The 69,536-nt window shown below is 37.5% G+C and overlaps 1 protein-coding gene across 1 annotated transcript; it reads left to right on the top strand.

Annotated features, from left to right (window-relative positions):
• The first annotated feature begins 25,068 nt into the window (after window positions 1-25,068).
• LOC145998903 (protein obstructor-E-like) lies at window positions 25,069-56,604 on the top strand. The gene is made up of 5 exons (XM_083135648.1): window positions 25,069-25,346; window positions 48,921-49,157; window positions 50,022-50,216; window positions 52,851-53,058; window positions 56,152-56,604. The coding sequence occupies exons 1-5, from the start codon at window positions 25,304-25,306 to the stop codon at window positions 56,171-56,173; spliced, it is 705 nt and encodes a 234-aa protein (XP_082991774.1). The 5' UTR covers window positions 25,069-25,303; the 3' UTR covers window positions 56,174-56,604.
• Window positions 56,605-69,536: the final 12,932 nt, after the last annotated feature.

A 69,536-nucleotide genomic window follows, 5' to 3' on the forward strand; every position in this document is an offset into this window, starting at 1 on the left:
ATGTGTGTGGTACGCGTATATTTATGTCTTTCTTACATATGAACGGATCAATGTGAACCATCCCACAAGAAACCAAAAAGCATAATTCATACACAACTAATAATTGCTTTTTAAACGCCGAACTGATAAGAGATTCATTGGCGCCTTTTAAAAATTACTTATTCTCAATTATTCTAGTCTAAACTACGCATAGAATGTACAATGTTAGTTTAGATAACTGTAACTATAGTATGTTGAATTAAATGATAACTTTGATGTATTTTAAACAATTTCTTCAATGATAGTACAACAACATTCTAAACTTATCGGACGTATTGTTGCACATCATATTTCATGAAGAAACTTTCGAATTGACTTAAATAAAACTTTCATAACAATAATAGTGTCTTAAAAAATTGTAGAGACACCTAGTGACAACAATAATAGTCTATAAGTACTATATGTTCCTTATAGCATAAAGGAAAACAAGCACTAGTGGCAATTGGATGCCACAACGGCAAATATAGTTTACTTTCTCTTAGTACACAAGGCAGATACTCACATTTAGTAGGGTGGAATTAGCTAAAATTTTGCTCCAACCCGGAATTAAATACTAAAGAAAATATTTTTTCCAGGAATGTTCCTCAATGTTAGAACAACTCAAATCCAAAATGCTAAAAGATGGGCATATCATTTTATACGAGGATCAGTCAATAATTGGTGGAATTAGCGAACATTTTGATCCAAGCCGGAATTAAATACTACAGAGAATATTTTTTACAGGAGTGTTCCCAATGTTAGGAAAACTCAAATCCAAAATTCCAAATGATGGAAGCTTGGGGAAATCATTCTACATACGAGGGTCGGTCAATAAGTATCTGCACTTTGCTGTAATTTTCTTTGGGTTGAGCACGCTGCTTTCTGCACGGGCATGTCAATTGAGTGTGTACGACATGTGTTTAGTGTATATTTGACAATCACAGCCATTTTCTTCTTTTCTTGTTGTTTTACAGGGTTAAAATGGCCTCACCCACCATTTGTACATCAGAAGAACAGCTATCAGTAATATCTCCCTTGTGGTCTGAAGATGTATCAAGAACCGAAATCTACTAAAGGTTTGTATCACAATATAGAGGATTAATGTTCAGATAGTTTTGCCAGTTCATCGTTAGTTGCTCGTGGGTTAGAATCATGGTATGGGCCTGTTTCATGTGAGTAGTGAATGTGAATGGCCATTCTGCTGCTCCTTTGAGCTTGACACTTGTCCGATCGTTTTTGAACTTCTCAATCCATTCGAAAATACTTCATCGTGGTGAGTACTTCTCCAATATTGTGATTCAAGCAAGTGTATTTCGTTCCCTGGCAATCTCAACTCTAACAGCTCAAATAATCTTGTCTAAGAGTTGTCAACCTTCTCTACGTGTTAAATCGCACATCTTGGGATGTTCTCTTACGACTTTATTGTTCTCTCATTAGGTCGAAATTGATAATAGACATTTATATTTTTACATAGACTAACATTTCAAAGCATTTATATTTTCACTTAGACTAACATTTCAAAGCATTCGTGTTACAACATGCCAGCACATAAGTTCCCACTTCATGTTTTCACTCAAGGTGGCGAAAAATTCAGTTCCTCAAAACAGTCACTATCACGCTACGTTTGTCAGGTGTACACCATCTCGTAAACCATTCCTCACAAAGCGAAACTGGAAGTCAACCCCAACCTATCAGTGATCACGAAATATCACTATCTCTGAACTATTTCGATTGTTATTCTATTCGATCAACTGACTTATGCGCCACCCTGTGCTTCACAATGAATGGTACACAAACTATAATTTTTAACTGGTTCGGAGCCCCCTGAAACGCTGGGCCTCGGGCGAGTGTTCGAGTTACCCTCCCTAGGTACGGTCTGTCTGGATTTTTCTCTAGCGTTGGGAGATATATCGTCTGGGCGATATATCGCGATATTGAAAAAAAATATCGTCTAGGCGATATCAACTAGACGATATATCGTCACGATATTTGGCGATAAATATCGTGTTGGCGATATATATCGTGTTGGCGATATATATCGTGTTGGCGATATATCGTCACGGTATTTGGCGATATATATCGTATCGTATCGTCTGTGACGATATTTTCTTGACGATATATAGCGATACCAAATTTACGATATTTTCCATCTCTATTTTTCTCCTTTCTCGCTATGTTTCGGAAACTGTTTCTCCTTGCTTAATCTCTTTCTCTCTCTCTTTCTCACGTTGTAGAATCGATGACTCAGCGTGTTGAGGGCTGCACTCACGATTTGCCACCAACAGTCCAAGGTTCGAGTCTTGGAGCAGACATGGCGCGGACACTTTGTGAGTGTCCTTTCATCAGTTTCATCTAACCAAATTCATCTTCATCTTTGGTCAGCCAATAATGACAGAATAGCGAAGCCAATAAGAAAAATACAAATTCAAATCTCTTTCTCTTTTGATCATTATCTACAGCCTTTTTGTCTCCTTTTCTCATTGTCTATCCATTTCTATCAAGTTTATTTTATGACGATTTCTCTCTCTTTTTTGCATCTCTTTCTATTTCAACTCGTGTCTTTTATTTCACTTACCTTCATCTCTTTCATTTTTATTTCCCTGTTGTTTCTTTTATCTCTATCTCTCCGGTTGATTTTATCTTCACTTTTCTCTCTATCTCTCTCTCTCTCTCACCCTCTTAGTCTTGTAAAACATTCCTATTTTACGGAAACACATAAGTAACTAATATAAAGCTCTTTGGAACAAAACTTTTAAAATTTTTACCGCACTTAGACAATTTTCTCCGGGGGCCTATGAATGTAATGCCTAATATACGAGGGAAAGTCAGTAAATAGGTCACAAACTGATGTGGTATAGCTGAAAATAGTAGTGAGTAGTTTTTAAATGTGTCACTAGGTGGCAGCACAATCCAGCTTGATGATATTCAGTTAGCAATCACTAGATAGCAGAAGCATGCATGGTCAGCTCAGTTTAAAAATGTCGACCGCGCTCGAGGACTGTACAGTCATGGAAAAAAGTTCTTCCCCATAAGGCTTTAATAGGAGCAAGTAATGCAGGAGGGTAGGCAACACATATTGCACCCTTCGATGATCGGGTGATTTTGCCTGTCTTAACACCGAGAAATGTCTTCCACGCGAAGGTCAACATGGCAGGAAAGAAAAGATGGTCACGTGGCTATTGGTTACGTGGAGTGTTGTGCTTCTCCACGTCCCCAGTTCTTGATCCACATTGCAGAAAAAGTAGAGCTGCATACAATATATGAAAATAGGTTGTTTTCAACTACACGCTTAATTATGATTTTCCCAATTGTAAATCTATCAGACGTGTCTCCCGATTTAGTCGGGACAGTCTTTTACTTTGAATTCCTGTTTGTCATAGGCGTAACTTGACGGGAGCAGAAAGGGCATTTGTAACCCCCCCCCCCAAAATCAGGTTTCTTAAAGCTGCTAAAACAGGAATTAAATACTATGATTTGACGCGTCCAAAAAAAGTATTATATTGAAAGATTTTTCCCAAATACGTAGATAGCAATTTAATACTTTGAAAGTGTCTCAGATTTGTTTATTATGTCACATCTTAGTGTGGCACAGGTCTACTACAAAAGTGGAATTTCGTAACAGAAATATGAACCCACTCCTTTTATTTCGTAGCCGATTTCATCTTGAAACTGAAATTAAGAATATTAGTTAACAATGTCATTGGTAAACAATAAAAAAATGTGTTAGACCCAATTCTTTAATACCTTATCATAATCTTTATCGCAATTTTAAATTTTGTTGTAAGTCCACTTTATGCAACAAAAAAAAAAGGTAAAGTTCTCACCTGTGCTTAGAGCTACGCCATGAAATCGTATAGGGGGTGTGGGGGTAACGCCCCACACTTTCTTGATTCGTTCGTGAGTGGGGGTGATGTGATCAGCATCACGCCGCCCCACACTTTCTTGATTCGTTCGTGAGTGTGGGTGATGTGATCAGCATCACGCCCCTGACCGCCTTTACCCCCAGGGTTTCCCCCAGGTACCCATGTCATTCGACGCTGGGTGGGCGCCGGGGTCGCTTCCAACGTTAGAAAAGTTCCCGGGCTTGTACCGGCCGGGGATCGAACCCGGGGCCTATAGCATGGTAGTCAGACGCGTTACCGACTGAGTCACCGGCACAGATAGACTAATCTGAACTGCATACAGTTTAAAGTGGGATCCGAACCACTATGTGCGATCACCTGGTATCGTACCCGAGACCCCTTGATTACAAGGCCTTACCACTACGTCATCAGTGAGGCGCACACAATCTTTGTATTTCGACCTTTTTAAACCTATATGTATCATATAAGAGGTTGTTTAACGTTGCTATGCCTCTATGGATTATATTTAGCCAGTATTCGAGCACATAGCGTCAGGTTTCATAGAATATAAGCTTCTCTTCCATGTTTATGGTTTCCTGTCTGCAGTAGAAAAACTGGCAGGTTCCCATTGCTTTTCTTTCAATAGTCTTCCAATGGTTGCATATCATATCACTCAAATTTGATTCATTCGTTGCGAACACAATCCCCGATGGCGGAGTGGGATCGTGGGCGCCTTGTAATTAAGGGATCCCGGGTTCGATACTCGGTGGAGGAACATAGTGGTTCGGATCCCCCTTTAAACTGTAGGTCCATTCACGATTAGCCTAACAGGACATAAAGTGGACTTAAGACACCAAATCAAGCAACCAACACAATCCCGTTATTGTCCAGATTATCGAATCCAGAACCTTCGTCGCGAATAACATAAGCAGGAAGACAACGTGAAATAACCGAACAGAAACAGAACCTAAAACCTACATCGGATAGATTGGATTAAGTCGACGATACAGCACGGGTTCTGAAATGAAAAAGAATACGAAAGTTGAAGGACCTCTATACGCACCCACTTTTCCTCCACTCAATGGGGAAGATATCCTTCTAAATAAAAGTGTTCTACGATAAAGTGTTCTACGTGCAATGACGGGACCAAATCATACGTCAGATAGCTGTGTTCCTCCTTATTTCGTACGCCATTGATAACTGGAACACGTGACCTCGTCTTTGGTAGAGCAAAAGCCTGCTTGCTTGCCACCACCCTTTAGTTCAGTGACCTTCGCCCGTAGTCAGCAAGAGTGAATGACTCACCAGATACTTGTTGTCTGTGAGGCTACACAAGAATAGATATTTCGTTAGTGGCTGTAAGTATTGTTTCATCTGCAGTTATATCAGTTAACATTTCAATAGTTTCCTAATGGTTACGTTAGTGATAAACATGTAAATTAGTTCTCGAGAGTGAACGTTTTATCTATTTGAACGGGGGATTTTTATACAGCCTGCATGTATTATTTTTTCCTGAAACAAGAAGAAATTCGAAGACGCAAAAAGAGTTGTATAAGAGTAGTTAACAAAAGGAAAAAAGAAGAAGAAAACGAAAATGTAAATGCTGAAATAAATTATGGTAGAGATCGAGTGAATAACATTTTCTCATGGGGCCTCCTCGATGGCGTAGTGATAACGTCGTCGCCTTGTAATCAGTGGATCCCGGGTTTGATACACGGTGGATGCACATAGTGGTTAGTATCCCACTTTAAACTGAAGGTCGAGTCCAGATTAGCATATCTGTGCACCAAACCAAAACTAAGAAAGAAATTATCACAGTGTAAGAAAATTTCATGTTCAACCAGATACGAAACAAAAGGGAATAATATATTGCAGGTTGGAGTTCACATCTGTAGCATCTAACCAGCACAATTATGAATCGCAACATATCGTATCAGATCCATTTTTATTATACATGTATGATAATATAAGAGAAGTAGAGGAAAGAGAAAACCAAGCGAAACACGGACGCCTTCTCCAGAATTTCAAATCTCGTTACGTAAGGTTCTGGGTTGGAGTCCCGAACAGGCATGACTTTCTTGTTCATGCCCTTTTATCTGCTTCATTTCATCATAATTCATCGTTATGGTTTACCTGCAGGGGAAGAATAATGACAATAATTGCCAATACAAAGCCAATGACAAACAGAACAACTCGATTACGGAGGTGCCAAGAAGAAACGAGACTTGACAGTGTCTCCGTCTCTCGGTTTGTCGAATTGAAAATTGCTCTCCCGTTCTCGGTCTCGATTAGTTAAATATAGAAATCGAAAATGTATGTGAATGAATATACATGTATTTTATATATTCCGGTTTTGTAGGAGATTTCGTGAGAGATGAAGTAAGTACTCTTCCATCGTATTTATTTTTATAATTTTTATTCCCTGTTCGATGATCGCGACGATAAGGACGAGTGACCATTACATGAAATTGATGACGAAATAGTCAAACACCCCCGACAAGGGCGGTACTCAAACCCGGGAACTTTGGCGACGATATCGAATGTCAATCACTTAATGAGCTTGACCACCGAGCCTGCTTAATGTTGTTTCTGTCAGGTAATTCGTAATAACTATCATTTGCTTCATAATTTATCTTATTGTTGTGTTTAACCTGAATTCAAAGAATTAGTTGAAAGGCAAAAATGCAAGATTGAATGTCTCTGATGTTACTTCGTGCCGAATAATATGACGTGGTATTATGATATGAATTTATTAATCATATAATATGCCTATTCATTCCATTGATTGATCCCAATTGAGCACACAAAATATGCTATAATGTCCACTCCATGGAGGAGTGGTTAGCACAGCGCGCTACGATGCCATGGGTCCCTGGTTAGAATCTCGACTTGGGCGTGGGTGTCCTTGGTAAGTGTCCCTTCATCAATTTCATCACAGCATCACTCATCTTCATCGTCGCTATTTGCCAAAAGTAAAAGAATAGCAAATCTAAATAACAAACATCCAATCAAATCGAACATCTCTACCGATTTAATTCTATACGGTACCGAATTCCCACTTTATTACTGCATCTTAAGTCATTTTACAGCATCTCAATTGTTTTCCGATTCGAAAACATTTGGAATGTTGTTTTGTGCAGTTGATTGTGCATTGTTTCGTTGTTTGGATTGTTTAATTAACGTCGCATTAATTAGTTTTAGACCAATCGTGACGGGGGAAGCAAGAGCACAAAGGAAGCGAAAAAGACAAGGAAGAGACCACGGCTTTCTTTAAAGATAGCATCCCGTGAATACAACTCAAGTGACTGCAGAATATTATGAATAAAATTTATTTCGCTTTTTCCTTTTATTTCTATTTCAGTTATTTTACTTCGCTTTTCTTCTACCACTCGCGTTACTCGTGTCGGTGAGGAAGAATTATAAACTCGTGAAATGGACGATGGTACAAAAAAATATATGCCTCTCCCACGGTTCGAAACTGTCAGTACAAAATATTGTCTTATTTTTAAAATTTACGGGCAAATATGGTTTGTCACGTAGCAATTTTCGCTTATCTCTTTCTCAAGGGGTTCCATTGCCTCTCTGATGTCGTAGTGGTAACGTCTTCGCCATGTAATGAAAGGCTTCCGAATTCAATACCAAATAGAGAGGCATTTGGTTCGGATCCCATTTTAATCTGTAGGTCCAGTGCATGAACTGGACTTAAACAATTAACGTGTGGCATGTGGTCTGTGATGAGAACCATCATTTCAGCGAACCTTCTTGACAATGACTCTAATATCACTTGAAAGAATAGTATTTCCTTACGAGTAGCTTCGTCAAGAAACCAGTTCCTGAAATTTTCTTCTGGAGGCATCGTAGCACCCAGCTGTTTGTTGTGGCTGGGGCACGAGTCATGTGACTCATGCTATCAAAGCTCAATCCTTCCCGAGAACTCATAATCACCAGGCAAACTTAAGCGAATATTTTGTTATTTGGGTTGCATAAACAACAGGCTTAAGACGTTACGAAATTCTACGTCCCGTGGCCCAGGTATTTTTTTCTAAGACTGTACGTGGAGAAGGTTCGGTTGGAAGAGATGGTTCGACCTGACAGGCATAGCAACTGCAATAGGGTGTTATGGTTTAGCCTACAGCATAATGAATGATGGTTTGACGCAAGGTGACGGCAAAGGTTTCGCGGATGATGAAGACTTTGAACGTGAAGTGCGACTGTGGCTGGGACAGCAGTCCGAAGACTTTCATGCAGCAGATGTTGGTGACTTAATGCGATGGGATAACTGTATCAATATTGTTGGAGATTATGTTGAAAAAAAATTTAAAAAATCAAGTCAGTATCTGTTAGTATTTTTCAAATAAACGTTTCTGCCCTGCTTACTGACTTACCTATGTACATATGAATCCGGGCTAAAATTTAGGATATTTTTTTTTGTTGGTAGGGGTCCTCAGGTTGCACACAACAATGTCTTTCCATGTGTTTTTCTTCCTTCGGAAGAGCATCTTCATCAGATCGGAAGTGAAGTGCATGGCATGACAATTGATTTGCGTGCGTAAGCGAAATGGAAGCGCAACAGGCAAGCCTTCCATTGTTGTCTTGCAAAACCGAATGCTGTTCCGTAACCGGAGCTTTTCCTTTCGTTGGGAGGGAAGGGTGAAAGGGGGCGAGCGGCGGCCTCCGTGGCCCACTTTTACCACGCAAGTGAAAGTTTTATCGGCCGACGCAGGGAAAAGTGTCAACGTCTTCTAAACCTTTGGAGCATGTTCCTCTACCGCACCCGCAAGAATGTGTTACGCCATTCACGCTTTCCTGCGCCGGCCAGAAATTTTTCCAGCAGAGCACTCCAGTGGCGTACCGACCTGCCATTACTCGTGCATTCGCTTCCATCTTCACGTGGTGCTGAGGCAGTAAAGCGTATGGTGCAGTTCCGGTTCGTTCTTTGATGACACCACGAAACTTTTCCTGCTAAATTCGATACTTTAACTTGCTACTCTTTTATGGAACAAAGCCGAAATCTCTCTGAGCTGTAACGGACAAGCCACTTGTTGGGTTATGCCGGTGTTCAAATTGAACACGATGTAGAACGAAAGGAGTTTTCTCACAATTAGATTTTCTAAGACCTTGTGGATTAATCAACATAAGTTAATTCAAATTGTATAATTACATTAACAAATCGTACTACTTATGATACATTAACTAGAAACGGCAGACAACTGTATTTTTCCCCGTTTTTAAGCCCTCAACGCTAAGGTGTATTTGTTAAAGCTCTTTATCTCATTTGAAAATTTTACTCCACCCTCCCGAATATATCCCTGCTCACCTTATGTTTTCCTTTTCCCTTGAAGCCTCTCATGGAGTAATGCTAACCTTGTAATCAAGGGGACCCGGGTTCGATACCCGGTGGAGGCACATACTGGTTCGGATCCAACTTTAAACTATAGATCCAGTTTCTATTGGTCTATGTGTGCATAAAGTGGGATTAAAAACTGAACTATCTTCTATCCTATTTACTCAGTTTCCCGTGAATTCTTATTTACCGAAGGGGGCTGTGGAACTTGATTTTATCATATCCCTCCTTTTCCATTTATTCCAGTTTTCAGCTAATATCTTCATTTCTCTTTTGATATACTTCACCTGAGCCTAACATTGTGGCTTTTCCCTTATATTGTGCCTTCAATTACTATTTCCATTACTTCTCAATGTATGAGGGTATAATCTATCAGCCTGCATCATCTCTAAACGATCGATTACCACGACTTTCTTGCTATGGGTGCGTCTCGGTACATGCTTTCCTTTTGTTACTCTATAATTTCAACTTCAACATTCTTCTGCATCGCCACATTTCGAAGGCTTCTAGTCTTCCCATTTCAGCATCTGTCCATGTTTTGCATCCATTTCTTTATTAGTGCTGTATTCAGACTTTAGGAACTTCCTTCTTGTAGCCAGCCCTTGAAATGGAAATTGTTAGGTGAGGGGGTAGCAGTGCAATTACGGTAATGAGACAACTAGGAGATGCATTGCGAAAATTTTCCTAGCTGGGGGATACAATCCCTCCGTACTTTAAGTCAAATTTATGTTTTGTAAAAATATAATTAACAACTCCGGGATTAATGATTTTACATGCCGGTAGCGCAGTTATGTTGAGAATTTTTAATGGCTAAGAAAATAGTAAGAAATCGTCTAATTCAGAACAGGGAAAGTTTCCAGAAATGGAGGTAATCAAAAACTTAGTATCGGCGTATAAGACGCACCCTGTTTTTTATACCTATTTTTAAAGGGAAAAATCGTCGGCAAATAGGGTAAGTACCATTTTAACAGTATTTACAATATTGGCCTGTGGTGCTCTCTAGGTGACATTTACAGTGTCACCAGTGTATAGTGATATATTTTTACGTTGTTATTAATATCTTTCAAGTAACATATTATTTTGTAAATAATGAAATTTATGTTTGTATTTCTTCACTTTCGTTATTACTTACACGTTGCTTTTCTACGTCTCTCGGTTAACCGCAAAGATGATTCAAAGATCAAAGAGGATTCAAAGATAAACTGACGATAGTACAAACTCAGAGATCAATCATTCTATACTCCAACTAATTGAGTAAATGTACTTTTTAAACTTGACTTCTTTCAGAATCCGTAATTTACGTTCTCCGATACCACACGGAGAATGTAAATTCATTGTAAAGAATAAAAGTGTGTGTATTGCTGTAATGAATTGTTCAATCGTCTGTCAAATCACACAAAAATCACCACATTGTTGACTCAACCTTAAAAAACTAAGTATTTTTATGTGTAAAAATCTCAATCCTTTCGTTCAACAAATTACGTCTTGCGATTTATGCACAGATACGCAAGTCGCGGCTGGATTAGTTGAAATGTGCCTTCACGGGAATTGAAACCAGCGTTTATTACCCCTGCTTTTGTAGTTAGTTGTCTGTGTAGACGCTTGCCAGAAATACCTCCTCGTGTAAGCAAAATGCATTCCGCATCGTTGGAACATCTAAGAAAAAGAGAAAACAGGAAATACTTCCTCCGAAGCTATGTTAAAGTGAAACAATGGCCTCGTAACATTTGCGATTACAAGGCATTCATTCACCGTAAAACTCTCAGTGTCCGCAATTTTTTATACACAGTAATTGCAATGCACGTATGAATATTAATAAATTAATAAAATACCACGAACTCTTTTCCTTAATAGTAAAAAATATTCTCTCAGATCTCTGAAGGAAGTGCCAGCGTAAAAAAATGACTTTCTCTTTTCCTTTACGTCGTCGCCTTGTAATGAAGGGGTCCCGGGTTCGAACCCAGTGGAGGCACATAGTGGTTTAATCCCACTTTAAACTGTAGTGCCAGTCCCGATTAGCCTTACTGTGCATAAAGTGGACTTAAAATACCAAATCAATCAATCAATGTTTTCCATTAACCGTATAGCGTCCGTGTTTCGGCTCACATGTCATGATAATATTGCCCTAAAATCTATTTTGTTCCTGAATTCTGATTCGTATGCTTTCAGTACATAAGCAGGTTTAGTGGTAATGAAATCATTATACGTAAATTCTATGGTGCCTATAATTGTCTAATTTAAGGTAAAGCTTCCCGTGCACTTTGCACCCTACCATGAAGGATCGTGTCAGCCTCGGTGGCGTAGTGGTTAGTACAGCATGCTTCGAATCCCAACCTGGACATGGGTGTTCTTTGTGAGTTTCCTATCATCAATTTCATCATATCATCATCACTCATCCTCATCTACGCGATTAGCCAAACGTGGCAGAAAAGCGAAGTAAGTAAACCAAATCAATCAATCAATCAGCCAGCCATGAATGATCAGCACCACTATGTGCCTCCACCGGGTATCGAACCCGGGAACCCGTGATTACATGGTCATAACGTTACCACTACGCCATCTGGGAGGCCCTGGCTAATCGAAAGGATGAAAATGAATGATGATATGATGAAATTGTTTTCTTTTTATAGTTTAAAACAGAACAGTGGTCTTGTAAGCCACCAATGAATTAATAATTCTAAAAACATCAAGGGGGATATAATACCACCTCTAATCCACAAAATAAATATTTTATTTAAACTACCGCTTGATATTATAATTCAATTAATATTTATTACTATCATATTACTAGTATCATTAACAATATTACAAATAAAACATCCACTCACAAAGAACACGCACGTCAAGGCCAGGTTTCGAACTCGGGACCTATTCAAATTGATTCTAAAATATAATCTTTATGTATCTACTAGAAAGCTCAAACACAGTAAAATAGCTTCAAGGAGAAGCTGTAATTCGAGATACGTTACCTCAGTGCTCATTAAATTTGTGTGGTTGTCAATGAAACCACAATTAATTAACTCTATATCTGAAGCCACTGAAGCAAAAGAAAGTCCATGCATACATTTCAAGTGTGTTCTGTACCGATATTCTAAGAGCAGCCATTCCTCCTTAAATAAATTAAGATATAAGTTTACGTTTGAAACTGATGATCTCATTACTATTATTATGTGTTGTTTAAACCACTAAATGTGAAATCGAAAGATTCACACTTTTGAAAGGAATACTGCCGCAGTTATAAAACTCTGCATAGCTCATTTTCTATATTTTTAAATTCATCCGTTTACAGCCATGTTAAGCATGGTAATAATGTGCAAAGCCTCTCAATAAGTTTCAATATTTTCATCCTCGTATTCTCTAAGATGGGAGAGACAGACCGTGAGAGCAGAACGCAGCGCATGGATAATGACTTTCCACCTAATTGTCCCGGTTTATAACAACCTGAGTGTATATGAGCATTAATGTCTCATAATATCTCATCAGCTGAGCTGTCTTCCGCGAGTAAAAGCCACAAGTCGTGTGAATCACTCTCGTGCACAAGCATGCACAGTTTCTCTTTTAATGACTGCAGATTGTGACCACTGGGGCAGCGAGATGCCTCTGGGAGAAGAGATTCTTTTCAGACAACTTCTTCAGCATCTTTTGTCACTTGTGCTGCTCAGTAGGGTAAACATAAAATGAAATTTTGAAGTGTTTGAAGAGACCCGGTTCAATTGGACTTGATATCCAATGCCCACGTGGTTTCAAATTACCAATTGGTTTCGCCGACATCGACAAACTATCGAAACGAAGATTTGAAGTACAAGGGATAGAATTTGATGCAGAGAGAAAACGTTACATGTTTCCTTTACAGAGAAAATGGAACTTCAGTTCAAAAATAATACAGAAACAACACTACCATACTCCATCCAAACTCAGTACAAATCTTTGGACGACAATAGTGCATAAGCCTCAAAGTACAGTTTTGTTCAACCCGGACTACATTTTGCAGACTAACAAGGCTCTGGCGTCTGCATTTAATCTCATCACCATTCATCCCCATCTTCGCGATTAGCCAAAAGTGGCAGAAAAGTTAAGTGAAACAAAATTAATCAAGCAATCAAATCAATGCAGTTCTTTTCTCTAAAGCAGTCTTTCTTTCCGACCACTTTCACTGACTGCAAGGGATTCCGAGTCTAGACATAAGTGTATGATTGTGAGATTCATCAATTTCATAAAATCACAATTTATAAAAACCGGCGTAACTTAAGATAAATACAAAAAAATCTCTTCTTCAAAATATGGCACATCTGTCGAGTGAAGTGAAATTGAAATTTCCGTAAAACTTTTTGATGTAATGATGGGAGGAACCAAGAGTAGCATAATACAGTTGCTTTCGTAACTTCTGACCATGACTGAACGTCCAATTTATCGCTCGTTATAGTCGCTTACCTCCTCCTAGCAACAACACCTTTGGTTCTTAACTTCCAAGATGGCTGTTAACAGAATGTACGAGGCATATCTATCAAATTCGTCCCCATGAAATTAGTACAGTGATTGCATGTAACATAACCTGCCATATTTAGGTTGTCTTCAGTTAGTTTACAGTTAGTATCCTTGTCTGATAATTTATAACTGCCAGTGGCCAATGATGGAAGTACCGGTATATGTTTTTGTAGTATATTACAGTAATATGTATTTCTATAATTTCTAGCACTTTTTTTTTTTTAAAAAAAGGAAAGGAAATGCAGTCTGTAGAATGGGTAGATGTCCTCGAGTGTGAAGAAGTTGCTTACCTTTCTTAGAAGCTAGAAAGAATATGTGAAACTCTGTGAAACAGGAAAAGAAAATTCAAAAGCACAATAGCTGGAATAGAAATCTGTGAAACACCAGGGACACTTTTGCTACAATTGCCTGAATTATATACTGTCTGGCACGCAAGAAACTCAGAAGAAAGAAGTGTATGAACAACAATGCCGCAAGGTGCCCTTCGAAACATGGAAGATGAATTAATTTGTCTCGTTGGAGTGAAAGCTCATCATTTTATATTCCGAGAAAAATAATTAAGGTTAGACGAGAACGAGCAACCACAGATACACTTATCTGTTTCGAGGGTAGCTGCACGTTTAGCTTTGTCTGACGGCGCTAAAATGTTTTCGTCGACTATATCTTTGTATTTCATTTGGGGCTGAGCCGATACCGATGCCGATCTATTGATATCGGCAAATCGTGGTATTGGAAAGTATCTGTTGGAATACAGGATAAAAACTCGTTAATCCGGACCCCGATAAGCCGGACTTCGCTTAATCCGGACAGGCAAAAAGCAAAAAAACATTAGTGAAGGAAATACATTACAAACTGTCCCAACAGAATATAGACATGTACTTCAAACCAACTTCCACAGCAAGAGTTTCGAGTGATGCAGAGCCAGGTCCGTCGGACACATCATCATAATATGGGTATCGTGTATGTACGTACTGCATTGTATGTACAGTATTGCTTTACATTTTACTATACTGTATAGTGTATTTAGGCCTATGCCCTTTAAATACACCATAATAAAGTGTTTTGTTGCTATAAACGGAGTTTTAATGCACTTTCTACTGCTCTTTTAGGTTATTTCAGTTTATCCGGACTTTCGTTAAACCGGTCAACATCCCCTTCTATTAGTCCGGATTAACGAGGTCTTACCGTATTGGTCTTTCACTAGGTCCGCGAAAATGCTGCGCGATGATCCTAGAAACTATACGAAATTCAACTTTAGTTTCATTTTGCAACAATTTTGCACGAGAAACTGTATTTTGTGATTACCTAGGTACATAACACCTACTTTAATATTATGATTTTATTCTTGTATATTATAAAGCAAATTTCTTTGTAAATTGATGCATATAATTGAAGAAGAATATTTACACACAAATATTAGTCAATATTTTGAACAAATTTTAATTATTGCAATTTTCAAGTATCGGTATCTGTTCAAAGCATAATTTTTATTTTTGGCTATTTTACTATGCATTTTTACCTCTTAGGAAAATAAACTTATCAACTCGGAAAGTATAACTCGGTGACGTACAGGAGATGGAATTGAGAGAAACGCAGTTGAAAGTGTGTATTGGCATAATACTTAAAACATATTGCTTAAAATAAAGAACATAACATGGTGGTGGACAATTTTCTTGGAAATACTTATGCATCCCACTGTACAAAGTTTTTTACTCTCGAACTAATGATTCTATACTATAACCGCTCCGTACGCTAGCAACAACCAAGGACGCCAGAAGGGGCACTTGTCTCCTGAGATATCAGGAAGAGTTTCATAAAATTCGATTGGTGAAATTGTGACATGAGGGTGACATGAAACACAGCAAATTAACTGATCTCTGTTTGATAACTGTGCACTGTGAAAAAGTAGACAAAGGCAAATAATTGTTCATGAACAAAGTGATAGATTTGTGGAAAGGAAGCAAGTCGAATCCAGTTTCTACGAGTATTGCAATAGTCAAAGCAAGTCTTAACTTGACAACAACGGCAAGAAAATTTCACTTCAATTTCAATATTATTTGTAAAATTATGCAAATTATAAAAGGTAAAATATGAATTTTTATGGCTGAAGGGAAGATACGTATATAATCTTATTCTGCACCAACCCCAGTGCTCAAAGTGGAAATTCCTAGCTGCGAGGAGGGTGCTTTGCCCAGTTTGGTGAAAGGTGAGGGGATGCTTGTATGGATCAACACGGTGAAAATGCTGTGATTGGGACGGGGATGTCCATGCAAATTATCCTAGTTGGGGATGCTTTATGAGAATTTTCTTAAATGGTGGATAGCATCATCCACGTTCGCCCAACCTTGGACACTGCTGCTGCAGCTGAGAAAAATTCCTGAGGGCACCCTTGCTAACAACTGTGCCACAGGGACCAGTTTTGACTTTGAACTGTTAGCAAAGAAAGAAACAACAAAAAATAATATTAATATTAAAATTCTGCTTGCTGAAAATATGTCTTCTAAAGTAAATGTTCATAGCAATTCCCCATTCCCCGTTTCAGGCAACATATATGCCGGAAGGTTTGGACTACTTTCGTGCGTATGTTCTACCCTCAGTCTACCACGGGATCGAGAACGGAAAATTCCACTGAAGAAAAGAAAATAGGTCAGAAAATCGGAGCTTGTGCTTCCAAAAACAAGAACTGGTTTTGCTTGTCAGAGTACGTTCACATCAAATCTCCACAATGCTGAATCAGTTAAATTCTATTAACATTCGTTCCAGGATAATATTTTCTCTTGATATACATAATTTCTCTGTCTTGTAGAAGTCTCGCTTTCCTTTTACTTCCTCTTACGACTTAATCCTTGCCGTGGGTGAGGCACCGTTGCATTCCACCAGTGAAATTGGTATTCTGGAGGACGACTACTTGGTTTTCGATGACCTTGACGTGCTTTCCAAGGTTGTCGGCATGCACGAACTGATGGTTAGGTGTGCTACTGTCTTGTCTTGGGCACCCTTTGGAATCGATTTCCATAATCACTTCGTAAAGGTGTATTATTTCCCTAACCCACAGTCGGAATTTGAAAGTCAAAGCTTGAGCTTAAGAATCTATTCAAGAATGCTCAATTTGTTTACACATGTAGCACTATCAGCTGAAAGCTCGAAGAGGAAAATACTCATTGCTCAAGGACTTTTTCAACATGAAAATGATTTAATAAGTTTGAGAATGAAATCTTTTGGAAAAAATGGAATTCAAGGACAAGTGGGGAACACAGTGTATCACAAACTCTTTCAGGCACTGTTAGGCCTTAGAAACATGCAAGACTAAGTGTTTTTCAAACGTGGCCACTAGAGGCTTAAGGTGAGGAGGGCATGCATTTATTTAAATATCGTCGGAATTGGTACTGCTACTAAAGAAAATCCACGCATAATTTGAGAGTATGAATTTCTCCCCATGTTGCAAGTGGAAGCGGTTCTTAAAGTTGATTATTAAGCTAGATACCATGTTTGAAAAATGTGATGAATACGTACTTACAGAATCCCATGTATTCCTTATGGAGAGACAACTTCAAATTGAAGTTACGGCTAAACAAATGGGAGTTTAGACTATTTCTAGCGCAAATATCATCTTCAATGGATCCTTTACCCGATCATATAAATTTTTCCGCCATCGGAAGTTTGATATCTCCAAGAAAACGGGTAAAATAATTCTCCTATAAGCGTAATGTATTTCTCCTTGCCTCCTACAGCCATCCTGGCAGTGTTGCCAGACCTGATGTGCATAAAAGAGCTACATTTCACCAAGAGCTAAAGATGACTTTCAAGGATCTAGATTAACGAAGGCTGCATTAAGTGTCTCCTAGGATAATTTAGGTGTTATTATCTGCTATTATCGTTATCTTTAAAGTGATGGAAATGTATTCTTGTTTTCACCGCCTAGATTTGGCGGCATTACCCATCTCAATAGTTTTATGATGTTCATATGAAATCGAAAATAAAGGATTCCTGGATAATAATATTGACATCTTCACCTTAAGCCACAGCTCTATATATAAAAATACCTGGGGAGGAAAGAGGGGTGTGGGTCACGCAGCCTATATATGAAGATGTGCAAAATGTACACTCATGGCAAAGGTTGGTCCTTATGGGCCGGAGCCAGTGGTAGCATCATGGTGGGGTAGAGGGCGGGTGCCACAGTTCACAGTAACGAGTGCACGAAAGAGCCAGCCAGATCTGGCTCCAAAAGAGCGAAGTTGGCAACAGTGATCGACAGCTGTCTCAGCGAGAAATACCTAGGGGAAATTGTCCCTCCTCGCCTTAAATAAAACCCATGAACGTAAAATACAGTGTGTGTGTGTGTGTGAGAGAGAGAGAGAGAGAAATGGAGGAAGATAGAGAGACCAAGAGTTTGATTGATTTGATTATTTTACCTCGCTTTTCTTGTATTATTAGGATAGAAAGCAATATTTAAACTTGATTTGTCTTCTATCAGTTTGCAAACTCTCATTATTATTATTATTATATACTTAGCAATAGTCTAAACGAGATTTATCGTCCTAAAAAGGTGAAAAAACTTGGGTGGGCAAAGACAGTTTACTTTCTCTTGTAGACAAAGTTAGCATTAACAGTCCATAGTGCGGGGTAAAAGTATCAGAAGTTAGGGGGCAACTGCGCCCCACGCCCCACCCCTAATCGCCGCCATTGATCATGATTCAAAGGCCATTATGCCTCAAGCCAAAGTCTATATATTTCACAAACTTCTTAATGATTCAATTCAAACTTGACAAGACCTTCGATTTTATTTGTTGTAGAACGTTGATTTATGAGTCATTCCATTCCAAATCAACAAAGATATGTGCAATTTTTAACCTGACCATCTCCGATTTTCATGAAATTTGGGGAGTTGAAACTATGCATAGAACTTAGTAACTATGAAAACTTTTAGTCCGGTGCGTCTTGTAATTGTTAAATTATTCAAGGTCAAAGTTTGCAGAAATTGCCTTTTTTGAGCCCGCTTAGCGATACTAAATCTACTGTAACTCCGCCCCTATTTTGCCTAGGAAGCTCAAATAAAGCTTATTGTACAGGGAATTGAACAAGCTTTCCAGCGATATATATAACAAACCTACCTTTGGATAAAAATATAATTTTGTCACGTGAGCTTGACTTTTGACCTTGAATATCTCAAAACATGTCATCACCAAAAATCGTGAAAAAAATATATTTGGTCACTCATACCATACTCTAAAACAAAACAAACAAACAAAAAATCATTGTGGGACTGCAATGGGATCAGAAGATACAAAATAATATGTGTAACTATGTGACTCATAAAAGCCCCATTACATGAACTATGAAGAGTCAAATGTCCCTTAACACCCCCTACAAAATGTGAAGCAGTTATCCTGGGTATAATTGGTCATGAAAGAAATAGGTTAGGCACAGGGAGATCCCTAGCCGTGTGTGTCAAGCGCAGGTCCGGCATATTGTTGACCGCCATATTGAATTCAACGCAAAAATTTCAAAGGAAAGGGGGTGATGTGATATATCAAATGAGGCTAGAATTTCACAAGAAATGAAGTGACGAAAGTTTATCCAACATATATTTAACCAGCAAAAATTTATTACTGCATGCTTGTAACAATTTTCTCCTTTTCGAGGTGTTAAAAACAAAGCATTGGAATGCTCCTAACGTGTTAGGAACTCATCGAGATCACGCTGACATCTTTTGGAGAGAAAGAAGTATACGCACCATTGCATATGATTTTAATCAGCTACATTCACCAAATAGTTGAATAGTGAAGAATATTGTGAAAAGTATCTCAAACAATTACGTGACACTTCCTTTGGAATGAAAAATTCTTCAGTGACGAGGCTAATTTTTATGTTCACGGTGAAGTTAATAAAAATAATATGCAATACCTGTGATTTGCTCAGTCGAATGGTTGTTGCTGGTAAGCTAGTTATGTGGTATAATGTATGGCGAACGGAAATGGTTGGTCCATATTCAACAACGGAACCTTAAATGGTGAGGGCTTCTTGGATTTGTTAAGTGAACAGGTTTTTTCACCCTTGCTTACGGGATATGGCACTTTTCGAGAGTTTTGAAACAGGACAGAGTGTGACCACACTATGTGGACATTTTTGCAATTTCTTCATGGTAATTTTCTAGGTAGATTGATGGGCACACGGGGATCTATTAAAAGGCCTGCACATTCCCCAGATCTAACATCTTAGGAGGACTTTTACCTTCAGAAACATTTGAAGAGAATGGTGCATGCACTAAAAGTCCCTGATATTGACCATCTGAGAGAAGGCATAGTTGCTGCTTGCGATGTTGTTGCACATGCTACATTGCAAAATGTTCTATGCGAGTGTGAGAGACGTCAACGAGTGTGCTCACAGGAACATTGACAACATTATAATGTGCATATATATCGTAAGTGAAAGATATGTGTATAACTTTTTGCTGGCGTAAGATACGTTGGAAAATCCTTCGTCACTTCATTTCTCGTGAAATTCTAGCCTCATTTGATATATCACATCACCCCCTTTCCTTTGAAATTTTTGCGTTGAATTCAATATGGCGGTCAACAATATGCCGGACCTGCGCTTGACACACACGGCTAGGGATCTCCCTGTGCCTAACCTATTTCTTTCATGACCAATTATACCCAGGATAACTGCTTCACATTTTGTAGGGGGTGTTAAGGGACATTTGACTCTTCATAGTTCATGTAATGGGGCTTTTATCAGTCACATAGTTACACATATTATTTTGTATCTTCCGATCCCATTGCAGTCCAAGAATGATTTTTTGGTATGTTTTAGAGTATGGTATGAGTGACCAAATATATTTTCTTCACGATTTTTGGTGATGACATGTTTTGAGATATTCAAGGTCAAAAGTCAAGGTCACGTGACAAAATTATATTTCTATCCAAAGGTAGGCTTGTTGTATATCACTGGAAAGCTTGTTCAATTCCCTGTACAATAAGCTTTATTTGAGCTTCCTAGACAAAATAGGGGCGGAGTTACAGCATATTTAGTATAGCTAAGGGGGCTCAAAAAGAGGAATTTCTGCTAACTTTGACCTTGAATAATTTAACAATTACAAGACGCACGAAACTAAAAATTTTTATACTTACTAAGTTCCATGCATAGTTTCAACTCCCCAAATTTCATGAAAATCGGAGATGGTCAGGTCAAAGGCTGTGTTGATTTCGCATGGAATGACTCTTATGTAAGTATTGAATTGCAAGTTATACTCAATAAAACATGTGCCAAGAACATTTTCCAAGTCTCCGGTCAAAATTAACAGAATGCAACCCAAACCTGTCATTGCAACATCAAAAAGTCAACATCAGATCTTACACTACGAATAGATATACGCGTAGTTTAGATAATGGCAACTTGTGAATCTCACAAAAGTATAAATGACAAATATGTATGCGGTTAAGAAGTTTGCACTAAATGGACCTGCCAAGCAAACATGTGTAAGCAATATGTTGTTTATTTTACGACACTATGACTTTGTATTAATTTTTGTTCATGTCACAGACAATAAATTTTCAATGGTCAAAATAGGCATGTTAAGGCAATCTCAATGCGATACTTATGTTAGACATTACAAGAGTTTTATATCTTGCTTACAAATAAAAATAAATACGGGCATTTGTCATCAATATCGAGATACATGACGTGTATGCAGGGGCGCCAACTTGTCAAAATTATTGGGGAGGCTCTGATCACTGAAATAAATGAATGAATGACTCACTCCCTCCCTTTTTTAAGTTTTGGCCTCAGTAGTGTTCGGAATCTCGTAAAAGCCCAATGAATTCCTCAAAAATATTAAAATTTTCAATTACTGTTCGAATGCAAAATGTCAATTGTTCACGGATGGATATATCACAAGTTTCGTCAACCATAATAGCTCGAGCCTTCCCCCCCATGCCCCATGGAGTCGGCGCCTATGCGTGTATGAATTGTAATATCCTTTCTATAAAATATACCGTTTCGTTTATAACATTGCAACAATGAATGCGACGAAAAGAGTATCATGTTGATTAATCTCTTGTATGGTAGAATAGTAGTTATTTGCTCCGTTCTTGAAAGAATGATAATTTATTCAAATTGAATGATTGAACAAGTTCTACTTCCATTTTCACGATTTCAGTGCTTGCTTGCAGTTCGCAACACGCACTTGATACTACAAATCAGCAATCTGACGACATCCTGTTAGTATGTAAGGGGCCATTTCATACTAACAAAATCATGCAAAATCTGTATAACCATAGTTGGGGTGGTGGAATCGCCGCGAAAGGGATAACTGAGAAACTCAATCAATACAGGATTAAGTGCGAATGGGATAATAGCGAAACACATTTGCGTGTAGTTAACTACATTCTTTGAGGTTCAATAATGGCAGAAGAGCTTCATGAAAATTTCCAGCTTTAGTGTATCGTCTAAAGGAACACATTATCGCAGCAGAAAGGGATGACAAGAGAGGGAAAGGGACAAGGGGATGGGAGTAAGAGTGTGTGACCATACCATTCTAGAATTCGCCCAGAATTGACTGGGGAAATCCACGTAACTCTGGCAAGATCTTGTTACCTGAAACTTGTTGAGGCTTATTATTATTATTATTATTATTGATACAATAAAATAAAAATGCCTTACATGATCAAGTGTTGAAACTGAAAAACTTGTGAGGACAACAAAAAGTTTATTGTGCGCTGTTGTTTATTAAGTGCAGACTCACATTCCTGGGATAATTACACTTGTACGGTGCATTTGATGTCCTCCACTACTGGATGAGACTACTGCTTTGCAAAGCGAAGGCATTAATTTAGATGCGGACCGTTGCCTTGGGATGAATTTACAATGCAACAGGCAATCGTTTGCAGAGAATCGCTAACGGTATATGATAAGTGCATGTTCATAAATGCAACCTGCAACCAATAGCAAGGTGAAATCAAGCTGCGTGTGGAATGCACACACGAGGAAGAGGGAACTGGCACATTAAGCTTAGTCACTCGTAGAACCGTTGTAATCCAGTTGTCCTGCATTCGATCCCTGGTACGCTAAGTTCCAAACCGTGTCGTTGAAGAATCAATAAAAAAAATGGTGTAAGATGTTTCCTATGTACGAGACACTCAGTAAGAAACTATTTGACCATTTATTTTCTAAAGGACAGAAACATGCTTCGTAGAGTAGAAAAATTTTTTGACGATAAATATGAATTCCAGTTTAACACTATGATAAAAAATACAAAACTTATTAGTAAGAACTACAATGTTTGGAACATCTCTGGGTTCAGAATTTCGATTTGTTATTCCGTACTCTGCAAAACTTCTCGTCCAGTAAGACAATGCATTTTTCTCATGTTTTGTATTTTACCAAGTCATAATAATAAGCTTTCATTCGAAAATATTTAACCCTGGTTGTTCAATTCTTCTACAAAGAAAAAAGTGATGATGATGAACTCCTTGATAGTGGATAATTTTTATCTGCACCTAACCTCCGTGGCGGAGTGGTTAGCACAGCAGGCAACGACGCCAGAGATCCCCGATTCGAATCCCGTCCTTGGCATGGGCGTTCTTTGTGAGTGTTATTCATAATATTATCACTCATCACGATTTGTCAAAAGTGGCAGAAAAGCAACGTAATATAACATAGTTCAATCAATCAATTGATAGAGTCTTCCCGTTGTGTCTGTTTCTTGTATTTTCCTTCATCCTCGGATATTCTTCCTTTTCGTACAACCATCACAGTCTGGGTCTCCCAGCTGATCAAGTTCTCTGTGTATATCTTCTTCCCTGCTCTATCTGGAAGCATCCTCTCCAAATCTTACATTTATGTCTCTGTATCTAAAGACAGATAATGTGCGACGAAGTTGGGTATCAGCCTCTTTTCAGTCGGGCTTCTTGTGACAGTACATTTGTGATTTCATAGAAGTTTTCTTTGTAAGCAACATACTCTCGTATTCATACATTGGCGATTCTTCACATGTTAATATTCATGAATCAGTTTACTTCTCTCTCGTTCTCTCACTGCAGAAGAGCTGCTTTCCATTTCGAAAAGGGTTTCATTCTTATAGAATCACTGACAGTGATAGATTTCTCTTATCATATTTTATAGACAGAGTAGACATATATTCTTACAAAAAATTGAGGAAAGAGTTTTTGGACGCAAGTTTTATGCAATTCAGAATTTTCATACATTTCAAACAACAGCATTCTTTCAGTCACTGAATCCTTTCTAAAAACGCATTTCTAAGGTCTCTAAATAGAAAGAAGGGCACGAAAACACCCATGTGTGATTCTAATTGATTCTAATAGCACGATCTGTAGCAAAAAACTGTTAACAGACCAACCGAAACCGTAAAAGGATTTTGAAAACAAGGAACGATAAACTGATTTTGTGAAATGTCACTTTTTCATATATATGTATAGTCTTGGGCACTGTAATGTCCATATGAGATGGGAAGAGGTTTACCAGAATTTTCCATCTGGGGGTTACAATTTCGTATTTAGAGGGTGAAAGGGGAAGTTGAGAACTAAAATTACTATAAATTTGGCCCTGTGAAAAATTTTAGGGGAGTATTGAAGAATTTGGGGGAAGTTATGGAGGTGCTGGGGGCGTGTGAATAAATCAGTGGGGGCGGGACTTTGCGAGGGACAAGTCTCCCCCAACAATCCAGAAAAAAAGTGGTGTTATATTTTTGGACGTTTTATTTTCAAGTTCACTTTATGTACAGAAGGCTATTCGATACCGGACTTACAGTTTAAAGTGGAACCCGGACCACTATGTGCCTGCACTGGGTATTTGACGTTTTATACGTATATAACTTTGTGTTCATGGTTATAGAAGTTCATCATCACAGACAACTTATGAAGTGTACATGCATCCAATATACAATAAAATACATATTCTAATTCTGTTAGTTCAAGGATATCTTTGTCCTACTGCTGTAGAAAATTAATAAAACTATGTTCTTGTCCACAGCTAAAGAATGTAATGCTTAGCAGGCCTGTGAATGACTGCCAAAAAGGTTAAACGCATAATAAATCACTTTCAGAAAGTTGAAACATGAAAAATGTCCAGAAGATATAATAATATGGATCTGGAGTTCGCATAACAACGGGTCACCTTAATAATACTCTTACTTATTTGGAACAAAGCAGCGTGTAAATTATGCCATATTGGCATACGTACTTTCACTCTGGCTCCACTGACAGAGTTTCTATGTTCAGTGCGAAATGCCTCGGGCGACTCAATGAAAAGGGAACCGAATTCTTCATACATCATCGAGCAAATGGCGACAGATCGCAGGCAATTCATTTCCTGCAACCTTCCTATATCGAGCAAGGCATAATCCGAACCCACCCACAATAAAAATTGGTTCTCGAAGGTAATTTTTATGACGTAGGGGAGCGACGAGAAGGAAGCGGGGAAGTGTCCACTGAGGCAGGCAGTACAAGGCTGTTGAGTTTTAAAACCTCTCCGCTCAGCGGCGTTGGAGTAGTGGCGGTTCTTGAAAGTGCTGGGGAGTGTTACAACTTAGCAGACGATCGTGCCAGACTGGCCAAGTGTTTTTGGTTTAACAACTGACAGAACTTTGTACGAAATCATGCTGTATGTACTTGGATTATTAGGACTGTTTGCAGTTAGTGGTGAGTGTTGTCATTTATTTCTATCGCCCTGGTGATGGTCAGTGGGAGAATTAAAACGCATGCCATATTGTTCCAATTTGGTGTCACTATCTGGTAGATCAAGACTGTGACGTCACGGTCCATTTCCGCCTTAGGTTATAAATAGTCCCTTTCTTACAAGGTGCTCGTTTTTTTTTTCAATTGTTCGTTTAATTTCAGAATTACTTTTGTTGTTTGGTTATTCTATTTTTCACTACTCTAATACCAAGTTTCTTATTCAGAAATTACCAAATGGGTAGTGTTTGAAAGTTAACTTGCGTAATCTCATCATATCTATAAAAATAAAATAGTATTCTTAATAAACTGTGTTTATAAAGCACCATTTTAAGTTACAGTGTATACATAGAATGAAATATAAATAATAATAGGCCTAAAATAATAATTAATAATTAACATATGTTATGTAAAAGCAGAGTTCAAAAACTACATTCTTTTCAACTGGTAATGTTAAATGGATACTCGGTTCTAATGTAGGAAGAAACTGCTTGAGCACGTACAATTTTTAATTTGTAATGTGAGTCTGCATTTGTTCCAGTTAAATTTGTTTTTTTTAGAATTTCATGTACCTATAATCTTTTAAAGATAATAATTGATATTGCATCAAAAAGACGAAAATTTTGGAAGCCAACTGTGCATAGAACTTAAGCAGTCGAAAATATTGAGGGCTAGGACAAAATATGGAGGGTTTTGACATGATTATAATTTGTATATGAGGGATTTTGACAGTGTTACATACTGTTTACGATAATTACGACCTTGTCACATAAAAGCAATCAAAGAAAGCAACATTTTATGTTCATTATAAAAATTATTATTTCGAAAATATTTCTGGTGCTGTTAAACCCCACGCCCTTAGTGAGGGAAAATAAAGTACAAGTAATTTCATAATTTTTTAATACTAAGTTGATATTCGTTGGTTTGAAAAATTTGCTGATTTGCACGGTTGAGTTAAAAGCGACTAAGAGCTGAGGGAAAGATGGAAGGAAAGGTACCGACTACTGAGAAATAGAGTGAGAGAAGAATCGTCCGTGGCCTTTATTAAAAATACCATGGAAGTCTGATGTGTCGGAAACCAGAGGTGGCGGGAATATTTTCTGAAGTGCATATTTGGGCTAAAAGGGCATTAATTTATATAGTTTCTCTTGTTTGATGGAGGGGAAGCAGTAGGAGAGGCGGTCTGGTCGAAAGGGGAGGGAGGTATTCAGCCCCCATTCCCCTTTGACACCATCACTGGATCTTCAGAGGAGCGGAGTAAAACTTGTGTGCCCTTCGTAGCGCATACTAAGTAAAATCTAACTTTATTTTAAATTGCACTTTATTGCAGAACTTTAGAACTTGATATGCCGAACATAATATCGCTTATTAATAGTTATTTTCCTTGAGGATAACTTGCTTCAAATTTCATATTTCAGCTATTATGCTAAAATAATATATTTTTTGTTGTGCTCATTGCAAAATTTTTCTTACTTTACTTTCCTTTTCTACCTGTTAAGGTGATCGTGAAAATGATTGATCGTCTTATTTTGTTGTTAGGAACTTGATGTGGCTACTTATTATTATTTTGCCGACCTCGGTGGCTAGGTGGTTAGCACAACGAGCTTCGACGTCAGGGATTCCGGGTTCGAATCACAGCCTAGACATGGGTGTTCACTCATCCTTATCGTCGCGATTAGCCAAAAGTGGCAGAAAAGCGATCATAAATAGCAAAAATCAAATCAAATCCCATATCTCTATTTTCTTCAAGGGAAGGAAAAATAGAAAACAAATAGTAGTCTAATACAACACTGGATTTAACTCAAGTCGCTGGATGCCTTCCATACCCTGATCAAGAGGTTCTATTACTTTCAATGATCTATGGAGCTTCAGCAGTCTGACACGTTAACTAGTGCAGCCGAGCCTTAATGCTCCTGAAGAGTTCGAACTACTCTCTATCGGAGGGAATTGGAAAGTAGTTTTTTTTTAAAAAAATGCATATATTACCACAAGATGCCTCAGATCACACCTTATACCCTCGCTATTCACTTATCATTTCGTCTCCACGTGCCAAGTAATTAGTTTCTAAATTCTTCGCCACAGATGGGTTATTTCTAATTACGTGGCATCTTAATTACATTCGATGCTTAATTACTATCGATGCTACACCGTGAAATGAGCGCGTCAGAAAAACTTGTATTGTTTTATTTACGCAGCAGTGTATCAACTGTTTTCCGTCGATAAAAGCATATTTGAATCGTTAAATTCAGTTCACAGGCATCTAGAATCAGATCGATATAGTTCTATACGTATAAGAGTAACCTATTCATAACAATTAACATTATCAGTTTTTTCGAGTTATATAACCTGATGAGTAGATTGTGTAGAATAGGAACTTTTAAACACTTCAGTAGGATTAATTTTCATATGCATATTCCGAAACTGACTTCGACCTAAGGAGTGATGCCGCCCCATCCTGGAAGGACGAACGTATACCTACACTCGGAGACACGAAATAAGGCGCCTGGTAAAATCTACACTGTTGCCATATCAATGGCTGGATTTGTTGGAAATATACGTTTACGAAAATGTATGATCTCGTTCTGAAGTCTATAATTGTTATACATATATACGATGCAAAAATTGAATATTTTTTTGGCAAAAATCAGCGATGACAACGGTCTATTTCCTTTGCAGGGAGGGTTGATTCATGGTGAATGTTGCAACACTGTTTGCGGGAACAGCCTATTCTTCGCATTTGCTCGCTTTATGTAGCACCAGAGTACTTTTGCCCAGCCGCCTAAAGTTGTGGCCGCAGATACTATAGCACACAAATAGAAAAATGGAAACTATTGGCGCAGCATAAGTCTATTGCCCATTACACCGTCTTGAAATCGGATCAAATAATACATAGACTGTTACTTGCAGAGATTTCTTGTGCTGCAAAATACCACTCGGATAACTTCAACATTTTGGACCAAGTTTGGTTAGTTTGACATAGTTGTTGTAAGTCCACTTTATCTTCAGTTAGGCTATTCGGGACTGGACCTACAGTTTAAAGTGGGATCCGAACCAGCATGCTATGTTTCTCCTTCAGATTTCGAACTCGGGACACCTTCATTACAAGGTGACAGCGTAACCACTACGCGATTCGGGAAGCTCTTTAACACTTTTATGTCCTTAAATGAATATCACGTAGTTTTACCGCAATGCAGTGGTGTAGTCGTATCAGGGCGCACCAGGGTTCCGCCTCGGTACTTTTTAATGTAAACTGTGCGCTCCCTGCCTCAGAAAATGACCATAAATTGGTAGTTTTTAATTTGCTGTATTTAACATGATTTTGTTATGTGTCTATCTAAACAAACCTAATGTAATACAAGGACTCCTTTGTTATGTAACGACAAGATGATAATTAGTTTATTGGGAAACACTTGAGACGAAATTGTGCTATCATATTGAATTCGGCTTGTCAACAGAGAGCTACAAGAAATAAAGAAATGCTGTACCAGGACGAGACAGAACGTGACATTACAAAATAAAACACTAAAGCGTACATTTATTTGCTGCCTTTGCTGTGGACGCTTTGTCTTCTTGGCTCAGCCAGCCCCTGTGGCGAATTGGTTAGCACATGGGCGCTACCACGCCAGGGGTTCCGGGTTCGAATCCCGACCTGGGCATGGATGATTGTGAGTGTTACTTCATCAATTTCATCATATCATCACCCCTCCCCATCTTCGCAAATTAGCCAAAAGTGGCAGAAAAGGCGAAGTAAAATATAGCAAATCAATCAATCCTCTTGGCTCAGCAGTACTACTCTACTTCACTATGTGTCTGCCAGCGCCTCGGTACTATTTGACAACTACGCAAATGATCAGCTGGGACAAAGCGCAAAGATGAATTAAGATGAAGTAGAGAAAAGTTGTATTCCTTCTTTGGTAAGTAATTATGTCTCGCTAAAGAAGAGGAAAAACTATCCCTATTTTGATTGAGTTTGTGTTTAAAGTCCACTTTACGCACAGAGAGGCTAATCGTTTCGGGACTGGAACTACAGTATAAAACATTTTAAAGTGGGATCCAAACCACCATGTGCCTCCGCTGGGTATCGAACCCTGTAATCTTTCATTACAAGACAGGGACGTTACCACTACGCCATCAGGGAGGTCCCAACAAGGGGATAGAGGAAAAAAGGATAAGTTAGGGAGTAGCTGGCGACGTGGGGTCTTTTGCTTTGGATCGAGGAACGAGAAACATCGGGGAGCTTGAGCGAGCCTGTATAGCGCACTTCCAAGAGTCTTTTCCGAGGAACTAATCATCTTCGAATAGACAGGTAATATCCTTCTCTAACCATGTTGATCTAAACTAGAAGATATAAACCCAAATTCTTAGTGTTGTGCCATTTCCATGTGTGAAAAGTAACCTCTCGCCCATTACCATCAAGTTATCTGCCAAGGGCGAGTGCTCACCAGTGAGGATGAATGAATGACAAAACTACATCACCCAAGCATAATGGTTAAGATTCTTGGTTTGATCCCACGAACCTCACAGTTCGTTACGATATTTAGGGTATGGGGATATAGGGCTTCTATACATTCTCGTCATAGAGAAGCTGATGTAACACCCTTCCCTCCCATGTTGAGGTTGGTTGAGCCCCAGGGCCGCTTTAGGTAGGGGCATTGCGGGAAAAATCCACACCTAAGGTGAGGCCGCCCATCCCGGGAATCGAACCTGGATCTCCTGCGTGGACCATCGCTTTACTAAGTAGATCGTTTCAGTGGTGCGCTTGCTGTGGGTTTACATATCCGATTGGTCAAGATATCCTTTGCAAAAAGGAAGGAGAATATATATGTAGGGAGACAGCATTTACTATTACAAAATAAGCTACCCCATACAGAATCCCGTCCTCTGCTCATTTCGATTTTGGTTTGGTTTGATATTGTTTATTTCACTTTGCTTTTATGCCACCACTTTTGGCTAATCGCGAAGATGAGGATGAGTGATGATATGATGAAATTGATGAGGGACACTCACAAAGAACACCCATTCCAAGGCCAGGCGCTGTGCTAATCAGTTCGCCACGAGGTCGGTTCTACTCATTTCTAATTACAGGCAATGCTAAAATATCATTCTGTTGCGGGCAATCTTTTTTTAATCCCGGTAGTAATATTTGCTTAGGTATCAACGGCAGTTATTAATTTTCATCATTAATCATCAAAATCAATTTCACCTGTCAACTGTAATAAATTGTTATGGAGTGGTATCCTGAATTCTAATAGGATGATAGTTGCATTATATGATTTCAACACACACATACGTCAGACGAAAATGAAAGTTCCAAACATATTTTGGCATTAGTGGCTTCGGTCACTAGTCATTAAGTCGGGTGCTCATTGACTCCCGAACAAATACGTCTTCTCCTCTTTCCAATGTGGAATTATGAAAGAGAAAAGCATGTTTATGTATTCGCTGTATGTTCACACACACTAAACGATATACCTACACACTCAACGTCCTAGTTTACCTGTGGGTTTCTCCTTGTCTTAAGTAAATGCAAAACTTCCATCGGCAAATTACATGAATAGAAGATGTTAACGTTCATTTACTGGAAAGGCAGCGTACGCTATTAGAAAGTTCATCTCTTCCTACGATCCTGTCACAGAAGCTGCTCTCGACACGGTTAGTAGTTTTGTCCCAAATTACAGTCATTAACAATGTCATGGAATACTGACTAAACAAAGCTGACTTCTTTCGAAAGGCTTGAAAATTTCTTCAAATAGAGTCGAGTACATTCTTACGAAGTTGGTAGAGGATCTGCATTGAGCCATGTATACCAATAACAATTGAACAATTATCTGTTACCGCCCCCACAATAGTTAAACAAATTCACAAAGATGAAATCTGTCATGCTTACAGGTTGCATGAAAGTAAATTACTGAACATGTCTGGACGGTACATCGGTTCATATTCAAGTTAACAACTTTCAATTTGGAAAATATTAGATCTGTACATCTGTAACTCCTTTTCATCATATTGCAAAGCCCCACGTTGCGGCACCACAAATGCAATGCAACGTGCCACCACTCGTAACTCCAGGGTATGGAGATCCGAATTTGCAACACACCGCTCCTTGCTCCGGCTGGTCATTTGGGAGCTCCAGTTCTCACCCAGGGATCGGGATTAAGACGATCCACCCTTCCTCCAGGAAAGAAAGCACCGAATTGCGACACGTGACAGTAAATAAAATTCCAAATACTTTATAATTAAAATGTCCAAAATCTTTAATCACGAATCGCGCGCGTACATACTGATTCGCACATGTTAAAAGTTATAATTTGTTGGGTCATGCACGCTCGCAGGCAGTGATAAGCAATTTATTTAACACGAGAGTCCGCGCACCGCCTTCACAGTTAATAGCAAGACCTCAACTGCTACCTCAAGCGCGAGGCGCAGCATAAGAGATTGTTCTAACTTACAATACAAACTCATAACATAAAATAACACAAGAAAAACTGATAATTTATATAACACATCAATGTTAATTAGCGATAGTAAGCTAAAGTCCACGTTGGCAAAAATTAAAAATGCCAACGTGGAAGTTTTTACATCGCCAAGAACACGAAGCGTGTTTCCCCCACTCCTAACATAAACAGCCAATAGGAATACAATATTTTATTGAAAACGAGGGAGAAATACTTTGCTATAAGATTACAATATTAAACTATATAGAAACAACTAAACTGATTTTATCAAATAAATCATATTTGCCCTTGCACATAAAAAAATGATTAAATAAAGATTTAGTTTATAACGAAGACAAATTACTTCAATCTTGTACATTGTTGAACAAAAATCGATATTAAGAAGAAATGTATTTAACTTGTGCTTGAAACACAATGAAAAAGTTGCATATATTATTTGGGATAATTATTAGACTATAAATTCTGAATAAATATTGCAAAAATAATATAAGATAAAACGTAAATATATATATGAATTATGAAAACAATTAAGTATAAATAATTTAATCCAAGTTCTTAACTTGAAAGTATACGAATAAGGTAAATGCCAATATACAACTTAAATCTGCCTAACATGGCGTCGTTACAATATTATACGGAATTATTTTGACTATGAGGTGTTGGTTGTATGTCCACAGCTAATTTGTTTCTTCCTTCCCAATCTCTCGATCGGAACGTTACATATTCCTATGCTTGTATTTGCTTTTATCTTTCAACATTTCTTTATGGCTATCTTGCTTCATTTGGATATGCCTTTGTTTCTTTGCCTATTGAAGTCTTCATTTTTTATTAGCTACATCATTTTTGCTTTATTCCTTCACTGCGTGACTTCCTTCTTACATTCTATTTTAGTGAGTGGGTTGCTGAATATCTATTGGGCCTTCCAGATAGTGTAATAGCTAACGTTGTCGTACTGTGATGAAGGGGTCGTGGGCTTAAACTATAGGTCCACTCCAGATCATCCTATCTGAGCATAGTTCTTATCAGCATTATTTGTGTAACAGGCTATGGTGTGATTGATTTGGTTCATTTTACTTTGATTTAATGCTACTTTTGGCTAATCGCGAAGATGAGGATGAGTGATGGTAATAAAGTGATGAAGGGACATTCACAAATAAGACCCACGCCCAGGTCGAGATTCGAGCCAGACTCCTGGAGTCGAAGCGCGCTGTGCTAACCACTCCGTCACGGAGTTTGGCGACAGGCTATGGCGTTGAATGCTATTTTTATTTCTTTGTAATCTATCCGGATTACCTAACGTTGTAGTGTGAAATAGTTCCAACCCAATCTATCTAGATAACAACTGACTTAGGTCTGCAAGCTCCTAGCATGAATTTTATTCCATGTTTTGATGTTAAATATAGGATAGCGTCTGATTTTTTTCTCCTACTACAGTTAAGTCTTGTGATTAGCAAGTGTGGTGGAGCGGGTTGAATAGTCTCGATTCATTATGTCTCCGCTACAGGTTCCTGGTTCGAATCCTGGCTGGGATTACATCGTAAGTGCGTCTCTTCGTAAAGTTCACATAATCATAATTTATCTTCATCGTCGTGATCAGCGAGTAGAAAAAAACGACGTAAAATGAAATAAATGCAAATGATTAGCAATTATAATATGTAACTTGCATGCAATACTAAAATCGACTCGCTACGTGGCCAGATTTATGAACGGTACTACTACATGCATTACGAAATAAAAGGACGATTGAACTTGTTTCTAAGACTGCAGCAAGAAAGTAGAGGGAATTATTCCAGTTTGTGCATGGTCTTTTTTCCCCACAGTTTTGCAAGTTATCAGCAAAACAATCTTGTATCTGAACTTGTATCCAATACTGGACCAAACTTGAACGTGTTCTAGTTAGAGTACGCCCTGTTTTTGCTACTTTTTTTGTTCTATGATTTAAGAAGCGTTGATATTTTTATTTTATTGTTACAATGAGCTAGCACCACTGTAGAAGCCACAGTTAGAGTCAAATTACTTTCGGAACATCTCCAGCGGACTGCGCGAGTCTGTCTAGCGAGCCTAGTGGGAGTATAGAACCTGAGTAAGGGGCTTAGTGATAGGTTCTGGGTTGAGATGACGTCAGCGGCTCGCTTGGTTAATTGGCTGCTTCGAGAGTTGTGACTCGTTCCGAAGCTTCAAATGCATAACTGCCAAAGATGTTACGGAAATAATCTCCCTCTACCTATGTGATACGTCGTTTGCTACGTCAGCGTTGAAAGAAAAGAAAAATAGAAGGAGAGAAGAAGTAAGAGAGAGAAATAAAGATACAGAAGGGAGCTAGAATGAGAGAAAGAAGAAGAAAAGGAATGGGAGATGGAACGAAACAGAAAATAGAGATACAGGAGGAATATAGAGCGAGTGAAGAAATGAGAAAAGGGATAGGGGTTTAAAATTAAAGAGAGAAAACGAAAGAGGAAAAGATAAAAACAGGGAGATAGAAGAGAGAGAAAAAAAGTGTATGACTGTGAGGGGAGTGAACAAGAGAAGTGCAAAACAGACACATACACACACACACACACACACACACGCATAGAGAGAGAGAGAGAGAGAGAGAGAGAGAGAGAGAGATTGAGGTGAGAGAAGGGACACTCTAAGATGAATTCGCGAAAGATAGGGGTGGGGAGTAGATATTGAGGGACGAGGACGTGCAGGCCGTTACAACATGTCTAGCTATTCTTCCATAATATAATTACGTGCAGTTGATATGTTTTGTCTCGACTTACCTGTCGGTTGAGAAATATCTATTTCTTTGTTTAAAAGCAGAGATGTGGATTATGTTGTTCGGTCAGAATACACTTCTTCCGATTTGCACAATAAAATTGGAAGAAATGTGACGTACGAAAGCTTACATTATCATTATGTGGTATCTTTCGTTTACAGCTTGACGCAAAATGCGTTGGAGAAATAAAAGAAATGCTGTCGATTTTATTTTAAACTATCAATCTGTGAAGATTATAGATAAAGTTTGCAAAGTGACAAAGGCTAATAGGGGCGAGCCTGCAGTTATATAGGATCTGAACTATGAAATATGTGTTGTGAAGAATGGGATCACTCCCAAGAATCACCATCACAAAAGAACAATAACACAAACCGTAATGGTTTTGATTCTACAGATTGGTTGGTATTTGCACATTAGCAAGAGATGTAGGCATCTACTTTTGGAGATTAAAAAAGCGTAAACTAATCCTATGAGAAAATATCCAACACTCTTCTCTAATATTTAATGAATGGTGTATGAACGAATTAACATGGAACCATAGGTTCCCACAGGGAGGCGGTTCAACGTGTTTGCATGAAATCCCTCCTGCAGTAAGGAGAATTTGCTACTTATACATACTTTCCTTCTACCTTTTATCTGTTTCCCTTTTCTTATGTTTTCTTTCTAGCTATCACTCTTTTTTGCACAGTTTTAGTTTCATTTTGTTCCTGCTTACTTCCTTTCCACTTTCTACAGTTCTGTCTCAGTTTCTTATTTATTTTCTTCCTCTTATTGTCGATCTCTTTCTATTTCTCTTCCTTCTCTACCTCTGTCTGTCTAACTTCTATGTTTCTCTCAATATGATTCCCCCTTCTCCTTCTCTCTTTGTCCTGTTATTTTTCATTCTCTTCCTCTTCCTTCTTACCTCTCTGTCTCTCTCTTACTCTCTATTCTTCTTTATTCGTTTTCCTCTCTCTTTCCTTGCTTGTTTGTTTATTTTGCTTTTTCTTTCTGTCAGTCACATCTTAATTTCCCTTCTCTTTCTTTTGTTCTCTTTCCCTCCCTCCCTCCCTCTCCCTCTGTTTCTTTTCTTTCTTCAACTTTATTGTTTCTCTTCATTTTTGCTTTCCTTTCTTCAGCTTTTTCATCTCTCTTCTCTTCTTTCTTTCCTCTCTTCAACTTCTTCATCTCTCTTCTTTCTATCTTTCCTTTTCTCGCCTTTCTCATCTCTCTTCTTGTTTTCCTTTACTTTCTTCAGCTTTTTCCATCTCTTCTTCTTCATATTGTCGTAAACATTACATCAATATGTGCCCATTAAGGATGTAACTTTTCGATCTGATTCATCTGTTTCCTCCCCCACCCTAGGATTTTTTTCATGGGCTCCCATGCATGGAATGTACAGTATTGTAACCGAATATCATCCTTATTCAAATAGTAAGTTCAATAGTTCCCTATACTCTCGACAAGTTGCCTAAACTGTGAACGAACTTATTTTCTTGTAAGGGCAAAAACTTCTTGACGTTTGAGCTCCATCTTGGGTTGTTCGTTACAGATTACGTCTCCTTCGGTCCAGAAACCTCGGTTATGCCTACTCGTCAGACAAACCAAGTTTTTTCCAAGTACCACGGGGTACATCTTTCTCAAGTGATCGGAACCGTCTACAACCAAACACTATCCGATGAGAGGAAGGGCACTTTCTCGAACGTTTACACTTTTTCCTCAATCCTTTCTGCGGCGAGCCGTTACGGTCAGATAGTACAAGAAAAGAAAACTAAAAAACAGCTATGAGATCTGGAGTGAGTTTGTGGAATGGAGTGTAAACCGTTTCTTTTTCTTGTTAGTACAGCTGAGTGTTTTGGTTTTAGATGCTCTGGTTCCCAGGAACGTAAAAACAAGGTGGCATGGACGTAGCACGGTCTGGTTCGTGACCTTTCGACGATGGCACTAAAATCCTTTCAAAACTTGCTTTCCAACTGACACTTCCTGCCCGAGGGTAGAGGCAAGTTATTCTCTTGTATCCTAGCCTAATAAACAAGTCTTCAGTCCTATATTCCTTGCAGCGACTTGGCTGCTTACTTTTCTTATAACATTCACAAAATCAATCTGTTGACATGCTGTAGTCAGTGGAAGAGAATACAGAACAATTGTCGCTTTTGATAGTTTTTCCCTCAAAACCCATAAAAAGCGAAGACTTGTTTATTTCTGTAGTAGTTACTCGTGTCTAAACAACGATGAAAATTTGATACCTATTCTCCATCTACGGTAAGACCGAAGTTAATGTAAATAAAGCCATCCTGATTTTTTTAAATATATTTTACGAGAACGCGTTTCTCAAGTTTTCTCAACCATTTACTTTTTTAAATGCCACCTATGTCTTATGTAAACCCAGCTAATATCATAATTAATACTGCAATATTGCAAAATGAAATAATTTGGACACTTGCGAAATAGTATAACACTAATGAGAGAGTTCAATTCGGAATTTACAAGTGAGCTCCACACAAGAAGAAATAGAAAAAAAGAACAAATGAAACATACAGTATGAAACAAGGGGAATATTTTCATAATGTTTATGAGTTAGTCAGAGTATGTTTGTGTGCAGGTCTATTATTAAATATTAATATCGGGAATGCTATTAAAGGTATCTAATTCGCAGGTCCCTCGAAAAAGTAGCTAATTATATTACATAATGCAATGAATGTAGATATATTTATGAAATAATATACACAAAAAAAATAACAATGTAATAATTTGAGTTGTCGCTTGTACATATTTTACATGGTCGTAGACAATCATTGACACACAATTCCTACCGTGCTCATATGACACTCCTGGCGCTTACCTTAACAGTTTGAATCTTGTATCTTATAGGTACGACACGTTTTCAAGGAATGGTCGGTCCTCCAAAAATCTTACCGAAGATACAACAGATTCTCGTGGCACAATTTCATTTTATTACATACCAAGACCGTATGCAATAAAACCATAAAAAATTGTTAAATTCTCTCACGTTCCTTTGTTCTTTTGCGCTTCTCTTCTTGTAGAGAGAATCGTGCCAAGAGACGAAAGATCGTAATCACTTACACTTTATTTATCGGAAGAACAGCACTGTAATTGACATGCCCGCAAATCTTGTTTTCAATAATTAGTCTCAATGTGCTTCTTTTCCTTACTGTAGCTGGGTGACTTTGAATCTGCTGTCAAAATTTGTTTCTCGTTTTAGTGGAAGACACATTAGTAATTCCAGGTTGTGAAGTGGAGTTGTTGTTGATTGTGAGTTATTGCTTTAAGTCCACTTTATGCACAGATAGACTAATCGGGACTGGATCTGCAGTTTAAAGTGTGATCCGAACCACTGCAAAATGTGCCTCTACCGGGTACCGAACCCGGAACGCCAAGGTGACGACGTTACCACTACGCCATCGGGGAGGCATGACTTGAGTTCACTCATCATCATAATCATCATCAAGAAATCATATTTCTCTCTATTCATTTAAAATAACAGTCCTTGACTGAGAACGAATACTGGTGTGGAGGGGACAAGAATATACTCTGCCCCTTGTACTTTGGGACCCACAAAGTGCCTTGCCAATCCCAAGTGCCAGGAATCGAACCTAGGATCTCTGGCTTCGTAGCACGTAGGTGGCTGAGCATTCCACTGCAGTGGCTGCCTGAAGTGCGTTGAAGGATAATAAAGAAAATATGTGCCACGGAACTTACACACGTACTATGATATTCCGTTTAAAACAGTCAGAAGCAAATGGGGGAATTTTTCATTGATAAATGCAATTGTTACTACATTTTTTAAATGATTAACACATATAGCTGCTATTGAGTCTCCTACGGTTTTTGGAAGATGTGTAACAGGACGGTGAGTAAACATTTTCACACGTATCACTACGTGAAATTACGCTCAGCTCCCTACTTCCATCAAACTTAGCAGGTCGCATTTTAAATATTTTCCTTAATATTCACATCACACAAATTCCGGGTATAATTACTGTGATTGAAGCAACTTATACAGAATTGTTCAGAAATCACTATTGCGGTTGAAAGTGTCAATTGCTTATGGCGAGACACAGTGTATTATGCAAATCGTTCATCTGAGAAAAGATTTACCCAGTGTTTGTGTTGTAGCCCCTGAAAATTTCAAGCGAGAAATAGCTATATGAATGGAACGTTTCACTTAATATCAGCGATTTTCTTAGGGAAGAAAAGTTGGCAAGTTGGCAATTTGCTAAGATAGGCAATTTCGCAACTAGAGCTACAGTTAAAAAAAGAAGTGGTATCCGAACCAGTCTTGATAACAAGACGCCAGCGTTAGCCCTACGTCATCAGGGATGCCCAAATTCCCCTCGACGTGACATGAAGGGTCACTTATGCCCCATATTCTAACGTGTAATCACCAAACTCACGCTTACAATGGTATGGTTATCACTTCTACCATCTTGACTGGCCAAGATTATGTGGCGAGTTGAGTAACTCGTGGGCTTGCACGTTTAGTTGGTGAACATACGATTTTGAAGCTAAGCAACAAAAATCTCTTGACACAATCTCGATCTGCAGCGATCAGTAGCTTAATTGCATTCACGATTCAGTCCCTTGCGGAACTAAAGAGGGGAGGGGCAGGTGAGCACTATGTTTCGTGGTGACAGCCCATTTCGAACATGTTTCGAAAAAGAGAATGGTTGCCTTGCCGAGTGGGATTGTGTTAACTTTATTTTCTCGCTTTGCAAAGCTCAAGACTCGTGTATGTTATGTAACACTAGTTTTTCTCCTTGGAGTTGCTCCGAGCAGGTTTTGTAGACAAGACTTCAGACATGAAGGAACGCTTTTTTTGCGTCTTAGCGAGGCGTTTGTAGTTAGGTGACGTGGTAACTCCAAAAACAGAATGTAATTTCTGATTTCCCACTTTCTGTAGAAGGAATCGTTCATGAATATAGCTTTGCTACTGAATTTAAGAAATTTGTAGACGGTGTTAAATGCACCATTATAAGATTTGTATGTACCTCCTGACTGATACCAATCTTGCAGAAAGGAGAGCTTCGTGGTACGTTCGCAATTTTCTTACATATTGTTGCTTTCTGCCACTATTGTCTAATCCTGATATGAAAGATGATTAGTTCGATTTGATGAAGGAAACTCACAAGTGAACATCCATGCACAGACTTGGACTCCAACCATCATTCTTCGATGGCCAGATTGTCAGTCGACCAAGAGGCAGTGTAGCATGTTGGAATTGATCTTTAGTGAAAGTAGTCATCGTTAAATTTTCCTCCTCACGAGTTCGATCACTGTGATGGTACACATAATACTACTGTAGTTAATAAATGCAAAACTTGGGAACAAAAAAAAAAATTCTTGCACCCATATTCACTTTGCGTTTGCTCATAGAAGTAGCAACCAAATTAAGTTGTTCGCATAGTTCAAATTTTGCATTATTTGCCTCTGGAATTTGCATGAAACTGTGACTGACTCACACACTTGTACGTACCAACATAATTAGATGAAACATTTTCCTCACCTTTGACTCTGATATTGCCACTGATAGATTTAAGGTCGCATCCATAAATAAATGGTAGTAGGATATAATCAAGTATGTTATAAAAAATAAGAAATATCCATTCATGTTCAATTTAATTTGTGAACCACCAATTAATGCTTCTTTTGTCTAATGACTATCTTCTCAATGATTCTATGGCATTTGAAACATCGGGAAATACATGTCATACCACAGAAGGAATGTTAAATATATATCACAACATGACTATTGCGGTAGCATGGACAATTACAAAGAATTTTGATATTACCTATCATTATTTGTGATTTTGCAGTATGATTTCAACATTACAAAACAAGTTACATGAACATGAACATGAACAAAAAGAATAGAATATTATATATTTAATGTACAAAAGAAAAGTTCTGTTGAAAATTAACTTGTAGTTTCTGGCTTTACTAGTATATTGAATAGTGTTAGAAAAATATAAATGTCATATTCTGTCCAAGAACTTGAAGAAGTTGATGAAGAAGCTTCAACTAGACAGCATTTAATTGCTTGAATTTAATTTGAATTTGAATTTCTGCTTTAAATCCCATGTTGTGGACAGAATGGCTAATCGGGACTGGACCTACAGTTTAATGCGGGATCCGAACCACTGTGTGCCTCCACCGGGTTTCGAACCCGAGATTCTTTGATTGCAAGACGACCATTTTGCTACTAAGTTCTCGGCGAGGCTCTTAAATTACAATCATATTTCATATCATCAACCCCACCTCAAAATATTAAGCAGCGTTAGATAAGGTTGTATTGAAAAACTGAATGGAGAAGAACTCTCAGCCTAACGAGAACTTGGTAACTGACTAGCGTTTCTTGCCTAAAGAAAAGAACGCATCTGAACGGTCCACAAATTAGGAGGATATTTCTTTACCCTTCATTTGGACGATGCAAATGACCTACCATCGCGGTCGATTGGTCAAGCAGCTCTGCCTACTCCAGATAAGAAAGTAGGCTAGACAAATAAAGTTAAGAACGTCATTTTGTTTGTTGAGCAGGCACTGAGAGAATAGTTTTTTTTGGTCATACTTCAGATGCAGTCAGTCAATTGAAAGGAGTAGACAATTCAAATGGAACGGTTTGATTTCTAGAGTAGTAATAATTCGATCTAATAACACCTGACATCTAACCCCCACCCTGTCTCTCTTCCTCTGACACTACAGCCATTGGTAATCCGTGGCCTCCTTCACCATAGCCCTAGTTCTCCTATTTACAATATTCCTTCTCCATTAGCACGCAATCTTAATTGGACATTGTCCATTATCTAGAGCTTTTAACCACTCTAACACTACATTTCGAGAGAGCACCTCTTATTCTTCAAAGAAGCAGCCTTGATAGCAATGGCCCAAAAATCCTATTAGTGATCCAAGTTGAGGATTCAAACATGGTCTCCTCTTCTCAGAAAGTAGTAATAGCAGTACAGTCACGGACACTTCTGGGTTGTATCGAGACCTGGAGGCACATGTTTTTGGTAAATAAAGAAAGCAAAATTTCGGTACAAATACAGAGTCAATTTCGGGTTCAAAAGCGGTAAATAAAATAAAATTTCGGTGTTATAGCGGTGAAGAAACAGATCAAAAGATCAAATTTGGATTTAAAATTGTGAACATAAACAAAAATTTAATTTAAAAACTGCACTTATTACAATAATAAACTTATCCCTTCTAATAGCACATTTACGTAGTTACCAGAGTATTAAGTTTATTCCTGTATAAAGGGGTCCATTCTTGCTTCTCAAATATTTACAGCAGAATTAATAATTTTTTTGTGAATTGCATAACTCACAGGATAATTCAAACTTCAGAAAGTGTCGCGTCAGTAAATAAACTCTAAATTTCGTGTATAAGAGTCTATTTCGCATTTTGCAGTTCATTTTGCATCATTTCGTAACAAAACAGGGTAGTGAAATGCACCTCACACTTTTCAGAAACATTAAAAATTGACATTAGAATGTGTTATTTCACATTTCGTGTCTTTGTCAAAAATGAAATATGCATGCCCCTAACGATACCATTTACTTGTTACAACCCAGACGTGTCCGAGAGTACAAAATTAGTACAGACATCTGGGGGTGCTGTAGAGAAGTTGGTTAGCTCACCGGATCTGTAGTGCAATCATAGGTCTATGGTAGACCTGATCACCACCAATGACAAAAATAAATTTCTTCACCTTAAGGCGAGAGAAGTGTTAGAATAAGTATAAGAAGCACTAGACAAAAGATAATGTCCAATTATCATCAAATGCTAATGTAGAGCAACTTCCATCAACATTCAGAGAATTATTCTTTATTCTTGAACATACATTAGAATTCCTTTAATCGAAGCCTGAACAATGGTTGCATGAGCGAATGACAATTGTGTCCTGTAATATGATTCAAATTAGGTATGCAGTCATTAATGACGTAAAGTATCATCTTTGTGGTAACCAGTATGCCCCAACGCCTTAATATTAGGGCTCGCCTTTTAATCATGGAGTACAGTGGAGGTACATTGCACAGTGGTTCGGATCTCACTTGAAACTGTAGGTCCAGCCTCGACCGGGCTATCTTAGCATGAAACGTAGTTAAATAAAGTGTTTGCGTTGGTCATTGAAAGCGCTTCTGCACAGTAAGAAGAATTTTAAATCTTGGTGAATAGGATAGGCGTGGTTTCCGAGGAGAATGTCGAAGGTCTTTCAGAACACGAAAACGTGAGGATTTAGATGTCGAGGTAACAAGTCCACAAAGCATCCGTTGGCTTGAAGGATAAAAATGTGAAATTCCTGAGAAAAGAATAAATTAATAAAAAAAATAACAATTCAAGTTAGTGCTAGAATGCTTCCGGTGTAGAAAATTTCACAAGTTGTATTGAAGCTTGTTGCGTGAGTTCGAATGGCCGGAAAAGAACTTGCTTCCTTTCTTGCGTTTCGAATCTTGGAAAAGAAAAAGTTATTCTCACGTTAACGGGAGCTTAATTCCTCGAGGAACTAAACCAAAGCAGTGTTTACGAAAGAATCTGCATTAACTTTCCAGAAAAAAACACAATAACCACTGTGACCCCGTGGGCAGACATAATGGTTTTGGAACGTAGTTACAATGTAATGTAGTGCAGTATATAATATAATAAAGATATTGAAATCAAAATTACTTTATCGTGCGACTTATTCAAACGCACCAAGCTGATATTTACCCTGTTGCTTGTAAATATGTCATGTATTATAATTCGTTTATCGCAAAATGTAAGTTAATCTGTTAGGTAACTGTGAACGTGTATCACGTGGTTGAATACATTCAGGATAACATCTAATTTATTCGAGGATTTTGTAGCGTTGAAAGGGAAACGTCGAACAAAATTCCGTCACTGCTGTGAAAGTGTGTTTGCTGACACGCTAAATATTGTGCTTCTGCTATGTATAATACCGTGCGTCCATTTCGATCTGCAGCCGAGAGATCGGGAGAAGCGTGGCGGGCGGCACTGACGGAGATGCCAACATTTGCGGCCTGAAATGCCCGCTTATTTTTATGGACATATGCAGACATTTATATAAATATTGCAAAACGAGCACTAACCTGTGTTATAAGAGTATGGTTTTAATTTTAGTAGCTTAGTGACTGTATGTGCCGATGATTTTGACACGGCCACCTCTTGTGAAACACGGCGTAGAGGTTTGTTTGGAGAACGTTCTAACGCTGCACCAATATCATAGAGTTTTGCTTCGGTTAGAATCCGTCGTTTTTGCTTAGGTGTTTTAAAATTTAACGATACAGTTTCTCGTAATTTAAGGACAAGATATCTAACCGTATCTCTGTGTGGAGTTGAAACGCATGGGAATTTCTGTACAAATTACCTACACACGTCTCTACACGAGTTTGTTTTCACGTAGGTACGTGTCATACATAAAAAATCTTTGTTCTAACGTGAATCTTGCGGCTGGCATTCCAATCGTCTCACTGACACGTCACACATACACACTACAATAACACAAACAAGTAACTGCAAGTAACCAAGAATAACACTCTTGCGCACAGTACGAAATTAACACGCTCTTGGTTTACATTGCTCTCCACTATATTTACAACTCTGTCTTCATCTAGTCGCGAAGGAACAAAAAACTCGAGCTCGGATATTTCGGATTGCGAGGAAGCTCACGAAAACCATTCACTTTTATCGTTTTCGTCTGCAGTGTAATCCTGATACAGTGTTGCACAGTCGAAACCTCCAAACGATTCCCATCGCCACAAAACTCTTTCAAGGATATAAACTTAAGCAGGACATTACTGATCAAAACCATGATTAAAATGCTTTTTTATCTGTGGCTCTTAACATCGTTTCTATAGCGTATTTATTTGTGTATATAAGAGCAGAACTTGGATGAATTACAGAAGAACTTTTGCGTGTTATAATACAGGTTAGTGCTCGTTTTGCAATATTTATATAAATGTCTGCATATGTCTATAAAAGTAAGCGGGCATTACAGGCCGCAAATGTCGGCTTCTCCGTCAGCGCCGCCCGCCACGCTTCTCCCGATCTCTCGGCTGCAGATCGAAATGGACGCACGGTATTTCTAGTTGTGTTTTAAGTTCACTTTATGCTGATAGGGACTGGGCCTACAGTCGATCGGGACCTCCGTGCCGTGAACCCTTTCGGTCCTCCTTCTTCACCGCCTAACAGTATTTACGTAGTCCCTGATGCGTACATATTAAACCAAGGTGTAAATTAAAGTTTTCTTGATGATATTTTGGTTTAATTGAATTTAAGAGATATATAAGAATATAGAATATACCGAGTTCTGAACCCGGAATCTCTTGATTACAAGGCAACAACGTTACCACTACACATTCAGGGAGATCCTGCTATGCATTTCGAGCATTTTTCTTAGAGGCCGAGACGAGAACGAGACGTGTGTTAACAAATCGAGCCAGAGAAGGAGACAGCATCCAAAAATAGGGACGAAACCGAGAACGAGAATAACCTCCTCGTCTCGTATAGTCTCGATACCATACTTAGTCATGTGAAAGATGATCAGACTGTCTCTGCTCAAACGGAGCAAAGGCTCACCCATCTCCTCATCAGTGGTTACCAGGGGAGACCCTGGTAATACGAGTAAAGGCCGGAGCGTGTTGAACACATTACCTCCGTTTTGTCCACCATAGAGAATGTGTGGAAGAATTGGGGTATAGGCCCCTCTTGGCATTGTTTTAAGTGTAAGCAAATCTATCTGTTGAGCCCTCGCCTTTTCTACACTAGAAATTCAGAATTTCTTAAAAATCAGAGCATATCACACTGGAAGAATTGGGGTATAGGCCCCTCTTGGCATTGTTTTAAGTGTAAGCAAATCTATCTGTTGAGCCCTCGCCTTTTCTACACTAGAAATTCAGAATTTCTTAAAAATCAGAGCATATCACACTGGAAGAATTGGGGTATAGGCCCCTCTTGGCATTGTTTTAAGTGTAAGCAAATCTGATTGAACAATCAAATAGCCTCGCCTTTTCTACACTTGTAAGTGGTGCTTATAGTATCATAAATACCACTACTAACCCAACATCCATATTCCAAACGTGCTTTGATATGGAAACGCACTTTCCTTATTCTTTCCGCATTCTGTAAAATTTCTTATGCAAATTTCGCGTTTTGAATATAAAGTGCATTTACATTGTATACATAGTTGTAAAGTTGAATTTGAATTGAACTGAACTACATAGAAATAGCCAAGGATTACAATGTAAAGAATAAGCCGGTATTGATCTTTTGACCAATTGTCATCTAGATTCAGAATATTGTTGTGGCTGTAGAACTCATTTAAGCAGAGAAAACTGTATTGTTTGCCAATACATCTTCATAATTTTCTTTTCTATATTTAATGTTACTTTTCCACATCTCTAGGCAAATCGCAACGATGAAGATCGGAGAATAGCTAAAGGATTGATTAAACACAATGACATGTGCACGCCAGAATTTGAGCCTGGCTTCTTAGCATGCAGTCAATACTAACCACTTTCCTATGGAGGCTGTCGTTATCTTCCTTATGGAGGTGTCAAAGACTTATAGCTTTAAGGTCCGTTACTAACAAGCCACACCCTAGTCTGGCGGGAAGCAATCGGTTGCACGGACCTTGACATAAAAATTATCAAGGCTGTAAAGAAAAAGGATTTGGCACCACTGCGAGGCACTTTTTTCGTGGAATTTAGCTGCAGAGTCACTGCTTCTGACTTTATAGTGATTTCACATGGATCGAAGTGAAAGTTCACACTGGAGCGTATTCTTCCAGAAGAACTGTACAGAAGGTGAAAACCCTGCTTATTAAAACAGTGACATGCGGAATGAAAAAAAAACCTGTAGTTCCTTAAGTGTCTGTTAAGAGATTCTGGACCTGACAAGTTCACACCTAAAGTTTTGTAAGGGAATTCGTTGTTATTCGACCCGTGCATATTGCTTCTTGGACAAAATGCTTGCTCGCCGAACACCCTCGCTTTTGTTTTGTGTTCCAAATGCAGTGAGAATTTTTACCGTATTATTTTTGCTTAAAACAAACTTACAATTACACAGTACTGTAAACGTAAAATACGAGTAAATAGTACTGGGTCATGGCCGTATTTAGAGGAGGGGGTTTCTAGGGTTCAACCCCCCCCCCCGAAACTTCTGACATGTTGGATAAATGGAAGTTCAGAAACCAAAATCTGTAACAAATTTTCAATTTTTTTCCGAAGCATCACAAAAATACATGGAGACAATGTTGAAACGATCGAGCTACAATTTTCATACATTTGGAATTCTGAAACTTGAGTGAAACAGGATTTATTCTCAGAATCGTAGCCCACCCGCGACCCCACCATTATCACTTCTGCTGTCATCTTTCCAGTGTTGCTCCTGCGTCACAAGGAATATAGACTGAAGATTCCCTTATGATTGTCCCAAAATTCCCTTTCCAGCTTTTAAATTCCCTGTCCGATAAAGTCGAAAATCCCCCTTGATAGGAGTTCAAACCTAGGATCTCCAGTTTTGTAGCGCATTACGTTCGCGAGTGAGGTTACAATCCATGCACCAGGCTAAGTTTTTAAAAAGAATAACTGGTTCCACACTTTTCAAAATTCCAAAAAATTAATTTTAAAGTCAAACAACAAAAGCTTTATGACTAAAATTTCCATCTAACTTTTAAAGCTTTTCTCTTGAAGGTATCTAAAGTTTAATGACGAAGAATAATAATTGTGCATTTCAGTACACACTGTATGAAACGTAAAAAAAAAAACGAAACTTGTGCTGGATATTCACTCATCTGCTGGATTGAGTAAGCCCCCTCAAGGATATAACAATAATATAATAATAATTATTATTAGTATTATTATTATTATGGAATAAAATTGTTTTATGATTATGAAATTTTAATTATTATTGTACTATTATTGTTATTATTTCCATTATTCAAATTTCTGGTGACGCCCATTAGAACAATTATGGATGAACCCCCCCCCGAAATTTTTTCCTGCCTACGGCCATGTACTGGGTGCTTTACAAACTACGACGCCAGGAGTCCCAAGTTCGAATCCTGGCCTAGGTATGAACGTTCTTTGTGAATGCTCTTCATCAGTTTCATCATATCATCACTCATCCTCATCTTCGCGATTAGCCAAAAGTGACCAAAATGCGAAGTAAAATAAAACCAAATCAATCAATCAAATTACCAACAGCATCACAACGACATAAAACAATACTTGTAAATACGTTAACCTACACAATATGGTGCGATAGTTGTTAATACGATGTTCAAAGTTATTTTACGTCGTTTTTCTGCCGCAATTTGGCTAATCGCGACGATGAGAAATTGTTGAACGGACGCTCACAAACAACACCATTCCCAGGCCGGGATTCGAACCAAAGACCCTTGGCGTCGTAGCACATTGTACTAACCACTCCGCCACGAAGGACAGTTACGTAGACATAACGTATACCATTTACATATGGATGACTCAGCTGATTGTAAATCTCCACGAAGATGAAATTTTAAATGGAATCATTGAATCAATAAAAACACCACGTAAGAAGAACTTCCAAACTCATAATGTCGTCTCAAGTGAATCCCAATGAAATAACTATTATCTTTGTGTTTTACAACAAAGGATTTGTTGTGCTACGTTATGTATTGTTTAGATAGGCACGTAGCAATTTAATGTCAAATAAAGCAAATTTAGAATATTTACTGTGCACCCCTCCCCCTACATAAAAAAATACAGGGGTGGCGCCCTGGTGCCCCTCGCACGAATACAACGCTGCAAGTTCATAAAAATTGTGCTCGGAAATTTCGAAAAATTACAAATCGATTAAGCACAGTATTTACTTCACTTTAAAAATTCTTGTAAGGTAATATTACAGGTATATTTTTATATACTTTTCTTATTTTTTTATATATTTTTTTAGTCAGCAACGTTCAAGCACTATTATAAATTTAGTGCATCAATTTGCAGATCTTGAAAGAGATGCTCGTTTGTGGAAACGTATTGCAGAGAAAATAAGATTCACATAAGAAGGAACATTGTTTGATTTGCATAGCCTATAGCATGCGTTCATCACAAATTGAATACTGTGGTAACACGGACAATTGTGAAGAACCCTAATGATTAATGTAATGTAATGTTAGCACGATCCACAGATTCAATGAATAGATATGCATTGATGAATTCGAGGAATGTAATGACTGAACTTTCTCTAAACACATTCGCAAATATTAATTTTGTTTTGTATTATATTTATTTCATTTGTATGGAAGCTGCGCGATGCTGTGAACAATTTGTTGACATTTTTTTTCTTCCTTTTCAGTGCAAGGAGGAGCTCTTCTAGCCGGCACTGGACTGGCAGCCCTTTCGGCATGTCCCGAGCAGTATGGATTGCAAGTGTACCCTGATCCACATAGCTGCGACCAGTTCTATAAGTGCGCCAATGGAACTCTGACCCACGAGACTTGCGAGAACGGCCTGCTCTTCGACGGCAAAGGCGCCGTCCACAACTTCTGCAACTACTACTGGGCTGTCGACTGCGGGGCACGCATAGCAGAAGGTGAGCAAGGTGGTAAAAGGATTTACTTTCAAGCAGATGAGATGACCTACCAAGAAATCCCGTTAGTTTCAAAGTGGATGACACCAAGTGATGTGTATGGAGAAATCTACAGGATTCTAAAGTCTATAATGCTTTGTTATAAATTAGCAAACACGTCTTAATGCAAGTTACATTTACAAAAAATTGGCGTTGTATACCGATGATATCTTCCACTCGTTACAATGTATCCCTGTCAATTAAGGACAAATTTACATCTGGTAGGGATGAATTTAATTTGATAACCAAGTCACACATGAAAAATCCAAAATAAATGCAATAAACCATTTAAGAATATGTTATCACATATGTATACAATACATGCAACTAATTTTCAACCGATATAAAATTTATAATATACTTACTGTGTAAATCTGAATGTTCCTTTTCTATGATGTACCCGTATATATCACTAAATGATTTCCGTTGTTCAATACACTAATTCAGAGTGAGTTCAAGTTTACAATTTTTCCTAGAAATAAAGAAATTTGTGTTAAAAATTTAGTAATTGAACATAGGTGAGGTAATTCAATGTACAATGATAACTAACAATATTTTCCGCCAGACCCCTCTCATGAAGCACACTTATTTAGCTTAATGTATTAAATTATAAGTGACAGTGAAATGGTGTGAAATTCGAGGCTCATAGGACTAATTTATTTCAAAATTCATTTTGATAATGTGGTTGAAGTGAGAATAATTTGATAAAACACAAAATCAATGAGTTATTATCACATAGCTTGCTCATTCAAGCTTCTTCATTAAGGCCTTGTAACTAACTGATAGATACTGATTGCAGATAGTAATCCTTTCTCTTTTTCATGACAGTTGTACCAATCAGTACGCCAGGATGCTTGTACCAGTTTGGAATCTACCCAGAGAGCCCATCTTGCAGCACCAACTACCTCAAGTGCGCGTACGGAGTTCCATATCAAGTACCATGTGAACCAGGACTTGCCTACGACGACAAGACTCACTCTTGCAACTGGCCCGATCTCTTGCTGGATCAGTGCAACCCAGAAGGTACCTAGCTGTTTTAAATATTCCAGTCATACGCGGTATAAGAAATAGAAATTTCAATAACAAAAGCAGATGTTTTAATGCTAACATTTTGAATGGCTTAGTTGATTCTCTGTGTAGAAACTCAGTCCTGACTCCTTGCTTGTTTGCAACGATACTTCACACTGAATATTTTTTTTGTACGCGTAGGATGAGCAGACTAACACAATTTTAAAATTAAATTGCAAGCCCTCAGCGCTCAACTGGTTTTCATAATGTTATTATACTTACATTACAAGAATTCAACAACACAACTCAACTTCCAAAATATTATTCCACTTTATAACATTTAATATAAACTCATTTTCGATTTTTAACACAAGACATTTTAAGTCAATCTTCTTACATATATCAAAAACGAATCGAAATCAACAACTTAAAACAAATATCGACATTGATACAGCGTTCTTGATCTCAATAGTTCCCTGTTAATTTTATAAACTTATACGCAATAGAAATAAAGTAAATATTAGTTATTTGTGAATGTAGAAGACAGTCACATGTTCTAAATTTCGTTCTTGATTACACTTGACATACCACCGTTCGGCATAACACAGACACGTTGATAGAACAGGAAGTAATCTATGAAGGCCCTGTTCGGTTGTGTGAACTTCACTTCAGCTATCACATGAGAGGCAGACCTGAATGCCTCCTCGAGAATTAAAACCATGAATGCCTCCCCGAGAACTAAAATCATGAATGTCTCCCCGAAAATTAAAACCGGCCGTGAACGTTCTTCCCGGACCATCCTGGCCATGCTGATGCAGATTGTATGTTTACTGCACACACTCTTACGTTGCGTGGGAAAATGAAGAAGAGCCAATTCTTCTATTACACAATGTTCTCTGCTCTTCATAAACATATTATGCAGCTGTAGCTCCGCTTGTTACGCTCCTTCCCCTCTTTGGCACAATCTGCAACCAACTTCTGGTTGCCCCTTTTCCATTCCGACAAATCATAATGGATTTCATGCTTTACTGTTTCCATACTCAATACGATTTTCTCTCCTTGGAAGTAATTGACATATTTCTTACATTCTCCAAGATCTGTGTTTCTTGGTTTGTTCTATATACAGTCACCGACAATAAAAATAGGACACCTAGATTCTGAAATACTCGCTTCCCTGCAAAGAGTTACCATAAGTGGAATTTAACAGCAATTTGCCATTTCTGCCGCCTTCTTAGAGTTAGGCAACACACATAACACCTTGCAGGGAACCGAGTATTTCAGAATCTAGGTGTCCCATTTTTATTGCCGGTGACTGTACATTAACAGGTTCTTTCCTTTTTAAATTCATAGTTCTTGTTGTAATTTCTACAATCTCTAAGTTCCTTGTTGGAATAACATGCTGCTGCTTAATGTACATATCTTTGATGACTTCATTGACTCTAAAAGCGCATAGGAATTTAGAATTTTTAAGGGGTAACCTTCTCTGAATATACTCAAGTGTCAACCCTGGGCTTCATTTTTGCTGGCTGACGAGATTCTGGCGCCTGGACCTGCTTGAGTTGTCCATATGTGTTTGTAATTGTCCCTTCATACATCTCATCCTGTCACCATTCATCCCCATCATGGCGATTAGCCAAAAGTGGCAGGCGAGCGACAAAAATAATCGAATTCAAACCAAATCGAACATAGGAGTTTACTGATTACATCTAAATGCAACTTATACACATATACATATCTGCTTGATCCGAAAGCAATGAAGAATTGGAACATCAAGTTAAGGTTTATGTAATAAATCATGATACGTTTAGTTTTAATAGGTTAATCTGCATTTGTGCACATTACAAAAGTTTATAGCTAACATTAGAATATACCTAGATATGGTTTGTTTTGTTAGCAGCTGGAATCAGCAACAAGGTATTTAATTGAAATTGGGGAACGTGATAGAATGTCTTTGGTAATAATTTCTACATGTGGATATTAATTTATTCGTTTTTATAATGTTTCTTTTTTGATCTAAGTAAAAACAACCGCAATGGACAATAAGAAAAAAATATCTGTACCAGTAGCGGCGATTGGGTGCCAAAACTGAGGGGGAGGGGCAAGGACAGTTTACTTTTTTGGTAGACAAGGCTTACCTTTGAGAGGCCATAGTGCGGGGACAAAGGAACAACAAATGGGGGACAACTGCTCCCCGCGCCCCCCTAATCGCCGGCACTGATCAGTACTACCACAAACTAGTTGAAAAATATATTATTATTTATTTTTAAAGCGTATGCTATATTTTGCGTCGCGTTTATATACCTGTGTTTAATCGGAGCGCCCATGATAAATTGCTAGAATGGATATGGGTACAAGAAATAGCCACAGTTATCCAGTATTTTAAACCCAGGCTCTTTAAGTTAGCAGCTCGCCATTAAAACATCATGAAAGTCCGTTCTTCGTCGAGGCCTCCCCGATGGCGCAGTGGTAGCGTCGCCGCCTTGTAATCAAGGGGTCCCAGGTTCGATACCCGGTGGAGGCACATAGTCAGTTCTTCATCGCTCCTTGATGCATCGTGAGAAATGATTTTGTATAATCTACAACTTCAAGAAAGTTAGCAAGAGTTAAGTGTTACAGGTATGGGAGATTAAATTACACTCTCCGTTCCAGCTGTGGTGGGATTCAAGTGCCCAGACCACCTTCCAGCCAACTCTCCAGCACGAAAGTTCTGGCCCTACCCTCGATTCCCAGTTCCAGGCGACTGCAGGAGACTCATCACCTGCGTCAACGGATTCCCCCGCCTCATCACCTGCGGAGAGGATAAGGTCTTCGATGAGAACACCCTCACCTGCGACCATCCAGAGAACGTGCCAAAGTGGTAAGTTACTTAATCCAAAGCTGGTGGTTAGCTGTAGAAACATTTGCAGGGGGTTGGAAACGATGGATGGGACTTGTCGGTCACGTTTTGACGAAATTGATAATGGTACACAACTATATTTCAAAATATCACAAATTATTATTATTATTTATTTGGAATTACCATCTTTACTAATTTTCCTATAACAAGTTACTGTTTGTCTCCGTTATTTTCTACACAAAAAATATTCCACTACTGATACCAATAAATTTTGCTACACTGATATTTCTAAATATACATATATAAATCAGTATAAGGTTAAGTTCACACATCAACGATTCGAAACACTGTGAAAGATGAATTTAACTTAAGTCTTTTGTAGAACGTCTCTTTCCTGTATATATCTATTACACCCAAATATAATACGATGTATGTCTTCCTGTATTGCCACATATTCACATACAATTGGAATTTTGTACAATTATAATTTTATGTAAATGACTATTTGTAGTTGTATGACCTGACCAGATGCGATTTAGCAATACGCAGGTAACAGAGACATGAAACAAAAATGATTAAGTTGATTGCATTTTTTTTAGAAACATGAAATTATAAACGGACTTGTATGTGGATACATATATTGGGTATATTTGTATTTCTGAGACAAACAAATAGGCAATTAAAGAATAAAAATGGGGATACATAAAATGAGGCACATGCTTATATCACCAGATTTGTTGAAATGCTTGTGTTGATTTTATATCAAAATAAACAGGTTGAAACTTGCATTGGATGAAAACCTCTTCATCTGCGGAAAGTAAATAAATACTAGTATGTTACGAAATTTGCACAAGTCATACGCACACAAGTGCACACAGAAACGGGTCATTGTGTACCAAAATTATGGAACAATATATCTCTATAACTTTACTCTGATTAATTGTACTCAGTGGCGTATTCAAGGAGCATTTGTAGGGGACATAGCATCTCCTTTTGCCCAGTATTCCTAAAAATACGCCAAAGGCAGGAAAAGATGGGGAAATGAGGGCTAACTACTAAAAAAACATATGTAACCCTCCCTATCGCAAATCTTAGACACGTCACTAATTGTATCTACTAAAAGGAAACTTTTGCAAGATTCTTGTAGGGAAAGCTAATGACAGAATGGTTACATGGATACTGATACAATATGACGCTCGTGAAAAGAAAGGGTTGAAACAAATTGGCAAATTATATTACACAATGAGGAATAATTTACATTCCAGAAACAAATAACATTCAGTTGTGAGAATATGAGTTACGTTACCACTTACCCGTGGAATGAATAAGAAGCGACAAATTATTAACCTTAGTAATTATTGCTTTGTATATATTCGATTTTTATCTCAAATCCTATTGCCCCTCAGAGAATTATATTCTTTTATCATACTCACACATTTCATGCTCTTAATGGTCATTATATCAAGTCATTGTTTGGTCCATCAAGACAACAGCGGATGTTGGTCAAAATTTCTAAATAAAATAATACAGTTCTTGTCAATTTACCGCTTCTCTTTCATTGTTACCATGGTTTCTTTTTATTGTTGCTTCTGCTTTTGGGAAATGTTCTAATTTTTTGTCGATCGTGCATTGTTACGATTACTGCCTATGGCTTTAATTCTTGAAGCTTTGTTGGCTTCGAATGATGATGAGGTTTTCTCGGGATATCAACCACGTGATTTCCGGATGGGCTTTCGAGCTTTCGGCAGCTAACGTCACTCTCATCTTCAGGGATTGAAGTCTTCAAGGACTTCAATCCCTGAAGATGAGAGTGACGTTAGCTTTCGAAAGCTCTGAAGCCAATCCGGAAATCACATGGTTGATCTCCCGAGAAAACCTCTTCATGCCTGCTTTGTTGTAACGTGAAAACTTTCCTGTTTCCTGTAGAGAATAACGTTACGTATGTGCACTGGCGTACGCAGGATTTTTTTTTTTTTTTTTGTCGGGAGAGGCTGGTATTGTAAAGGTGGAGTGCACATAGATGCTTTCCAGGAGGGTGGAATACATAATAAGATATTTCCTATATTTATATATTTCCACTCTGAAAAAATTGCAATCGTTGGGGGGGGGGGGTCATTTCAAGGAAGGTTTCTCTGGATATACGTATCCCGCTTAGCCTATACGTTTAATAAAAGAAAAATTCATAACTTTCTTACTTACCAATATTTTTTGTCCAAACTTTGTACAAACATGTAACAACTCAGAATTTTTTTTTTACAAATCAAGAAAACTAACGCACTTCCACATGTGAACCGTTAGTGGCACGGCAAATGTTAAACCGGTTGTCAGCCTCAAGCCACACGTTCTGAAGCATGTGAGGGGTAATGTTGCTTACTGCAACCGCAATTCTTTCACGCAAGTCTTGCAAATCTAACCGGTGTACAGTAAACCTTGTCCTTAACATACCCCCACAAAGAAATCATACACAGTGAAGTCTGGTGACCGTGGGGGCCGTTCAATAAAATTCGAACCTCTTCCAATCCATTTTACATTGAAATGCTCGTGCAGGAAGTCTCTAACGAGAAACGGTTTTGCGTAACTGTTTTTCCCATTTCTTTATTGAAATGTACGATGGGACTTCTTCTTTAGCACCCAAACCATAACGTGCACGAAATCGTCTCTGCACAAGTGTCACAGACTTCACTTCAGACAACTTTAAACCACAAAACACCTTTTCTTGTGGCGACCACATGATAATATCAGTTTTCAAGACATTCTGGCTACTGCGCATGCGCAACCACCACTGAATGTGTTGCTAAAAAAAACATTCTGAGTCATTCTTTAAAATGAAACAACAATCACATAATTCTGACAGTTTGTTTGTTAGTTATGAATTTTTCTTTTATTATACGTATAAGCGGGACACGCTGTATACATATATATGTGTGGGGGGTGCTTTGGGGGTTTTATAGGAAAACAAAATTTTCCGAAATGTAATGTCGTAGTTCGCTAGTTCACACATTTGAATTAAATGTAAATGTCTCATTTTGTTGAAATTGTCTCAATGTGATCTTCCTAATTTACTTAACTGGTTAATGACACAATAATAACAAACTATTCAACTTCTGTTTTCAGTGCTGGATTCTTCAAAGAATAAGACATTCTGAGAACGCCATCAATCGTGGAGAGGATTCGTGGAGGATGTGGGAATTTCAAAATTTCGGGAATAAAAGTGCACCTTGGGACAATGTGTGTGCGTGTTCAAAACAACTAAAATAAATTATATTGATCTGTAAAATAAATGGTGCTATAATTATGCAATAAGGAAAAATTTATATGTACATACGTATATATGGTGTCATTAAAAGGTCTGAGGGCTATCTGGTGTTTAAATATATTTCTCTTAACTTTTACTTGGTTCTGTCTACAACTTGTATGTATATTTCACCGGTTCCGCTCTTCACGATTTCAATTCAGGTAGAACTTCAAGGCACTATATCTTTCAACATAGCACACTTGCACACTTAAACGCCACGTAACCCTCAAATCTAAATGGAGGCACGGGGGACACAGAATAATAAATGAAAATTGCAAATTGATCTACCTTTTCATTCAAAACTTGATCCATAGATATCTAGTACAAGACCGGTAAATTTAAACTCCACATTAATTACTTAGAAAATGAACTGAATATAAGCTCTAGTTGGTTGAAAAAATAAGGTTGCCCGGTCTTATAGTAAATATCTGTGATTTTATTTAACGTAAAACTAAGATACGTATTTGGATTTTTGTGATTTAGCGTTGCTTTTCTACCACTTTTGACTAATCGCGATGATACGGATGAGTGATGATATGATGAAGCAACAGGGAACACCCATTCCTAGACCGGGATTCGAAGGCCTGAAGTGGTAGCGCCCTGCCTAACCCTCCGGCACGGAGGTCGGGGTAAAGCTAAAGATGCAGAGGATTCTGTACATGATACAGATCTGAGAAAACTTTCTTAACGAGCCAAAGGTTAATGTCATGTTTTGTTTGTTATTTAACGCCACTTGTTGCATAGCGAAAGAGCGGCGGTGGGTTAGTTCAGTCGACCTTCGTTGGGGTCCTAGTTTGAATCCTGGGCAAGACATGAATTTTGTATTTATCTGTCCTGAATGAGAAAATCGAGAATTAAGACAAATTGATATGAAAGATGAGAATGACGGGAAACTGCTGCTTAAAGTTTTTTTTTAAATAAAAGAGTCGAATGGGTGATAAATATTTCAGCAATGTCCCTGCACGTATTGGCTATTGGGTTAACCCATTCTCTAATAAGTGGGTACCTAGGAGCAACCCTGGACGTTAAAGTTATTCCGGGCGTGGTGTTGATCACATCACTTCCAAAAACGGCCGAGATTGTGAATGTGTGGAGCCCTACCTCCATACCTCCTCATGTGCCTTCACCAACCTGTTGCAACGTGTAAGGGTATCTTCACCTTTACCATTTTTATGTACACAGGTTAATTACAACAATAACAATTAAATGAAAAACAAACACAACTACATACATTGTAGTTCACATAGAAACAATGTAAGAACCTGGACACTGAGAAAAAATCATCCACTGAGAATGTAAGTTTTCTATGTTTAAATTTTCATTTTTTCAGGAGAGACCTTTAAAGTTTGACATTATTCATAAATATTTATTGCGCTGAAACTTTGTATCATTGTAAAGGCTGATGCTATTGTTACCTCTCTGAAAAGAAGTAGTTGTTTGGTTAGATATTTATGTTGTAGTTAATTACTGAAATTTCAGAAAGAACAATTGCGCACAACACTAACTTTGATTTGAGAGTGCCATTGTTCTATCTACCAGATAGAACACTGCATTTTAGAAATGAAATTAGGTAGTTGTTCTGTAATGGAGATGAAACAATTTCATTATAAATTTATCATTCGGTAGCAAAGTAAATTAAATATATTCAATCAATCAGCTACTTTGGTTCCACTATTATTCATTTTTTTTGTGTTTTAACAACAAAAGTAAGAACCAAAGTCCACTATTACTTATAAACAGCTCCCAGGAATCACTGAGGTTAGAATGTAAGTGGTTGATCTCACACCCAGATAGGGCTTGTGGTTGGTTGAGGGAAATTGTCTTAAGGTTTCATTGGCTGTTGGAGTTTGCATTCTCGTGGTTGCTTCCAAATTTTATAGATGAACAAAAACACTCTCAATACAATTCGTATATCAATATTGGTTGTATGTAGACATCAGACGAAAGCAGGGATGAAACAATTGCATCCTGAATATACCACAGCCAAAATTTTCCCGGTTTAATTACAATTTGGAGATACATTTACATTCTCAAAAGACGTTATATTAAGCAAAACGTAACCTACTTCAGTATATAATTGAAACTTATTCATAGAAATTCGCCACACATCCGTCGAAGTGCTGATGGTTATTCCGCAAGTTTCATCATAACGAAGGCGGTACAAGACAGTGAGTTGGCAGTTGATAAAACAGCGACAAACATCGATGTTGTGCTCTAACGGATTGGATCGCAGGACATGTGTATGTGACCTCTAGTCTGTTATCGTAGAAGTTAATATTATGAAGGTATTGTATTAACAGTGATTTTCCAGGAACATATACAATCCACTAGAAACAAGAGGAAGACTATTTTCAAAGAATAAAAGGTACATGAACAATATAGAAAATCTAAGAAACAAAGTGAAACAATCAAACATGCAACAGGAAGACTGAGTATTATTGTTTCCGAGGAAGATACAAACAGGCACGACACGTTTGTATTATCCGCAGTACCAAAGAGCAAGGTGTCTCCAAAGAAAACTTTTCTACACACCACGACGGTTGGACTGAAACAAGATCCCAAGAGTCAACTCCAATACTACAATATTAGAAGCAACATTTACAACAGTGTTATCCCAGGATGACAAATTTTACTCTGATAATATTGGAAAATCTTTAAAAAGAAGAAGAGAGAAACACGCAGATAATTTTGAGTCGGCAATAATATTAGGCATGTTGTGTGTGACAAAAAACTCCTTTGGACAATTAGAAGTGCGATCGCCTGCATCACCCACCTCGTGGATCCGCCCCTGATTGACAGAAACATATTTCCTAATTTCTTTCGCTTCTAGATTTCTTCAGGAGGTAAGTATTCTGTGTCCTTCTTTGCATTTCTATATACAGTAAAACCTAGTTAATCCGAACCCCGAATAGCCGGACTTCGCTTAATCCGGACAAAAAAAGGCAAAAGGAAAAAAAAAGCAGAATGCAAGGTTTTAAATATGGCTAGAAGTCAAAAAGAGAACTTCCCAAAGAAAAGGCAGTCAACCACTGATGAAAATTCTGTTTCCCGCAGACTTTATACTATACTGTATAGTGTATTTAGGCCTATGCCCTTTAAATACACCATAATAAACGTGTTTTTTGCTATAAACGGAGTTTTAATGCACTTTCTACTGTTCTTTTAGCTTATTTCAGTTAATCCGGACTTTCGTTAAACCGGTCAACTCATTCCCCCCATTAGCCCGGATTAACGAGGTTTTACTGTATTCTCATCTTTATTTTATAGTTCTATTATTTCCACGTTCTCGTCTATGTTTTGTCTCTTCCGGTACAATCATAGTAGCAATCTTTCCGGATTATACTTTGTCTGCTTCAGTTTAAAATTTAGTGTACTAATCGTCATCTTCCCTTGAAGAAAAGGTCCGTAGGTGTCTACGTGTAGAGAACCAACATGATATACCCTCAATAATGCTGGATTGATAGGGTACAGTCACCGACACTTCTGGGTTGCAGCCAGTGTCGAATCCAGACAGTTTCATCCGGGAGGGACATCAAACTTCATGGGGGTATTATTATAAGCATTAAATTATAAAACTAATAAAACAATACTACTATTTTAAATTGCCATTTACTTCTGATGTGTATTTAAAATAAATTAAGTATAGTTTGGTGTAATTGACATCATCAATGAAAACTTTCTGTATGTTCCTTGTTCCCCTCAATTGACACCTTCTCACAAGCTTGAAGCATCTATTTCTTAATTAAGCATTTATAAAATAACGGACGATAATTTAAATTCGTTCATTATTTTGACTTTTAATTATAAAAAGAACTGAATCAGTGCTTATTACTACGAAAAACAAAACAAAGTACGTTCTACGTTAAAGTGAATGAAAGAAAGCCAAAGTGAATATGGTTATAAAATTCTTAGCTATTGTCCGATTGCTCTGCCAGGTTATTTAAATTATATTTTCAAATTTTCGGGGGGGGGGATATTCCCATAAGGTTGTTACAACCCGGAAGTGTCCGTGATTGTACAATACATTTGTAACCCCACGCAACGTAAATAATTTCTCATGAATTATTAAACGTAGAAAGATAGAATCTGGAAAACCAACCAAATATTAACCTACTTAAACATAAAATTGGTTCTTAACCTGTGGTCCGCAATGCATTGGAGAAATGTTACGAGTTATTCTACTTGTAAAAGTTCGACGAAAATAGACTTGTCAATTTTTATTATCCTACATACATATCCTACATTCTTATGTTAAATATGTTCCACTGCTTACAAGAGCCAAAAACTCGCAATATTTTTCTCGTTTTATAAATATTAGAAATTGTTTGTTATACAAAACTTCACTGTTATAAAATCCACATTTCTAGATGGTTGAAGACTGTCAAGAAAAGTGCCTACTGAATTTCTGGACACACAAAAATGCTTTCTTCGATTATTGATGAAAGAAATAAAGGTACTGATCACAGGCTCCAGGTCTGTGGTATTGATGACTTTCGTAACGACATACTTATGTGAAAACCGATTTCTGCTGTCCATTATCGTAAAGAAATATGGAAGTCGTTTGGGAAAAAATTCGGCTATTAAACCCGGTATTACAGGACAATGCAGCACCGACCATCTCATTCAAGTGATTTACACTGTCATTCATTCACTGTTCGGTATTACTGTTATTATTATTACACTAAAGTAGGAGTATTGTAACAAATTGTGTTGTATGAGCTACTTTTAAATTGGTAAATAGAACGTTAAGAAACGCTGTACATCTTTGCAAGTCGATATCAAATGATTTATCAATGGTTCAGGAACTATAAACTCTCGAGACAAATGCATCATGATTCAAAATGTTTAGTTCAGGTTAATGTAAAATGCTCTGTCTCTGCGAATAACAATATCTGCCAGTTGTTGACATCTGTAGCGATTCAAGCTCTAGTGAAATGCACAATGATGCCTAGAATGTTAGCTTGAATATGCTCGCCAACAATCTATATACAATCACCTAGAATTCTGATATCTCGCAATGATATATACTAGTCATAGCACATATCGCAATTACGGATCGTAGCTTCAAAAACTGCGATAGTGTATATATTATTACTTTCAACATATTTACGATTTTTCCCTAAGGTACGAGTTATGTTTGTGCAGATTTTGATATTAGAGTTCATCTTATGGCTAGAATTTAACTAGGATAGGAATTAATACTCCACGTTCTACCATAGATTTATCGGTGATCTACCTTACAAAGTACTACCCAAGTAATTTACCCTATTAGGTAGATTAAGCCTTTGAACAAAATTGAAATAGATATTCTGGTAAATCGTTTTATAAACACTCTGGAAAGACAGACTCTCTCTGATTTGAAATATTATTGTACAGTGCATTGGATAGTGAATAAATTATTAATACAATAGTATGGAAAATATCTTCACGTTACTTGCATAATCGGCCAATGGCATAAAATAGCCTCTGCCTTTCTCGATTTTATTCTTACATGTTATTTGTGTAATGCGATGGCTGACTGGCATATATTTCTTTAAGGATTATCTGTATATATTATTATACTGTACGAGTACATTCAATGTACTTTCTTTAGCTGTACATCATACTCTTCCCAAATTATTCTGAATTTGTTGAAATTTTTATTAGCTGATGGGGTCTATTTTCGTAGACTGTCTGAAGCATTTCTTAGACTCCTCTTTACACTTTTAGAGCAAGAATAGAGCTAACTCAAGTAGACTTCTCACTAGTTCAATTCCATTTCTATCATTATTTGCATCGGCTTCATACCAAGTCTACATACAGAGAATTCTGGATAACATTCAATCGAAAGTAAATGAAACTCACATTTTAAAATATATTTCTTTGTCTTATATTATTGTTTTATGACAATTTGGAAAACGAATAAACGTATTAGTTCATAACTATACACAATACAATGCATACCTTGCTTAATTGATAGTGAGGAAAATAACTACTGGCCCAAACTCTAAAATGGCTGTAGACCACATATTCAGAACTAAACCATTCTTCTCTTTCTCCCAATGAAATTGCTGAATGTGATTATCAGACCATGACCTACTGGGACTTTAGCAGACCTTTCTGGAAGTGTTTACTCCCAGCGAACAGTAGATGGCAGTAGTTGACGAACTCTTGCACCGCCGCAAACTAGAGTAAACGAATGCTTGGAACTTACAAAACTCGTGTGTTTTGTACAAATGTAAATGTGTTGTTGGTCGATACTAAAATGGTAACCCAATGACCTTGAACTGTTAACCAATAAATGAAACGATCACAGACTATTTTTCGCGCTTAAACAAGGGCACAGTACGGTTCCCAAGATTCTTTCTGCAGGGCAGAACTTGTTGCAAGAAACTTAATTTCGAGGCAACTTGTTATTCCAGTTTCTGGAAAAAGAGGAACAGACAGAAACACGATTCTAACGGGACTCTAACCTTGAGCAAAGTATAATAATACATGCAAGTTTCTGGCTTCTTGCCTGTCCGTAAAATATTTCGTTCAAATTCGTTGACTTCGCAGATTCGTCACTACTGCAAGACTTACAAGACAAGACCCACTGGTGGCTCAGACTGCTATGGCGGATCTCGTACTTAGTATATCGTGCACACATGCACATATATGGGCAATATTTAGTGCACAAAAATGTAATTATTTCCAATGAAAGGAAACGATGAAAGAAGTATTGTTCGCATTTGAAAAATTTAATAAGTATAGTAAATTTATATTCAGAAAGTTTTCTACACTTCTTACTAATATGTACTGTATATACGCATACATGACATCATCTCACCATCTTCGAGTCCCAGCCTGGGAATAGGTGATCTTTTGTGAGATGCTTGTCAATAATTTTATCTAATCATCACTCATCCTTGCACAGTCGTGGTAAACCTAGAGACAAAAATGTGACATTAAGTAAGAGAAATAGACATACAACCGCAATACAAAATACGAAATGCATCTAGCTTGGAAAAAGTATGCAAAAATAGGTATTTTCAGGTAGAACAAGTGATGTTTAGAATATCAACATACCAAGCCAGATAAATTATGTATATTAAAATACAACTATCACTTTATATTTTATTGAAAATATAAGAGCCCGTGCATGTATGTATATACGAAGGTATTTTTTTTACATTCAATTATCTACAGAGTTGTTCGGATTCCACTTTAAACTGTAGATCCAGTCCAGGTTAACCTTTTTGTGTATCAAGTGGACTTCAAAACAAAATCAAACAATTTTCAACGTCCAGTTTAATAGATTCTCATGATATATTTTGAACTGACAGGCTATCTGCAGTCGCGAAGGACAATGGTTCAAGTTGCGTCAACTAGACTCGTAAATATTGGTTAAGCTGCACGTTTCTGAAATTGTTATTCTTTTGAACGTATGACACAGAACAGCCGCAAACAGAAACAAACATGGTCTCAAAAATGCATTGCCACAAAACTGGATGTACCCTTCCGTCTTAAGAGATGACACTGAATTAAGCAAAAACATAATGTCAAGATTCGTTGCAAAATAACGTAACAACCCTTCTACTGAGATTTTGGCCAGTGAATGGGACCGGTGGACACCCATCATCGCGAGGAAATTTGGGAGCTACGAATGAGTAGCGTAACCTGGTCATGGATAAACCTACAACAACTTGGGGTTCGTCGTGCTGACCACACGTCACCATGTAACTGGCTGGATGATTGCTTATATCTTCTGAGGCATTAGAGAGTGGGGCCGGCAGTCGGTAGGTAGGCCTGGCCCTCAAGGGCTGTTGCATTACGGGTTATGTTATGGCATTTCCTAAACTGTCATACTTCATAGGCATACTTCCTTCCCTGCTTAATTTTTGTCTTATCCTACATAGTCTTTCGATAAGGTGTAAGCCTTTGATTAATATAAATTGTTATTTTTCCTGTAGCCCAGATGAGTACAATTTATTTTCACTATCTTGCCAAAAAGCTGTTAATAACGCACCCAACAAATTTTATAATTATTCCACCTGACCTTTGATGAGGCAGCTATTTCAACCTAAGACAGACAGAAATAATTTCACTATCTACATTCATATTTATAGCCGTCCCAATCTATTTTACAATATAATAGGTACTTTCATTTGTAGTCTGATATAGCATATATATTACGCCTTCCATACTGAGCCAAGTAATTTAATTGCAACTGTTTTTTTCTTTTTAACAAAAGATTTTCTTCTTTCAATTGATTGGTATATTTTACTTCGCTTTTCTGCCACTTTTGGCTAAACGCGAACATGAGGGATAAGTTTTGATATGATTAAATTGATGAAAGGATTTCAATCTTCCCAACATATGAATTGAAGGGCTCGGGTGTAAAACATGGTACCAAGGATTATCTATATCAGGATAACCCAGCCCCATAAGCCATGGCGAACTCGGAGTTCACTTAGAGTATACGGAAGTTGCTATACGACATTTCCGTTGGAGACGGAAGTTGCTAGCGTCATCTAACTGCTTGGACGAAAACTACAGCCCTAAACTGATGGTGCCATTAGTCCATCATCAGAGGCTAACTCATAAAACGATCGTATAAATTTAAGGGATGTACATTATAAAGTATATTTGTATTAAATTTATGTACTGTGTTACATCGAACATATTCAAACACTTGAAACTTTTAATGAAGCTGTTGTAAAGATTGTAGACTTTCATGGAAGATTGTGACGCATTTCACTATTCTCAAAGTTGGTTATTGACTAACCTATGGTAACGCATCGTGGATCAAGTTTTTGTTGTAGGTACATTTCGATTTAGTGTGGATATATTTTACTTTCTAAACCAATATTTAGGTTCATAGTATAGAATAGGCTAAGAATTGGGTATTCGTGTTTAACGTAGATATCTCATTACAAAACTTTTACATGCGTCGTTTACCTTCTATATTGATTAAATACCATCCTCTAAGAAGTCTCAAAGCACACAGGTCGAGTTTGATCGTTCTAGGCAAAAGTAGAAACTCTACATATTTTAAGTGTGTGTGTGTAATTTAAATCCTTGTAGAATTAAATTTAAGTTTAGTTGGAAAATAAATCTTTCTTGTATCCTACAAATGAGTTTTGGCTGCATACGTGAATAGTTATTATTTTAAAGGAAACCTTTAAACATATTTACAACATTTAGGAATAATAAATGATTTTTAATTAATGCCAGTAAGAATAAGACAATGTGCAAGGTCAACGTTGGCCAAAATCAAATAAAAAAACTTATATAGTCAACGTTACAAATTCTTACAGTTTGACATTATGTGGCTAATTCTTCCTCTATATTTGCATACGATGGATTTTCATTGTAACTCTACAGTACAATATTTCTTCTTTGGTAAATGTGCTGCGTTACGGGTAGTTTGTTATTTTAGTGCAAGGGGGAGATATTTCGGTTCTATTATTGTTCATCTCATTGTATATCACTTGGATTGCAATCATTAAACTCCAAGGTAAATAATAAAAAAATCCTAAAATCAATTACAATAATGAACCATCAAGTAAGATTTTTAGTGTAAGGATTAAAATGTTGTTTCTGTCTTGAATTTTATGAAAACCAGAAAATAACCCAATAACATACGTATATGTTTAGTAAATGTATAAGAGATTAGAATATTTTCTAGATATTTCCTTTGGACAATCCAAGACTAGAATCCACAATTTAATTATTCCTTTTTTTTTTAAATGTATTACATTCCAATGAAAAAAGTCGATTTGCTTTCCAAGTATCGAGCTCAAACTTCGATATACGTATTAATCGATAGTTCCTCACTGTTCGAGTACGTTGTCTTCCCCCGCCATATTGCTCTGCTTGTACTGGGTATGTATAGTCTGTGGTTTATAAGGCCTTAGAAAAGTGTTCGCACAAGTCAATGGAGAATATATCCTGTAATAGATAATCCTTGATGGTACATTTCGGTCATTTCTGAGTTCATTGAGAAAAAAAGGTTATTAGAAACTATACTGTTGATAATTTTTTTCGTGTTGTGTTTACCAATTTCAGAAGACTTCACTCAGTCCAATGCAAATTGTATGACATGGCAATTTCACTCGAAAATTGAAGGATGGCACATTTTACTTTGTAACTCAAAAATTACCAAAATGTCACTTACCATGTTTTACACCCAAGCCCTTCATTATTAATACTTTCCGCTTGTTCTTTTAATTAACTCTACGTTTTCATTTAATTTTTGGTGGCCTAAGTCTAAGGATTTTTTTACTTCATGTTCTAATTATTCATACTCATTCTTAGTTCTTTACCGGCCTGGGGCATTTCAGTGTACAGTTAACGAAATAGTTAAGTATAAATTAGATGTAGTAGCTGTCCAGGAAGTTAGGTGGCCAGGAGAAGGGAATTGTAAAACTAAAAATTATACTTTTTTCTATGGTGGTACTGAAAATCATAATTTTGGAACAGGCTTTTTCATAAATAATAGAATTATCTCGGCTCTTAAAACAGTAGAATTTATTAATGATAGGATATCATATGCAGTTTTACAGGGTAGGTGGTGTAAAATTATTTTAATAAACATACATGCACCAACGGAAAATAAAGATGATAATACTAAAGATGATTTTTATGCAGAGTTAGAACAGGTCTTTGATAAATTTTCTCAGTATGATATGAAAATTCTGTTAGGTGACTGTAATGCACAGATTGGCAAAGAAGAGACATTTAAACCCACGATTGGTAAAGAAAATCTTCATGAATTAAGTAATGATAATGGTATAAGATTGATTACTTTTGCAACCTCAAAGAATTTAATTGTGAAAAGTACCACTTTTAAACATAAAGATATCCATAAATATACCTGGTCTTCTCCAGATGGTAAAACTCATAATCAGATAGATCATATTCTCATTGATAAGAGAAGGCATACTAGTATAATTGACGTTCGTACACATAGAGGTGCTGACTGTGCCAGTGACCATTATTTAGTAATTGCTAAATTAAGAGAAAGACCCTCAGTGATAAATCATAAGCAACAAAATCTAAAAGTTCTAAAATTTGATACAGGAAACTTTACTGATGAAAGAATTAAGAAAGATTACCAAATTAAACTGTCAAATAGATTTGATGTTTTGCAGGATTTAAATGATGATGAAAATATAAATGAAACAGACGTAAATAAGAATTGGGAGCACATACGTAATGCAATAGAATCAGCAGCTAAAGAAAGTATAGGATACCATAAACCGAGAAAAAGTAAGCCATGGTTTGATAATGAATGTCATAATCTAATAGAAATAAGAAATCAGGCTAGACTTAGGTGGTTAAATAACTCGGATGATACAAATCTAAACAATTATAATAGAATAAAGCGAGAAGTTAACCGCACGTTTATAAGTAAAAAAAGAGATTACTTGAAAAGCAAAATTAACGAAATTGAAACAAACAGCAAAAATAAAAATATCAGAGATTTATATAAAGGTGTAAATGAATTTAGAAAGGGGTGGCAACCTAAAGTAAACTTGATAAAAGATAAAGACGGTGATTTTCTAGCTGACCCAAGCGATATTCTAAATAGATGGAAGAACTACTTTAATGACCTTTTAAATGTCCATGTAGGAGATAAATCAGAAGTAAATGAAGTACACACAGCAGAACCTTTAGTTCCAGAACCTAACTTGACTGAAGTTAAAGATGCTATTAAAAGGCTAAAGAATAACAAAGCACCTGGCATTGATTTAATACCAGCTGAGTTAATTCAATATGGTGGAAATTCATTAATATGTCAAATTCATAAATTAATTTGTTTAATATGGAATAAAGAAGAAATCCCTCAACAGTGGAAAGAATCCATAATTGTTCCTGTGTTTAAAAAAGGTGATAAAATGAACTGCAGTAATTACCGTGGAATTTCTCTACTCTCAACAACATACAAAATATTGTCTAACATTCTTTTAACAAGACTAACCCCATATGCTAATGAAATTATAGGTGATTATCAATGTGGATTTAAACGTAACAGATCAACTACAGATCAAATTTTTCACATCAGACAGACACTTGAAAAAAAGTGGGAATATAATCAAAATGTCCATCAGCTATTCATAGATTTCAAAAAAGCATATGATTCGGTCAAAAGAGAGAAATTATATAATATATTAGTAGAGTTTGGAATACCTAAGAAGCTTGTTAGTGTGATAAAAATATGCACCAGTGAAACAGAAAGTAAAATTCGTCTGGGTATTAATATGTCTGACAAATTTACAATTCATGATGGGTTAAAACAAGGAGATGCATTATCTCCATTGCTCTTTAATTTTGCCTTAGAATATGCTGTAAGGAAGGTAAAAGAAACTAAAGAAGGAATAAAATTAAATGGTGTGACTCAGTTGTTAGCATATGCAGATGATGTAGACTTACTGGGGGATGATGTGAATACAATTAAGAATAATGCTAAAATATTTTTCAAAACTGCCAAAGAAATAGGTTTGGAAGTTAACAAAGAGAAAACTAAATATATGCTTACAGGCCGAAACCAAGTGTTAGGTAATAATCAAAATCTAATTATTGATAACAACTCGTTTGAACCAGTTTCCAAATTCAAATACTTAGGAGTAATATTAACAAATGAAAATTATATTAAAGAGGAAATAAAAAGTAGGCTTAATTCAGGAAATGCATGTTACTTCTCTCTTCATAAACTTTTATCTTCTCGTTTAATATCTAAGAAACTAAAAGTTAAAATATACAAAACAGTAATTTTGCCTGTAGTATTATATGGATGTGAAACTTAGTCCCTTACATTGAAAGAGGAACATAAATTGAGAGTATTTGAAAATAAGATCCTTAGGAAAATCTTTGGACCTAAAAGGGATGAGGAGACAGGTGAGTGGAGAAGGTTACATAATTTAGAACTACATAATTTGTATTCATGTCCAGATATTATTAGAATCATTAAAGCAAGAAGACTTAGGTGGGCAGGCCATGTGGCACGAATGGGAGAGGAAAGAGGAGTTTACAGGATTCTTGTTGGGAAACCTGATGGTAAGAGACCTGTAGGAAGGCCAAGACGAAGATGGAGGGACAACATTGAGATGGACCTAAAGGAAATCGGTAGGGATGGAAAAGAGTATATAGATCTTGCTCAAGATAGGGACAGATGGAAGGCCTGTGTTGCTGCAGCCATGAACCTTCGGGTTTAAGAAGGCTAGAGAGTTAGTTAGTTAGT

Source organism: Lepisma saccharinum, chromosome 14 (assembly GCF_977018435.1).
Source record: "Lepisma saccharinum chromosome 14, izLepSacc3.1, whole genome shotgun sequence".
In the NCBI taxonomy this organism is placed as follows: Eukaryota; Metazoa; Arthropoda; class Insecta; order Zygentoma; family Lepismatidae; genus Lepisma; species Lepisma saccharinum.

Bases quoted from the DNA above. Each gene is read 5' to 3' on its own strand.
- LOC145998903 (XM_083135648.1), top strand. From the start codon at position 25,304: ATGCTGTATGTACTTGGATTATTAGGACTGTTTGCAGTTAGTG. The intron at 25,347-48,920 runs GTGAGTGTTGTC...CTTCCTTTTCAG, and splicing joins AGGACTGTTTGCAGTTAGTG to TGCAAGGAGGAGCTCTTCTA. The intron at 53,059-56,151 runs GTAAGTTACTTA...TTCTGTTTTCAG, and splicing joins CCAGAGAACGTGCCAAAGTG to TGCTGGATTCTTCAAAGAAT.